The sequence below is a fragment of the Rhinopithecus roxellana genome, chromosome 8, assembly GCF_007565055.1.
Source record: "Rhinopithecus roxellana isolate Shanxi Qingling chromosome 8, ASM756505v1, whole genome shotgun sequence".
Classification (NCBI taxonomy): domain Eukaryota; kingdom Metazoa; phylum Chordata; class Mammalia; order Primates; family Cercopithecidae; genus Rhinopithecus; species Rhinopithecus roxellana.
In genome coordinates, this window is record NC_044556.1 from 60,385,523 (window position 1) to 60,457,611 (window position 72,089).

Sequence of the window (72,089 nt, forward strand, 5' to 3'; positions counted from 1 at the left end):
CCATGCTTACCTAGGACCAAATTACTACAAGGATCCCAAAATACCACAAGCACATCCCAGGGCAAGTATATTGTAATAACAAAAAAACGGGGGGGAAATGTACCACACATTTCAAGAAGGAATAGATTATCCTTGTTCATATGTCATGACTACCTGCTTCAATTATTTTTTATTTTTTATTATTATTAGTAGTAGTAGTATTGGTAGAAACCAATGTTTTTGAGAGTGCTCTTCACCCAGGAGAGAGGCAGATCAGAAATCAACCAAAAGATTGATATTGCCTTCCAGGAATGAAAGGCTACTTGTATTTGATTAGTGGGCCTGAACCTTGGTGAAACCAACCATGTCCTCAGCCAGGGCTCTGAATCCTGGTGAACACTAGCTAGAGACAAAATAGAAGATGCTTCTCCTACTTGACAAGTTCATTGTGTTATTCAGGGTTCTCCAGAGAAACAGAACAAGTAAGATATATATATATACATACATACTCATACATATCCATCCATACATATATTTAGAAAGAGACAGGCAAAGCGAGACTGAGATAGAGAGACATGGAGAAAGAGAGCAGAGAGACACAGAGAAATGTTAAGGAATTATCTCACACAGTTGTGAGGGTTAACAAGTTTGAAATGTACAGTTCGGGTCAACAGGCTGGATACTCAACACAAGATTTCTATTTCAGTCTTGAAGAGAATTTCTTCCTTGGAAAACACCAGTCTTCGCTCTTAAAGACAATTGATCAGATACAGCCCATCCAGATTTTGGATGGTAATCTGCTTTACTACGGATGTACTGATTTAAATGTTAATCACCTCTTAAAAAATATCTTTACCTCAACATCTAGACTGGTGTCTAGACTGGTGTTTGATCAAATGAATGGGCACCATAGCCTACCCAAGTGACACAAAAATTAATTATCACACACATTATTTTTGACTTAGGTTGAAGCTTATCTTCTAACCCTTTATGGGGAACAGGGTAAAAGAACAGTCTAAACATAATTGTAGAACAAGTTTGTATAAAACACAGAGTTAAATGGTTTTGGACTGTTTGTTTCCAGTATATAGACAGTGCTCCTAATAAATATTTTTGACTCACTAAAGCAGAAGCTTTACTTTTTGTGTCATTTGGTTGACTGAAAGTGATACATCTCCAGGGCTATCACGTGTGGTTGTATGGATTGTGTATTGCATCAAAGTGCCTGATAGAGGGGACACTGGGGACTGCAATTCATCCCACACACCACTTTCCAGACCATGTGTCCTGGTGTAAAGCTGTACCCTTCCCAAGGCAAAGGCACCTTTCTGTCTTCTTTGAGTACGAGTGCCAAGGATTAGCCAAGTCAACCCTGTGCCCTTGGGGCTGTGACCCCCCAGAAGAGGTACCTTCTTCAAATTTGCACAAAGATATCCTAGAAGCTGTTCACGGGCCCAAGCATCTCTGTATCTTTAAACACATTCCTTAAGATACACATCCCAACAATTCGAAAAGGTTTTACCTCCTTCTAATTGAAAGATGAAAACAGAGATTATTGTAGGTTAAATGCATAATTAGCTTTTCATTCTTCCAGTTGCAAGAACTGCATCAGCAGGAAGAAAACCTGCTGATACAGGCCCCATGGCTCTCTCAGAAATGTTTCCTCCTAGTTAATCCTCCTCTCAAAACAGTGTTGGGTCTAGAGATTGTGCTCTTTCATGCCTCACTCTGCCGACAGATAATATAAATGATTCCCTTTCTCTCCTTACCCTTCTTTTCCCTGTCCTGAGTCATATCATGATTCCTTCTGTACTGGTTACCCCTCCCTAGCAAAAAAAGAAAAATATAATACTGTTAATTTTTTCTCTTTAGCTTTCAAAAAATACTCTGGCAACTTTTCCTAAACTTTTTTTTTTTTTTTTTTTTTTTTTTTGCATTTTCATCAACTATGTAGTAGCTGTACTTTGTATCTTACTTCTTCATTTCTATGTTCACTTTTTTTTTTCATCTGACCAAGACTGGTTAAATGCCCTTGGAAATCTCCTGATCATTAATTTTGTTTGCCCCAAAATGGAGGTCTCCACCTTGAAGGCATCTGTGGAATGCTTTCCTCTACCTGCTGGAGATAGGAACCACACTTCCTGAAACTCCAAGTTAATCATTAGGCCAGGAACAGTCCTGTTCTTTGAGTAAATCACTTCCTTTCACTGGGCAGTTTTTCTTCATTGCAATTAATGTTTCAGGAAATTATTTCTCATGACTCTGGTTTTTTATTATTTCCTATGAGCAAGTCACATATCCTGTGATAAGCTGCAAAATTAGTAATTAGAGAGTAACTTTCACCAAAATAACAAAGGTCACAACCATCAGTTTCAGACAGAGCTATTGATTACAAAAGTCATCGGAGAAATTGTGGGCAACCCCCCGATGCTCTTGGAAGAACTGCTATTTATTGGTCACCTACACATGATTACAGGGCTGGGGATGACAATAACAATTTAATAACTCCATAGAGATACTCATGCTTATAGATCTTATCTCAAACCCCCTCCTCTCTCCAAATTGGATGGTAAAGTGGGCAAGAGAGCATTTGTTGAGGCCAACATGAAAGTAAATATCTGGTAATGGATGTCACAGAAGGAGGAACAACTGGCTTTCTGTCCCAGTGTATCTCACCTGGCTGTTTTGTATATGCTTAATGCCTCTAAAAAGTTTCCATGTAATTTTTCAATTATTGATACTGTACCATCTTCCAATCACCAAGATTTGTGGTTATTAGGTCATTAATCCTTACCAACATCTTTGGGTAGATAAAAGACACCTCATTTTTCTGCTGAGAAAACAGAGGCTGAAATAAATTAAATAACTTGCTTGCAGTTAGCCAGGAAGTTAAGAGACTGAACTGTTCTTCAAACCTACATGTGTCTAATTCTAAAGTCCAACCTCTTAAATTCAAAGTTATAGAGCTCACCTCTTATACTACAATGTGCTTCTCTGTGTGGAGTTATTGGTAAAAGTGCTAAAAGCTAAAAGCTTGGATCTGAAGTCACAAGACCTGGTTCCAAGACTGTTCCCTGTTACTTGCCAATTGTGGCAAGTCACCTACCTTCCTTATGTATTAAGTGGATATTAGTAATAATAAATTTACCTTTCTTATCAGAAATCAAATTCAATAACATGGGAAATGTTTGCAAAGCTGCAAAGTACAGTTAAATACTTGGCTTTTGGTGACTTTGTAAGCATTCTTAAGTCACTTTTTAAAGCAAATAATATGTCTAAAAATGGATAGAAGCTCCTTAAGGGTGGAAATCAGGCCTATCATTCATTGGAGTGCCTTACTCTCAGAAGTCATCTTGAGCCTGATATAAAAGACCTTCCTGATCCTGATCCACTCATTCATGTCGCATACATATTTTACATGATTAGTGCACTCTCCCATCCCTTAGAGAGAGAAGGCAGTGGAGAATTTTAGAGAGTTTATGACTGCTGGGTGTTGCTGACAGGAATTCTAGAATGTGTAGGGATGTGTGTATGTGTTGTTGAGAGGTATGGATTGAAGGTGGGAAGGCCAACTGATATACCTTTGACTTATGTCTCTTAAAATCAATACATTACCAGATTTTCCTTTGTCTGTGTTATTTTCATCCATCTCTTTCTATTAGTCACTTTACCTGTCCAATGTTCCTGAGATACACAATCGTTAGCCCAGAAAATGATTGCTTTCTTCTCTGATTTGCTTATCTATTCCCCTTCTTATACATTCTACATTGACAATCATCTGTCCCTGTGACTTGCTTATACTGAACAGTTTAATAAACATCTTTTGAATGAATTCATTTCTTGAATTACACAAACTTTCTATTGCCCCTTTTCTGGTTTCACTGCAGTTAGAAACTAATGGAAATACTACTTTAAAAAAAAGTCTTGGAGTAATAAATATTTCTAGTGTCCTAGTGTGCCTTAAGACCCCCTTTTTTCCGTGTTGGAGGAAAATATACTCCCATTCTCTCTCTCCCACCCCCCACTCCACATACACAAATAATTGTTGTATTATGATTAACCTTATTGTGCAGCTAATCAAAGAATAATAGTAAAGAAGAGTCTTATCAAACAAAGCACAAGCTATGTCTTCTCTCTCTCCTGCGTACAATTCTTAGGGTTTTATATTATTTCCCTAGGGCTGCCATAACAAATTACTACAAACTTGGTGGCTTAAGACAATGGAAATTTATTCTCTCACCATTCAAGAGAATAGAAATCCAAAACCTGAGTGAGCAGAGCCATGCTTTCCCTGAAGGATCTAAGGGAGAACTTCCTCCATATCTTTCTCTTAGTTTCTGGTGTTACCAACAATCCTTGGCCTTCCTTGGCTTGCAGCTGTGTAAACCAATCCTGTCGTCATCATCATATGGTGATTTCCATGTGTCTTCACTTTGTCTTCCCTCTGAACGTGTCTATCTCTGTGTCTTTTCTCCTCTTATAAGGGTGATTATTACATTGAATTAAAGACTCATTCTTCTCTAATATGCCTTCATCTTAAATTATACCTTCTACAACTCTATTTCCAAATAAGTTCACATTCTCAAATTTGGGGAAGGGCATAAATTTTGGGGCAACATATTTCAATCTAGTACAGGTTTCAAATGAGGCAGCAGCCAAAAATGAACACCTGGAATTTCTTTGTTGCTTTGGTGGTCAGTTTGAAAATAACTAACATAACTCTGCAGAAGTGAAAATGGCTTTGGGAGTAGATTCTGCTAGAAAGAACTGGGTGATCAGTAGTGACTTTTCTGGTCCTACAGCAGATCTCTTTCTTTACTTACACCTACGACTGCTTCAGCCAAGAATACAGTGTTGATACATAATAACTGGACTCTGTAATGATGACTTTTATAATTACATTCACAATTCCTTATCCTCAGTTCCAGAATCTATGAAGAACTGATTTTGTTTAATTTTTTTTTTGTCTAAACATGACACCAATTCTCCTTTGGTGTCAAAACCTGACTTGAATTGACATAGCTTTCTTTATAATGTAAATGTTTATATGTTTGACTACAAAAGTATTGTTTGATTAGGGGTGCTATCCTGACCCCATTAGGAGTTTCATATACTACATATGCTACTATATTATATATGCTCTCTAATACTTTTTGAAATTCTACAAAGGGAATCCTAAATATGAACTCCCAAATACATATGACTTTAAGGATTTTGGATTAGCAAATACAAGCCTATTTTTTTTCAATTTGGGTTACTTAAATCAAGCAGAAAAACTGCCACCACTAGCTTTGAGTTTTTCTAGTCCAGTGGTTCTCAGACATGCCTGAACATTGCAATCACCTAGGAAATTTTTGAAAATCCTAATACCTAGGCTTTATCTCAGACCAAATTAGAATCACTCGGGGTGGGACCTAGGCATCATAAACACCCCAGCCAATTCCAACGTCTTCCCAAGTTTAAGAATAACTGTTCTGGTGCTAACCCAATGCAGTCCTTTCTAGTGGAGCCAACCAGAAGCCCACACCAGCCCTTCCCATTACCACATCCTGACAGCAACTCACCTACCGTGAAGCATCAGCAGATGCAAATGGTAACTGGCACTGGTCAAAAAAAAAAGAGCTCACATATTATGAGTTGAATTTTCTCCTCAAAAGAGATATGTTGACTCCTTAACCCCCAGAACCTCAGAATGTAACCTTAATAGAAACAGGGTTATTATCAATATAATTGGTTAAGATAGAGTCATACTGGAGTAGGGTTTACCCTTAATCCATTATGAAGAACTTTTTTGTTTTGTTTTTTTAAGAAAGAGTTTAACTCTTGTTGCCCAGGCTGGATGGCAATGGCGCAATCTTGGCTGACAGCAACGTCTGCCTCCCCTGGTTCAAGGGATTCTCCTGCCTCAGCCTCCTGAATAGAGCTTGACTTACAGGCATGCGCCACCAAGCCCAGCTAATATTTTGTATTTTTAGAAGAGACAAGGTCTCCGTGTTGGTCAGGCTGGTCTCAAACTCCTGACTTCAGGTCGTCTGCCCACCTTGACCAAAGTGCTGGGATTACAGGTGTGAGCAACCGTGCCCAGCCAAGTGTTCTTAGAAGAAGAAGAAAGGGAGAGACACAAATAAGAGAATGCCATGTGATGACACAGAGACACATGGGGAGAAGATGACCACATGGCAATAGAAGCCAATATTGGAGTGATGCAGCTAAAAGCCAAAAAACACCAAGGATTTCTGGCAAACAACAAAAGCTAAGAAGAGACAAGGATTCTCTCCAACAGGTTTCAGATGGAGCGCGGTCCCGCTGACATCTTAATTTTGCACTTTGTGTCTTCAGAACTGTTCAATTAGATTTCTGTTGTTTTAAGTCACCTAGTTTGTGGTACTTTGTTAGGAAAACTCTAGGACACACTGCACATATGGGAATAAATCTCAGCACTGTGCTAAGAATGATCCTAGAGCCCTCTAGATCCACCGTGAAAAGCTATTCATGGGTGCCCAAACACTGCAACTAAGGATGAATTGAAGCGGGGAGCTAGCTCATCGTGGAAAAGGGAAATAGTAGTAGCTAACATTTATTGAGCTTAATACCATCCAGGCACACCTTACCTATGCTAGTCACTTTAATCCCAAACAACCCTTTGAGGCAAATACTATTTTAATCTCCGATTTAGAAAAGAGGAAGCTGAGACTCCCATAGATCATATAACTTGCCCAATATTGCTTCAACAATAGGAAACTGAGCCAGAATTTGAATCCAGTTGTACTGGACCCTAAAGCCCCTGCTCCCAATGGCAGCTTGAGAGAAAAGCTCTTGGTAAGACCAGAGATCTCACCAAGGTATCTTTCTTTAGGAATCAGAGGCACAGTTCAGCCCGCCGTGCAGCAAGAGTGGGAATCATAGCTCTGATGTGACAAGCACAGGGGTTTGGCATCCAGCTCTCACAGCTGCCAAAAAGAATTAAACAAAGTCAATGAAAGCGAAGGAAAGGCAATAACAAAAATGCCAGCAGCAGCAGCAGGAGGGAGGGAGGGCCCAATTACTACTGGTTGAAGTGTGAAGAAAATTAAAGTTGGTGATGGTTCAAGGTTATGTTGAAATTCCAAGTCAGTGGGCTTCCATAACCATGAAACATGGAAATTAAAGCATTACTGATGTTCACACTGTTTATTTCAGGACTTCACTCTGTCTCATTTTGTCTCAACAAGTTTCAGTTCAATCATGTGCTAACCAGCACAGAGGAATAAAAAAAGATGGAGATCCCTCTCTCTCTATCTGTGTTTGTGTGTGTGTGTATTAAAAGTGTAAATAAATTAGAAATAGGAAAAACTACAAAAAGTATAATAGAATATTGTTTACTTCTGGTGATGCCCATTTATATTAAGTGAAGTGAAATAAATTGGACTATAATTAGGCCACCACAACTCTAAAACATTTTTCAGCCAAAAGCTTTCTGAATCCCCCTACCTCCTTGGCAATAACCATCACTAGATTGAGTATTTCCTATGTCCCAGATGCAGTTACAGTCAAGCCTCATCATAGTGTTACAAAATAAATTTTACTATTTCCATTTTGGAGAGGTAGAAACTGAGCTACCAAAAGTGGAATAATTGTTCCCAGGTAACAAAGCTACTCAGAGGAAGGGACAAGATTTGAGCTGCTGTTTGTCGGACTTGAAAGCCAGAGCTCTGAGTTCCCGCATTACTTTTCCCCTCTGTACTCGACCCCTCTAGCTGATGATGTCCACCCCGCCCTGCTCGATGGCCTTTCCTCCCGCTTAGTGCTTGTTACTGCTCTGTAGATGTAGTTTCAATGTATTGAGGACTAGCTGCATAGATTTATTTTTCTCAGATTAAAGATTTTTAAAGAATCAAATCACAAAATGCAACCCAGGCTTAATCTCACACACATTTGATTTCAATGCTTTCTCCAGTGGGATTGTACTTACAGCAAACAATGGTTTTTCCTGCAGCCTTTTCAGAGCAAAGTGATTGCACAAACTCTCCACTAAGGCTCCTGTTCAATCTGCAGCACACAGTTCTCATTTGCTAACTATGGATTTACCAACTATAGTTTAAAGACAAAACTTTTTGTATCTGTGTATTAAAATTTGATTTTATTCAGTTTACTTAAAAGAACGGGGAAAGAATGATTGCTGCACATCCTTCCCTTCTTCATCGCCGAACTCGAGTAAGTCCCTGGAAGTATTGCAAATACAGAGTGGATATTTTTTGTGCCTCATTCTTTCAGAATGTAGATACAAGACTAGAAGTTCAAACTCAGCCAAATTGCCCTTAAGTAATACGATCTATTTTTAATTATCAGATGTTTTGTAGAGACTTACAAAAGTAATAACAGTAAGAAGGCTAACTGGAAAACGATATACAAATTTCAGAGTCCAATCCAAATAAATTTTTTTTTATAAAAAAAGTTGGTTTCACCTATTATGATACTTTCTGACCATGTGACAAAAATGATAATAGAAAAGAGCTCTTTGTAACCAGCAGTGCTAAATGTTCACCAAATCCTGTTTCATAGTCCTCACTCCTAGAAATATATTTTTTAAAAAGCTACATTTTTCAATCTTTTAAAGGTAAGTGAAGTCAAATGATGAGTTCTAGCCAATAAACTGTGCATAAGAGTGATGAATCACTTCCAGAATGAGACTATGAAAAGGAAATTCAATTTTTTTTCCCTACCTCAGTGATCCAGGGGGTCTCTTATTGAGATGGTAGAGACATAAAATAGGCTGCATTGTTGAGTCATGGAAAAAGTCATCCTGGAGAGTCACCTAAACCTACAGCAGGTTTTGTGTGAGTGAGGAATATAATTCGATAGGAAAGCCATTTGGTCCTGTTATTTTCTTTGTCAAAAGGACTCGGTCAGATATACGATGAACTTGGTCAGATATCGGAACATCTTGAAATTAAAGTATTACTGATGTTCACACTGTGTATTTCAGGACTTCATTCTCCGGCTCACTTTGTCTCAACAAGTGTTAATTCAGTCAGTCACTAACAAATAGGTTTATACAGGAACTTTGTTAATTTATCTCTGTTTTCAGTCCTTCATATTTTTCATTGATTTTTACTCATATTTATCATGTTTTCCTTACTACTTATTTTGGATTTGCATTTTTTTTCCACCAGATTCTTGAATTGGAAAAGCTTTTAAGGACTATTCTGGTCATTGATTTTAGGCCTTTTTTTGAATATAAACATTTAATGTTCCATGTGCACTGGAAAAGAAAATGCACCTTTTAGTTGTTGGCTGGAGCACCTTATGAATACCAATTAGGTCAAAATGGTTAATGGCATCATTGAAATATTCCATATCTTTAATTTTTTTTTTCTCAAGTTGTTCTATTGATTGCTTAGAGAGGGCTCCTAAAATCTCTCACTACAATTTTGGATTTTTCTATTTCTCCCTTTAATTCTACCAATTTTCATTTCATGTGTTTTGAAGTTCTATGATTAGGTAGATATTAATATATATCTGTGATTTTTTTTTTTTTTTGGATGAAGTCTTGCTCTGTCGCCCAGGCTGGAGTGCAGTGGCACAGTCTCAGCTCATTGAAACCTTCGACTCCCAGGTTCAAGCGATTCTCCTGTCTCAGTCTCCCAAGCAACTGAGACGACAGGTGTGTGCCACCATGCCCAGCTAATTTTTTTGTATTTTTAGTAGAGATGGAGTTTCACCATGTTAGCCAGAATGATCTCGATCTCTCGACCTCGTGATCCATCCGCCTCAGCTTCCCAAAGTGCTGGGATTACAGGCATGAGCCACTGTGCCGGGCCTATATCTATGATTTTTGTGTTGGTGTATTATGCAGAGGAAGTGACCCTTGCATCGTTATGAAATATCCCTCTCTCTGGTTATCTCTTTGTCTTGAAATATTCTTTGTCTGATCTTGATATAGCCATTTTGGCCTTTTTGTGTGCTTTCAACATATCTGTGTATCTATATTTAAAATATATGTCTTATTGATACAATGTAGTTGAGTCTTCCTTTTAAAAATTTATTTGAACAATGTCTGCCTTTTGCTTGGAGTATTAGAGCATTTATACTTAATAGCTTTTATACTTAATTTTCGAGATAGTTGGTTTTAGATCTAACTTTTTTTTATAGTTGTGCCTTCAATTTTTGTTCCTCAGTTTCTCCTGTCCTGGCTTATTTTAGATGAACTGAGTGCTTTTACAATTCTTTTCTAACATACCTATTGACGTTTTGGCTATACTCCTTTTCATTAATTTTAACGGTTAAGAGATTATAATATATATCTTTCAGTTTCAGAGTCTAGTATTAATATTGCATCACTTACTATAAAATATAACAAACTTGCAACCATATAAGGCTATTTACCTCTTTTCTTCTCTTATATATGCTAAATTTGTCACATATATTACATCTATATACATTATAAAATGCCGTAATACATTTTTCCTGTTTTGCTTTAAAAAAATTGTATTAAAAAATTAAGAGTAAAATGTAGAGCTTTATATTTATGATTTCTGGGGTTCCTTATTCTTTTTTAAAGGTCTGACTTTTTATCTGGCATCATTTTTCTTTAGCCTGAAGTATCCCCTTTATTACTTTGTGTAGTATAGGTTTGCTGGTGACAAATTCTCTTATTTTCTTATAAAAATTTTTAATATATATTTTTAATAAAAATTTTCTTATATAAAAATTTCTGGGTTGAGAGGTTGTTGGGCTTTTTTTCTATTTTGCCATTAAAGGTGTTGTTCCAATATTTTCCGGCCTCCATTGTGACTGATGAGAAGTTGCAAATAGCTTTAATCAAATATTTGCTCTCTTATATGTAATGCGCCTTTTTTCCTCTGCCTGTTTTCAAGATTTTTTCTTTATAGTTGGTTTTGAGCAGTTTGACTATAATGTGCCTAGTCAATTTTATTTACATATATATCTGTCTTAAACATAGAACTTTTTGAATCTGAAATTAATTTCTTTTAATTTTTATTAACTTATGTAATTTCAGTAAGTATTTCCTCAAAAACTTATTCTTTGCTATTATCTATCTTCTCTTATAGGGCTATAATTACCTCTCGAAATTTGTTCAAAAGGTTCCTAAGACTTTTTTTTGTTTTTTAAAACATGTTGTTGGCCGGGCGCGGTGGCTCAAGCCTGTAATCCCAGCACTTTGGGAGGCCGAGACGGGCGGATCACGAGGTCAGGAGATCGAGATCATCCTGGCTAACACGGTGAAACCCCGTCTGTACTAAAAAATACAAAAAACTAGCCCGGCGAGGTGGCGGGCGCCTGTAGTCCCAGCTACTCGGGAGGCTGAGGCAGGAGAATGGCGTAAACCCGGGAGGCGGAGCTTGCAGTGAGCTGAGATCTGGCCACTGCACTCCAGCCTGGGCGACAGAGCGAGACTCCGTCTCAAAAAAAAAAAAAAAAAAAATGTTGTTTTCCACTGATTCCAAGTTTGGATAATTTCTATTAATCTATTTTCATGCTTACTATCTTTTTGCTCTATCATTTCCAATCTGCTGTTAGGCCCAGCCAGTGAACTTTTTTCCCCCTGATATCGTATCTTTTAGTTCTAGAAGTTCTATTTGTTTTTTCTTTTCTTTTCTTTTCTTTTTTGTACTTTCTATTTCTAGGTTAGAATTTTGCACATTTTAATTGATTCTGAACCTATTTTTCTTTATATTCTTAGGCATAGCTGTAATCGCTATTTTAAAATGCTTGCCTGCTAATTTTAAATTTGGATTGTTTCCTGGTTTTTATTTGACTGTAAAATAATTTTGTATCTTTTCTGGATATTGTGAATGTTTTGTTGTGGAGATACTCAATTGTTATTTCCTTCACAGAGTATTCATTTGTTTATGGAAGACAGTTAAGTTGGCTGAATTCAAAATACAAGCTCTCTCTCTCCTGTACTTAACAATAGCAGACTCATTTCTGTTCTTTTAGCCTTTGCTATGCTGCTTGGAGCCTGGTTCTTGAAGCTACTTAGATGAATGCTTTTTCTATCTGTTTTCTTAGCCCTGAGAGATCAGGTTGGGGCCTGCCATCGGGCTACAGTTCTTTTACAATTTAGAAACTTACCAGTGCTGTTCCCTTCTCCTACTATTGAATTTTCTCAGGTACTTGCCTGCTTTGGTCACTTTCAAGTGCCTCCAGGTATTTATTCTGTATATTTTGTGTTTGCAAATATTACCTGCTGGAGGATTAGTCCAATAGGAGCGATTACCAAAACGAAACCCCACCATAATTGAGGAATAAGCTTTGTGTGGTTAGCCACCGGTATTTGGAAGTGATTTGTTACTACAGCATGATTTAGCCTATCTTGATTAACATTAGGTACCAACTGAAGCATTTGTTTTGATTTTAAAATACTCTGTTTTAGAAGCAGAGCCTCTTGAGCTTTTATGACGGTGTGTAAAAATACAATGCCATTGTTGCTGACTTTCATACATTTTCTGTTGGGCATTGATCTTGAAAAAATAAATTTTTTCAGTTATGGTACTTTTTAGAAAAGTAAGCCCTGCAAAGTGTGAAAAATTCTATAATTCATCACTGGTTTTCCTAGTATTAGTACCATACTCTCCTGCCTATGAAGATCCCCTTGAGACATCCTAAAGAAAATTTTTCCTCACAATTTAAATTACTCTAGACATTTTATATTTCCCCATACTGTGCTTTTAAGACTTAAATATTGTATCCAAACTAGTTAATTCTTTGTATACACGTTTTATTTTATTATAGAATATTGTCTGCCTTTTCTCCCCGGTGTTTTTATAATCGATGTGTATTTACTCCCTCCAGTTGCAGGAATCTGGATTGAGAAAGCTAATTTTATTTCAAATCATGCAACAGAATTAGAATAATAATGAAATTGCTCTTGCTTTGAATTGTATTTAATTAACATTCACTGAGAAATCATTGAACTCCTACTATTTACAAACCCATCATTTTGCTTCTCTCTTTGGTAAGCAAGAGTAGGGCTATCTGGGGCTCACATATTCCAAACTATGAATAGAGAAAACACACATTGAGTTTAGAAAATTATATAAAATTGTCCAACTCTGCAGATTGGCATTATATACTTCCCAGTAGGAGAACTTAATCAAAATTCTTACAACAAAAGAATAATGCTTATAGCAAAAAAGTTTTGATATAAGAATTTTGTGTAAGTTCTTCAATTGGGAAGTATACAACAAAATTCTTATAGCAAAATGATAACAAATATATAACAAAATAGAACAAAATTCTGAAGACAATTTGGGGATTTGGGTAACTGATCAGATTCTTTTATGTATTCAGATCCTCAGTCCTCCATCCTCAAAGGCCTTCTCGTCATTTAAGGTACAGAGAAGCTTTGTTCCCATTTATCTCCTATCTCTTCCTGTATTCTTTCACCTACTCTAGGTCCTTTTTGTCTCTCACCCATGAGTTCCCATGTTCTTCTCTGCGTGGTTATCAGTTCTGCCCCCCAAGGCTCCCCTACTGCGATGGCCCAGGTTATGATAGGTTCTTGTTTGGTGAAGAAGAATAGAAGGGAAAAGTAAGCTATTCAACTCTCAGCACGTGGGATAAATGAGAAAACATTCCCACTACGCGGATTAATTATTTGATAGGCATTATGCAACAGAGTCTGCACCCTTCTCATATCCTCCCCTTGGTATGTGTTCAAACCTGATAGAAGAAAGGAGAGGGAAGAAAACCCAAAAACACTTTGTGACTTTGTGACACATATTGCCATAGGTACAGTAAATCAATGGTGAATGAAAACTCAGCCTAGTGATAAATCAGGCTTCTACACAAATAATTCAACATAATGTGGAATGACCCAAAGCAGCATGATTTATGATGTAATCAAGTACCAGGAAAGGAACACTCATTCTGCTGCTTTGCCTGGAGGGTTTCAGGTGAGATTTTTTTTTTTTTTTTAACTTATATTTTAAGTTCAGGGGTACAAGTGCAGGTTTGTGACATAGGTAAATTTGTGTCATGGGGGTTTGTTGTACAGATTATCTTATCACCCAGGTATTAAGCATAGTGTCAATTAGTTTTTTTTTTTCCCTGATCCTCTCCCTGCTCCCTCTTCCACCTTCCGATAGGCTGCAGTGTGTGTTGTTCCCCTCTATGTGTTCATGTGCTCTCATCATTTAGTTCCCACTTAGAAGTGAGAACATGTGGTATTTGCTTTCCTGTTTCTGTGTTAGTTTGCTAGAATAATGGCCTCCAGCTCCCTCTATGTCCCTAGGATGTGACATTTGAATGGAATTACACCTATAACCCTTAGCACTAGCAATTATTTCTTCCAGTGGCATCCTCTCCCTAAATCTTTTGCATGACTGATATCTCTTCTTCAGGTATTAGTTTGAGTGTTACGCAGTTAGAGGGGTCTTCATGATCACACCTCTGTAATGGTAAACTCTCTGTGATGGTAAACTCGGTCATTTTCTATCACAGCACCCTTTTCTTTCCTTTTTAGAGCAAATCATCTTCTTTATTATTGTAGATATTTTATTATTTAATGTATTTATTCATTTATTGTCTGTTTCCCCTCTTGAATGCCAGTTCCATGAGGGTAGTAAGCTGAGTCTTGTTCACTATCACATTCCTGGTGTCTAGTCTCATGTCTAGCAGAGTAGATGCTGAATAAATATTTATTGACTAAATGAATTGCAACATAGCTACTTAGAATAACTGTAATCATTTGTTATTACAAATAACATTGCAATATAATGTTTGCCTGTATATCATCTTGATTATATTGTGAGCCTCTTAAAAAAGATTCCTGTTTTATTCATTTTAGATTCTTTTTTACTATGGCAATTCTTCCTGCTCTCTCATAACTAGTATGTATTCAATCAGTTCTTTCTTCATAAATAAATATATAAATTATTATTTATTCTTCCTTTATCCATTGACTTTACTTGAAGGAAGGTAAGGCCATTACAAAGGAGACTTTTTTAAAAATCTATCAAAAAGTTTAAGGAAAAAAAATAAGTTGTGCTGCTCCAAGTTGAGCAAAAATAATTCTGCCATTTTGCAGAAAGAAAAAAAAAAAAAAAACAAAGAAAACTTTTGAGATCACTTTCTAGAAATAATGTGGATAAAAATTGTGACAAGACTAAATATTCAAGAATGTGACCACTAAACAGAGCCCTGTTGGAACTGTTTTGATTTTTATCCTTGGACATATCTTGAGAGGTCAGTCGTCTACAAGGTAACCAGAAATGGCATTTCCTCCCTGCCAATGCTTGGTACATTCACTTTGCCTCAAATGTGGCAAACATCTCAGATTTATTCCTTGATGTCTCAATTTTAGCATGAACTCCTGAGGCCCTTTGAGTTACAAGTTGACAAGCATGAAGATTAAGCAATATCTGTTTTAAAAAAGAAAAACATAGACTTCATGGTACTAAAATTCCTTTTAATGTTATGCCCTAGCAGGACTTTTTAATGTAGTACCATCCCTTGTCAAAATAACCTTGGAGTCCAATTTATCCCTTTCTTTATCATGATTAAGGAAATTGCCATATAGCTTGATGGAATGATAATTAAACATTTGGCTGGAACTTGTGCCTGTGAATCAATTCACAATGAAAAAATATTGAGTGTCTACTATGCACACAGCCAGAACCAGGTATCGCTGGACCCTCACTGTTGGTACTCTAGCTGGAGACACAGACATCAAAGCAGGGAATTTCAATGTCATGTGGTATTAGTCTAAGGTATACATGTGGTGCCCCAATAGCTCTTAGAAGGAGTATTTCATTCAGACATGATCAGGGAGATCGTTGTACAGCTGCATATCAAATGCCATAAAAGCAATCTCAATCTTGTTTTATTTTTCTATAAGGGTGTGTATCTTCAGAATAGCTTTTATTTAAGCATTGTCATCATACTTGCTGATTTTTGTTTGTTTAAGATATTCATTCTTGCTTGCATCAATATATCCTATGTCTAATTTATACTGGTGCTCACATAACAAAACCATCTCTGGGCTCCAGATTATGAGAGTTACGTGCTGCTAAAAACATATCTGTAAAGACCAGTTTTGTCCTTTAATAACTAAACTTTAGTGTATGAGAACCAAGATTGAACTACTTTAATCTCCAGAGTAATTATGATAGCAAGTATCTGGTGCATCACAATTTTTGAACTGGCAAATTCCGAATGTGTGCAGTGAATTAAATTTGATATAGACAAACAACTAATTTTCATAGTGCAGATTTTGTAAAGCATAGGTAAACGTCTAAGAAAAGGGAGGTCACATCTAGTTGATGCCAACTTCTGATATGGCATGTCTAGGGAAAATATTGGCTATTGGAGATTTAAAAAAAAAAAAAAAAACACTGACTACCAAAATTACATGGCCCACTAGTATTGAACATTCACTCTACTGTGGTTCACCAGGGGAATTAGAGCAATTTACCGTATGTATTGTCTTAGACGTCTTTCTCCACTGCTAGATTGAGAGCTCCTTGAGAATTAGGATCAGGTCTTTGTGTCCTAATGCCTAAAAGAGTAACATAACTTTGGTACATAATTCAGGTTTAATCAACATCATATAATTAATTGGTTGGCTCAACAATTAAAACCACTAAATATTATGCAAATGTGAATAGCTGAGTGAAGACAGCTGTCTTTGATTTGTACACTCTTTGTATCCAGAGCTCCTAAAACATTTAATATGCTTCTATTAAATGAATGAGTATGGTCACTTATGTCTACATGGAAAAGACATGGTCTTTACAGATAAAACTCTATTGGCAGAGTGAGCATCCTGTAGCTATCTTCAAGATGCTCAGGACTTACAGAGACTGCTTGATTCATATGTTCCTATCTTGATAAAAGGAGAACAGAGGCCTGGTGTAGTGGATTGCACTTGTAATCCCAACAGTTTGGGAGGTCAAGGTAGGAGGATCACTTGAGGCCAGGAGTTCAAGAACAGCCTGAGTGACATAGTGAGAACTTCTCTTCCCAAAAATGGAAAGAAACTCCCCAACTTCCCCAATTTCAGAAATTAGGTGAGCATGGTGATGCAAACCTATAGTACCACCTACGCAGGGAGCTAAGGTGGGAGGATCACTTGAACGTAGAAGGTCGAGGTTATAGAGAGCCATGATCACGCCACTACACTCTAGCCTGAGTGACACAGCAAGCCTCTGTCCCAAAACAAAAAGAGAATGAAAGCTTGTTTTCTTTTCTGGGTATTCTCTTTGCTTGCTCACTCTAGTGGTGAGGAATGATCTTCAGTAATAAGCAGTGAAAAGTATATCTTGCATGAGCAGAAGAATAAGAAATAGATTTTTTTCCAGACTCCAAACCAATTTTACTTATGTATTCCAACTGTAGTTTACTTATTTATGATGGAATTTTATTTGTACATCAAGATCTATCCTGCCAGGAATAGAGCTATGTAAGAAAGAAAAAAAAAATCCCAACCACCACACTGGCAAAAAAAAAAAAACAAAACAACAACAACAACAACAAACGTTTTCACAGGTTAGCAACAAAGCAAAATATTTTTCATTCTCACCTCAAATTTTTGGCACAACCGAGGGACAATTTTCTTGAGTAAAAGGGAAGGGCAAAAAAGAGAATGGTGATATGAAAGTGGACTGATCTTAAACACTGGAAAGGGATGAATAGTGAAAACACTAGATGCTGCTCAGAGGCCTGATTCCTTCCTTTCTGTATCTGCTTTTTCTTTTTCACTGAAAGGCATATTTTTCTATCCATCAAGTTTTAGAGTTTTCTGCCAACTATTTCACTGGAACAAGTTTTCCCTTTAATTTAACAGTGCACATATTACTGTCCTGTACCCACAAAAACTATAATAAGCACTATTCTGAGATAGTGCTTATAAATGCATGTCTCCAAGACTCAAGATGAACAGAAATACAATATATGCAATTTGGAACCAAGTAGCTCTCATTTATTTATTAGCAAGTACATTGGTGGCATAGTCGTTTCACCAGAAGGTCATATTCAATGAATTAAACATCACCAGGTTCTGACAAGCATATAAACTAAGGGTTACTGAGAAAAATAAAATGTCACTGATTTTTCTGGCTCATTGGATCTTCTGTATGGCTTTACCCATTAGCTAGGGCTCGAAGAAGTATTCATCTTCATTTTCCCATCATTGCCAAGCCCATGGATGTTGTGGCATTTGCCATAGCACACACACAAAATATGAAGGTTTAAAGGGGATTTAAAAAGAGAAAAATTCTTAATCATGCTTTCATAACTTTTGGTGAACAGTTGGTTTAAATTTCCAAATAACTCATTTCAAAAGGATAATATCAAAACACATGCAAAAAATAAAAGTCTAAATAAAGCACAATAAATTATTTCACTGCTAAGGTATTAGATTTCAAAGAGAGAAGAGAGTACACATAAGGATATTAGAGTTTGACTATATTGGATCTTTGGGAATTGCTGTCAGATATTGATGAAAACAGAGAGACTGTAGGAGATCAGATAAAAGAGAGAAATGATTACATTTGGAAGAACAATGTGAAATACGTGGCCAACAGAGATTTCAAATGTAAGCTAATAGCAATCCACGAAAGAACAAAGTTGGAGCAAGTCCCACATCTCTAACCACATTTACAATCATTCAGCATCTGTAAAAATTTTTATGTAGCATTTTTCCTCATTTCAAAATTTGCAAAATACATATTTAATAGGTTTAGCATGTCAGCCAGTAATGTTGTCCACAGGCAGTGAAAAGGATTTGTGTTTCTCTAAAATGAGCTGGTTTTCTGGTGAGGCTACCCTTTCAGTCTGCCCCAGCCAGCTGCAATCACGGCGGCTTCACAGCCCGGAGATACTGTAAACAATGGTGTTCTGTGCATTTCACTATGCACGCTGGTGAGAAAACACAGCATCTTAGGCTTCCATCTCCTTTCTTCTGAGTTTCACACCCCCTCAATCTGGAACAGAGAGAGTCCATGTTCAAATTGCTTGCTTTCTTCCTTTCCTTACCAAACAATCACCAAAGAGAGCGTGATGTGAGAAAGGTATTCCCAAAACATATTTTCCTGTCTGATAGGAACACTTTAAACGGTATATTCTAAATGATCAAAGGTTACTCAAACTGAAACAAAATTTGGTAAGAAAAATTTAAAAGCCAACTGAGACAGTAATTGAGAAGTTGAGCTGGGTCAGCCAGTTCTCTACAATCAAGGTTGTTGGGTATACCTGTTACTGAAAGACCCCTTTGCAATCTCATTTTATTAAGATAACCTGAAGTGGTCACAGCACGAGTAACCGTCTGGTTTATTTCAATCATACAGATGTCACTTCATGACATGACGCAAGACTTTTAAATGACCTCAGTTGTATTTTCTACTTTGTTCCTGTCTATAGTTGTCTGTACTTGCCTAGGGGAGTGATTAAAAAAACTGAAAGAGAGAGAAAAAAACATAGTAGATGTCAAAGGCATGCTAGTAGGGAATCCTGAATCAATTAATTAATACCATAGATCCTATCCCTTTTATATCTTGGGATCTATTACAGCAGAGATTTGCTTTCAGGTTGGGGCATGAGCACCTCAATTAGTAGCTGCTTTCACATTGGAAACCTTTCCTATCTTTGTGGGCAATGTCAATTTAAAAGAGAATTTGTAGGCGAAAACTTCTCAGAGCTACCCAAACTCCATTCTCATTCATGAGCTCTAAAGTGGTTTGGTTTCACAACTTTATTTGGTGGTGTGTACACAGGGGTTCAGAAAGGTTTTCTACCCAGCTCATTCGTCTGACATCTGTAACAACTCTGTATTTCTATGTATGTGATTCTCTATTCCAGAGGTTTACAACAGAACACTAGGCCTTGCAGCTGAATTACAAAAATAATTCAATATAGTTGGTATTCCATGGAGAATTCTCTTAGTGGAGATAGTTCAGGAAGGGGTTTATTTTCTTAATTTGCTTTCTCAGTTATAAAATCTTCCCAATTTCACTGGAAGTAGAAAACATATCTAACAGTAGTCCTGCATTATCAGAGAATTCACATCTGTTGGCACTTTTGAACAATATCCCTGGGACAGATTTTTGAATTTGTTTCAATCTTGATTATAGTCTACACAATGAACAAAACATATTTCTATACAATGGCAAATCCTAAGTGATAATATTGTTTTAGTTTGGGAAAAAATATTTTTCAAGTAAAGCTATTGACTTGGTATTGTGAGGGAAAAAAATGATACTAGAGAGAATTAATTTCTTCCTCATAACAAGTTACATTTTCATCTGAAATGATTTAGGTGGCATAATGGTAAAGATAAGAGCAAAATAACTTTAAATTACAATTTCTTGCAGTTCTATAATGGCTTGATGTCACAGCTCATGGGGCGTTTTTCTTCCCCATGTCTTTCATCGTATTTTAGTTTCTAAGGAATGTAATACATTTAGTATTGTAGTTAAACGAAGATGCTCTGAAGTTAGACAGCCTGGGTTTCAGTCATTGAGTAATCCCTTGGTAACCTGTATGAACTTAGCAAGTCACTCAACTTTCCTGAGCCTCAGTTTACTCATCTATAAAATTGGGACAATATTTCTGGCATAAAATCAATGTAAAATGGAGATAATATGTCCAAAGTGTTTTACTCACTGCCAATGATAAGGTAATTGCATTATATTTATGGTTATATTGGCAGCATTTTTAATGTTTTTATAATAAAAGAGTGATTTTTTTTCTGCTGCCTTTAGTAATCAGGCTAAGAAAACCTATAAAACTTTGTAAAATGTGGGCACCCCTTTTTTCTTCCCCTCAGGACAAGACCCTTAGCTTTCAGCGCATGGTTGCTGCTCATAAACTCTTCAAATCTAAGTTTGTTATCAGGAAACTATTATTGTAATAAGTCAAATTCCAAAGAAAAACAATGTCAGTAGATTTCACTAAATATATTATCAAACAATATAAAACATAGGCCTAACCAAACAAGTGTCCTCAGTCTCTGAAGAAATGCCTGTAGGTTGACCTGTAAAGTTAATTTTGTATCACTGACTCCTCTAAAGAAAATAAAAATAGAGAAACAGTGTCCCTGCTGATTACTTTTGGTGGACCTCAAGGGATGAAGATGTTTCAGCTGTAAGAGGATTTTCAACTGGGTGTTTCTAGTTGGTTTCTTAAGATTAAATTGTATGGTTTTATTTACTTTGAGGATGTGATAGATGAAAAAATTCAGCTTTCATAAACTCATAGGTATCAGTTATCTATTGTTATAAAAAAAACTACCCCAAAACTTAATGACTTAAAGTAGTAACCATTTTATTTGTTCGTATTTGGGCTGGGCTCAGCTAGGAAGTTCTTCTGCTTATATCATGTAGGGTCACTTCTAAAACTGCAGTTAGCAGTTATCCAATGGCTAAATTGGGACTTTATGGGTTAACTTGACTTCAAAGATGTCTCTAGGGTTGTGGTCACTATCAGCTGGGCCACATGTCTCCAACAGAATAGTCTGGACAGGTAGCCAGTTTCCAAGAGTGCAGGAGAAAAGCTGCAAGGCCTCTTGAGACTTAGGATCACATCCCATCACTTCTGCTGCATTCTATTGGTCAATGAAAGTCAACTGGATAAGCCCAGAGTTACACATACTTAGAGGAGAATCATAGCAGCTATGCTGCAAATAATCTACCATACCACATAAAAACTTCATAAAAATAAATCATGTCATGTATAATTTCTACTTACCATCCTGATTCTTTTAGATTTTTTCTTTTAAACTATATACTGTATGACAGGTGCTAGAGATAGAAAAGAAAAAGATACAGTTCTTACTCTAGGGAATTTTATATCTGATAGAAAAGACAGAAACTAAATAGACTTCCTAGATGGTTAGTGACTCTATGACCATATGATGTGGTTAGTTGTGTTCAGCTGAACTGCTGAATCTGGTGAGGCATTCCAGAAATGTGTGTCATTCATCACAAAATGGACTGAGGAAGAAAGTTTATGTGTGTTGTTTGTAAACCCAACCCCATTGCAACAAAATAATAGAATCAAGTAAGTCAAGATACATTTCTCACTGAAATTGAATCAGTGACAATGTCATCATACTTGAATCACAGTACAGTTTTTAGGTCTCTTTTTAGAGGCAGATTAGGGTAGTAGTTAAGAGTTTGGCTGTCTAAAAATAGCACAGTGTCTCAGTATCCTCACTGTAAAATAAAGGCTGTATAATCTAACTCATTTACTTATACTTTAGAACAGAGAACAACATGCAAAGTATGAAAAAATCATCATCTTCAGATATAAAAGCATTATTTTATAACTAATGAAAAACATAAACCCTCTTCAGAAATCTTTGAGTGAAGATTCAGAATTTGAATGTACTCAGGTACCCAGAGTTTCTCTCTTTTACCTCCTAATGTTCAAGAATCTAGAACAAACAAACAAGAAGGTTGTAGAGATAGTATACTGATTCAAATTAGGAATCTATTTTCTCTTCCTGAAACTTGATTCACTGAACACAATACGAGGAAAAAAGTGTGTATTTGTTATGTATGTATTTACTACTGATGATAGCAAATGACTCTTGATTTTGTTTCTTTCTGATAGAAACTCTGTTTTCCTATAGTGGACATTTTTTAAATTCCTAACTCTTCAAGAGGTATTGAGCATGGAAGAAAGATATCAATTCGATGTGCCCTTTGGTGCAGCTCTGTCAATCCAGAGGTAAGCACCAAAATTTGTGACATCAGAATAAAGGTAATACTTCAGTGTCTTCAGCAAAGATATGCCAACAGCCTTATATTTAGGGACATATTTCCAATTTAAGAAGTTAGTTTTTATCTATTCAAAAGTTATGATGTAGCACCAATTAAACAATGAAACACCTCTCTTCATTTATAGACACTACCAGCCAATGCCAGAAAATTCTTGCAGCTCACAATGCCTGACTCTAGGTTGTGATTTTTGGACTTTAGTTGTTTATGTCATCACTTGAGCATTATTTAAATATGTTTCTCCTTTTAATTCAATTTCCTGTTTTGTTTTCTCAAAACCATAAATCGTCTCTTTAGAAATTTTACAAAATGCATATTGTTCTCCCGTGAGACCTGTGCTGCTCCTCAGCTGGGCATCGCCTGCCAAAGGACATTTTTTTTTTGAAAAGTTTTCCTTTTATTGGGTTCGCATAATGGTTGCAACAATTCTCAAGTAATGAAAAAAGAATGAAGAATGCATGTCTTTTCCAGTACATAGCCACAATGTTAATGTTAAGGCGAAGCAAAACAAAACAAAACAAAAACCCACCCTAAAAGTGGTCTTGGACACCCAACCCTCCTCTCAGCTCCCTTATTTAGATTCAAGATGTTTCCTATCTTTCTCCTCTTTTTCAAAATAAACTATTTATGGTCAAAGAAAATCTATCATCTAGGGTATCTGTGATAATGTTCTTGTGGTCTGGGTTGGACCTTTGCTTCACTACCAACTAGTATAAAATTAATGGGGGACATGACTTAACCTTTCTGGGCCTATATTTGTCTCATTGGTAAACTAGGAATAATGGAGTTTACTTCACTATATTGTTTTGAAGATTAAGTTAGAGAAGGCATGTAACAGTGCCTCACATACTGTGAATTGAAGCTACATATATTAATACATCTATTGTCTAATATAAGAATAAAAACACCATCCTCTGCCCCCATTGCATAGCTGATAGACAATGTATACGAATAAAACTGAGTCTTAATTCATTTTGGTATCTACTTGCAGCACATAAGAGACACTAATTATTGTCTGCAGAATTTTTTACTGTCAACACACACGTAACATTGTACATAGCAGCAGATTATGTAAGTCAGTAAACTACAGCCTGTGGGCCAAATTTGGACCACTGTCTATAAGTAAAGTTTTATTATGAGAGAGTCACGCCCTTTTATTTAAGCATTGTTTGTGCTGTTTTTGTGCTACAATGAAGAGTTAAGTATTTTCAACAGAGACCCTTTTATTGCCCTCAAGGCCAAAAATAGCTACTATCTGGTCTTGGTCCTTCATAGAAAAATTTGCCATCCTTTGACCTACAGAATTGAGTTACCTGTTTACTCCTGCCTCAGGACACGGTTTCCTGAAGAACTCCTTAGTTCAGGTGTTACGGACTTCTTTGAGGATTATGTTTTAATATAATTGCTTCATTGTCCCCCAGATGACATTGGTGCACTGCTTTTTTTAAAAAAAGAAGGAAAAGAAACTGGTTTCATTAAAAATGAAAAAGAATGGGGGCTTATGAGGTACAGAGACACGTTGCTAGCCACAGTGGGAACTTCAAAAAGATCAGCAAAGGATACTATAATGGAGGCGATGAACCAGGGGCTCTGGTCTCAGCCCCTCCACGCTGACTTGCAGTATACTTGCAGCAGTGTTGTCATCACAAGCTGACGAATGAATACTATGACTTTTGTTTTCATCTCCAGCCTTTCCCTGGGTCTGTGTGTCTACTTTAGCCTCATGAATAATGCTACCACTTATGGATACTGGACAACAATGTGACAAGAACAGACAGATTCATGGAAATGTGAATTAGAGACTAGTTCCATTATTCATTTCACACCATGGCTAACACCCTTGCTTTTGCAGAATAGTATATACATGTGCCCCTAATTCTCCACGGTCACACTCTAGGTGCTGTAGCACATTGCGCAGCTGCGATTTGCTGACCCTAAGGGGAACTAAAGTAATGAATAATTGACTTGGGGTTCTCTCTTCTCTATCTGGCAGCTACTCACACTGTACTTACTGCACAAAAGAGGCCAAATTGGCATGGCTTTCGACTATCTCTGCAAAATCCATTTGGATCCATTTCTATAACTGTGATCTACTATCAACCTGGGGGGCAAAGGAGAAGTCAGCCCCAGGAGCATGGAAACCACTATACTTAAAACTATATCCTTTGCTTATTTATTTCAAGTAAAAGGCCACACAGACACAGAAAATTAGAAGGCTCGTGAAATAAGATTTAAGTTCCATTCTGGTTACAGGGTCCTCCCTGATGTTCAATCCTAGAGGCAATACCTCCCACTCTTGAAGAATTTCCAAACCTTCCAGGCCCAGGAGAGTTTTCCATGTTGAAAGATTGCAGGATGGGACCCCATAACAATCCCCCAAAAGTTCAGGCTGAAATTACATGCAGGCCAAGTTTGTATGGTGCAGCCCTCTGTAATTGTTGGGTCTCTTCCAGAAGGCTCTCAACACATGGGACTCCGATGAAGTTCAGCATGTGGAAAGGGCTGAAGCTTGAAGCCTGTGTATTTGTAATGGAAACACAGCAGTGACCCCATGATCCAGGTCTGTATCTGTGCTGCCATAAAATGTGTTTCTCTAAACAGAGCAGCAGGAGTGCCAGTGAGGAGTGGGAGCAGGGAGGTTCTGGAAAGACTCCCTCAGGTAGGGAGGTAGCAGGGCCTCCTAATAAAAAACCATGCACTTAGGGAGTGCTATGCAGTTTGCAAAGTACTTTCACATTTAAGATTTTCAGGATAAGCCTCTGAAGTGGGTAAGACATTCTTTTCCTTCTTCAACACATGAAGCAACTGAAACAGAAAAGCCAGATGACTTTTTGAAGGTTTATTAGAGGCTTTGCCAGGATCAGATCTAACATCCTTTGACACCCAGCTCAATATTGATCTATGTACCTATGTGACTATCTAAACTGGGGTAAATATTCGAACACACTATAAAAGATAAGCAACTATCATTAGAACAGAGAATTTATCATGAATCAGGTTCACCTCTGATATGGTTAGGCTTTGTGTCTTCACCCAAATCTCATCTTGAGCGGCAATTGCCATAATACATAGGTGTTGAGGGAGAAACCTAGTGGGAGGTGATTGGATCATGGGGGCGATTTCCCACATGCTGTTCTTGTGATAGTGAGTGAGTTCTCATGAGTTCTAATGGTTTTATAAGTGTTTGACACTTTTCCTTTGCTCATTCCTCTCTCCCCTGCTGCCATGTGAAGATGTGAAGATGGTGCCTGCTTTCCCTTCCTGCTTTCCGTTCTTCCATGATTTTAAGTTTCCTGAGACCTCCCCAGCCATGAGAAACCATTAGTCAATTAAACCTCTTTCCTTTATAAATTACCCGGTCTTTTGAAGTATCTTTATAGCAATGTGAAATTGTACTTATACAGAAAATTGGTACTGAGGTAGTGGGGCACTGCTATAAAGATACTTGAAAATGTGGAAGCAACTTTGGAACTGGGTAATGGGCAGATGTTGCGACAGTTTGGAGGGCTCAGAAGAAGACAGGAAGATGTGGGAAAGTTTGGAACTTCCTAGAGACTTGTTTGAATGGTTTTGACCAAAATGTTGATAGTGATGTGGACAATGAAGTGCAGGCTAAGGAGGTATCACATGAAAATAAAGAACTTATTGGCAACTGGAGCAAAGGTCCCTCTTGCTATGTTTTAGCAAGGAGACTAGTGGCATTTTGCCCCTGTCCTAGAGTTCTGTGGAAATTTAAACTTGAGAAGATGATCTGAAAATGGAACTTAGGTTTACAAGAGAAGCAGATCATAAAAGTTTGGCAAACTTGTATTCTGACAATGTGATAGAAAAGAAAAACCAATTTTTCTGGGGAGAAATTCAAGCCTGCTGCAGAAATTTGCATAAGTAATGAAGAGACGAATGTTAATCATCAAGACAATGGGGAAAATGTCTCCAGGGAATGTCAGAGAGTTTGGTGGTAGCCCCTCCCATCACAGGCCCAGAGGCCTGGGAGGAAAAATGGTTTTGTGGGCCAGGCCCAGGGACCCTGCTGCTATGTACAGCCTCTGGACTTGGTGTCCTGTGTCCCAGCCATGGCTAAAGGGGTCAAGGTACAGCTCGGACCCTTGCTTCAGAGGGTGTAAGCCCCAAGCTTTGATGACGTCCACATGGTATTGGGTCTGCAGGTACATAGAAGTCAAAAATTGAGGTTTGGGAACCTCTGCCTAGATTTCAGAAGATGTATGGAAATGCCGGGATGTCCAGGCAGAGGTGTGCTACAGGGACAGAGCCCTCATGGAGAACCTCTGCTAGGGCAGCACAGAAGGGAAAAGTGGGGTTGGAACCCCCACACAGAGTTCCCACTGGGGCACTGCCTAATGGACCTGTGAGAAGAGAGCCACTATCCTCCAGACTCCAGAATGGTAGATCTACTGACAGGTTGCACCATGTACCTGGAAAAGTCACATGCACTCAATGCTAACCTGTGAAGAAGCTGTCCAAGGTTGTGGAAGCCCAGCCATTGCATCAGTATGCCCCAGATGTGAGACATAGACTCATTGGAGATCATTTTGGAATTTGAAGATTTAATGACTACCATGCTGCGTTTTGGACTTATATGAGGCCTATAGCCCCTTTGCTTTGGCCAATGTCTCCTATTTGGAATAAGAGCATTACCCAGTGCTGGTACCCCCATTTTATCTTGAAAGTAACTAGCTTGCTTTTGATTTTACAGGCTCAAAGGAAGAAGGGACTTGCCTTGTCTCAGATAAGACTTTGGACTTGGACTTTGGATTAATGCTGGGATGAATTAAGACTTCGGGGGACAGCAGGGAAGGCATGATTGGTTTTGAAATGTAAAAGGGACATGAGATTTGGGAGGGGCCTCAGACAGAATGATATGATTAGGCTTTGTGTTCCCACCCAAATCACATCTTGAATTGTAATCCCCATAATCCCCAGGTGTTGAAGAATGAACCTGATTGGAGGTGATTGGATCATGTGGTCAGTTTCTCCCATGCTGTTCTTATGATAGCGATTGAGTTCTCAGGAGATCTGATGGTTTTATAAGTGTTTGGCAAGTTCCTCCTTCACTCATTCTTCTTTCTCCTAGTGCCTTATGAAGAAGGTGACTGCTTCCCTTTCTGCCATGATTGAAAGTTTCCTGAGGCCTCCCCAGCCTTGCAGAACTGTGAGTCAATTAAACCTCCTGCCTCTATAAATTACCCAGTCTTTACAAATTACCCAGTCTCAGATAGCATCTTTATGGCAGTGTGATATTGGACTAATACACTCTTCCCACCCAAACCCAAACCTCAAATAAAGAAAATAAGTTTGGAGATGCAGATGCATTACATTGTTTTTAAAACTGAAGATCAGGACCTACTAAAAGACCATGACATACTTATGATGACAGAGTGAGAGGAGTACAGATAATACTTGTCAATCTTAAGGATTATATTAATAAATACCTTGAGAACATAAAGCTTCTTTCAGGAAATACAATCTAGTATAACCAAATGTTTTAAATGGTCCCTTCAAACCTTGTATGAGAATGATTTTATCTTTACTGATGAGTCTGGAGCAGAGCTAATTAGGCACTGCTAACCAGAAGTTCTGCCATAGCCATCAGTCAGGGTTCAAAAAGCTGTGAGTTACCTAAGAGGACTCACACACTTCCATTAAGATATCAGTGAATAGGATAAAGTTTACACTAAAAGTGGGCTGGGCGCGGTGGCTCAAGCCTGCAATCCCAGCACTTTGGGAGGCCGAGATGGGCGGATCACGAGGTCAGGAGATTGAGACCATCCTGGCTGACACAGTGAAACCCTGTCTCTACTAAAAAAAAAAAAAATACAAAAAACTAGCCGGGTGTGGTGGCGGGCACCTGTAGTCCCAGCTACTCGGGAGGCTGAGGCAGGAGAACGGCGTGAACCCGGGAGGCGGAGCTTGCAGTGAGCTGAGATCTGGCCACTGCACTCCAGCCTGGGCGACAGAGCGAGACTCCGTATAAAAAAAAAAAAAAAAAAAAAAAAAAGTGAAGCCCAAGAGAAAAGTTATTTGGTTAGAGGCACAGATGTGGCTTGTCCTGGCACACACACCTGCAGAGTCCTTCCATCAGTCATGAAAGAAAGTTCCTTGTGACTGAGTTCATCAAATGTGCAGCACGTCCCACTGCCAGCTCCTCCCACTGCTCCCAGGCAGCCTATACCTCACAGTTGTGCTTGGGGCCTCACCCACCTGTCTCCAATTTCTCTCTGCCACATCAACCTGCTCCAAAATATTAAAGACAAAATTGTAGTAATGCAGAATATCTTCATTCCATGAAGACTTACCTAGCGTTTTCGGACTATATGGCCCTAAAACACAAAGTCTATCCAAATCGCAAGCAAAAGGCATGTGACAAGAGTCAGGCATCAAAGAAATTCATCCCAAAATAATGGACTTCAGTAACCAGACCCTGGTTCCTGCTTAGCTAGATGTTTCTACTAGTCTTAGGAGCATTGCTTCCACAGATACTTGCATTAATTATGGTGCTCCATGCATCTCCCTTAGAAAGCAAAAATATAAACATCTTTAACTGACTTTCTTTTTGTACATTTTAGTATGAGTAGAGCTCCAATTCATGTAATACTCACTAAAAATAAATGTCAACTCTTTCAGTCTCTCAATATAAAAGCACATGACAGGCAAAATAAAACCAAAGTTGTACTACATTCACCAGAAACTTCTGTTTTGTTTTGTTTTGCTTTTAATTACATGTTGAGGAAAAGAGGTGCCTAAATGGCACCACTAGTTTTTAATGATAATTTAATTTCTTCAAAGTATCTGCCTTCTCTGGAAGTGTCCCAAATTGTTCCTCAGAGCCACGGTTCATTCAGCTCAAGATCTTGGCATAGGAACTTCATGAAGGAATATGGAGGCTGTCCTCCATGTTGCCACTTTTCAATTGTATGCCATATATATTAATAAAAGGCATCAAAGAGCCTGCCACACTGTGCAATTGTATAGGTTGTGCCCTGCATAAGAGGGACAGGCTGAAGGCCACCTTGAGGCTGAAATCTGTCCTACACTCCACTCAGGAGTTCACCTGGCACTCACCTGGAATAAGAGCACTTTTTTGTTTCGTTAGATCAAAGGAGCTGCATGAGCTTGCTGGGGCCTGGCCCACCTCTGACTAAACTCACCTTGAGCACAATAAAATCAGGGAAGCTTATAAATCAATCAATAAACTTATTTTGTAGCATTTCCTTTGGGGAAAGAGTCATAGTGACACTGTAGGAGAATCAGAGTTAAAGAGATTTTAGCTAATGATTTAACAAGCAAAGCTTATGAGCTTTACCATTTTTATCATAGATGGCATTAAATGGCCATTACCTTCTGTGTAAGAATAGTAGCTTTTACTTTGTGGTGGCACTGAAAATTATTACTGGATCAATATCTGCAGATTTCCTTCTTCCAAACTTCTCCAAAAAGAAGAGTTTTGGGTTACTATGTCATAATTTATGCTTTTCTGTCACATTGAGTTCTGGCTAACAGAAAGATTCTCCAGATTGTCAGTGAGTGGCAGAGTGGAAAGTCGACTCTCTGGCACCTAGTCTCAAAGGAACAGGGATAGAGCAAATATAGGGGGCTATTTGAATAAGAACAACTGTGATAGCTACTTTTAGCTATCACTATGAGTATGGAATTTCGGGGAAAGAGAAAACTATTTGGAGTATTTATAGGAAGTTTTTCCTGTATTGCACAGAGTAAAACCCCTGGCTTACAAACTATAGGAAAAAAATCAACATTATTTTTAAGACTTTTTTGAAGTAACTCCATGCAAGGAGGAAGTCATGCAGGATCCCAGTAATAATAAGCAGCATTATTCTTCTTTAGCATTTGGGACCAATAAGAAGATCTTCCAGTACTGAATGCTCATCATCACGATATTTGCAGATTAGCAAGCTTGAAATTTAAAAAAATAAAGCCACAAAAATTTTGACAAGCATTAGAGAAAGGCTTTTTAAGTATAAAGCAAAAAGCATTGAGGAAAACATTCATATATTTGAGAACAAAATTAAAATTCTCTGTATATTAAAAACATTATAAATAAGAAACTAGGGATGCAATACTTGCAACGTATATGGTAGACAAAGAGTTACTATCTGATACATTTAAAAAAGTTCTTTTACATCAACAGGAAAAGCAGGAATTCTTTAATTGAAAAATAGGCAAGGAATACAAAGAGGCAAATTACAAAAGGAAAATAAACATAGGAGTTTAAATTCAGCTGTACCAGTGTCACACAATAAGTTCCATTTTTGGCTATTCAAATTGGCAAAGGTTAAAAACGGAAATGAATTCCCTGTGATGGAAGATTGTGGGAAAGCAGACACTCTTCTGTTCTGCTGGTTCATCAGTATTTCTGTGTAGAGGATACAACAGTAAATCAGAAAGACAGACCCAGCCCCCATAGAACTCAAGGTCTGTGGGGAAAGCATCACAAACACAGATAGAAATAAAATAGGGTGGATTTCGGGTGTAGCTGTCAGGTAGAACCCACATTCATTACCCAACTCTTCATCTGAACCCTGTGGTGTAGACATGGGCTAGAAAGACCAGAATCCAGTCTTTTGGAATGCATGTGGCATACAAGGTATGTTTCCATAGTAGGGCTTCTCATTAAAACCATCCCACAGGTGGAGCCAGAACCAGGATTAGAGAATGGAGGAACACGTTTTCTCTTTCTCAGCATTGAAAATAAAGAAACAAACAAGCGTAAAACTATTTCCACTTCTTGTTAAGAAGAGGAAACTGTAAATATTTATAATGTAATATGAAGATTAACCTGATGTGTTGGATGTTTTTAATTCCACGATCTCAAGCCAATTCTTCTCTTTAAAAATGGCCTTCCTGCCATTTAAAGTAGTTTTAAACTGTCTACATCTTAACCCATTTACTCTAATTTTGGACTATATTCTAAAAAGTAATAATTAAAGAGAAGCTGAAAGTTGTACGTTTCTCTCAGTATTGTTTGTAATAGAAAAATAAAAATTAGAATACTCTACAACGCCTGAAAACTATTTAATAAAAGATTACTAGAAATAGTTACTACTTTTGTTTGCTAAGACTTTTTAATGAAGAAAAATGCTCTGAGCATATTTTACATAAATAAATAGTTTATAAAATGGTATGTTTACTACATCCAAATAGTTTTAAAATATATATAATGATGAGAAAGACCAAATGTATGCATTAAAATGTTAATAGTCATTTCCCTGGGTGGGTGAAATGCAAATATTCAAATTTTTTGGCTTATATTTTGAAATTTCCTATACTTTCTAAAGTTTCTACAGAAATAATTGGGGAGGAAGTGTATAATCCTTTCAAATTTTCCTTTTTGGAGTTATGCATGCCATTTAATTTCTCGAAATGATGAGGTACATAAATGATTATAATTTTTCTTTTTATAACCATGAATCATCAGGAAATCATGGTTAGAATTTTACTCTTTAATTTTAGTTTCTTGGTAGAAAAGTACAACCTGACTCCAGTAGTATCTGTTATGTTCATTTAGGAAAGATCAAAGAGTACAATTACATCTCAGAACTGTGAGAAACTATCCACATTTCAGTGTTTAAGTGAGTTATTCCCAGGGGTGGTTTTGTGATGCCCCATCCTGTCATTTCCAATGACTATTTCTGATGTTATTTCATATTCCTCAAAGGATTATCACAGTCTATGAACCATCTTTTGCCTCACCCACTCTTTAATCTTTCATATGTAATCTGTTGAAAGTTCTCTTTGATGCTTCTTTCCAAACCTATGTAGTTATTTTGAATATTTTTTTGGAACATTTAAACTGCATTTTTAAATTTAATTCTTTTTAATGGCAAAATCAATTTCTAATCAATGTGAAAAAGTTAGAAAACACAGGTGAATCAAAAAAGAAAATATGTCTCATAATCCCACAGCCCAGAGAGGATGACTTTAAATCCCATGGTATATTTATGTCTTTTCTCATGCATAAATTTTCACTATACATCACACAAACACACATATTTTCACCAAATAGGATATTACATATACATTTTGTCTTTTCACTTAGCAATATACAGTGAACATTTTTCCAAGTCAACAAAAATGTATCTACAGTATTATTTTGAAGTGTAAAATGTATTCAATTATGTAATGTTTATCATTTATTTAATTCTCTAATAATAAAATTTTTAATTTTCTATTTTTTAAATGTTTTTAATCATTATTGTCATAAAGTGCACTGCAATGAACAACTTTGTAGTTAAATTTGCATGTCATCTAGCTTGAGGTACTTTTATATATATATATATATAGGATGCTAACAAATTTATCAAAGCATATTCACAATTCTCTCCTCTACATGTGATATACAATAAAAATCAGTATTTCTTTCTTTCTTTCTTTCTTTTTTTTTTTTTTGAGATGGAGTTTCACTCTTGTTGCCCAGGCTGGAGTGCAATGGAGCGGTCTTGGCTCACCGCAACATCTGCCTCCCAGGTTCAAGCAATTCTCCTGCCTCAGCCTCCCGAGCAGCTGTGATTACAAGCATGTGCCAACATGCCCAGCTAATTTTGTATTTTTAGTAGAGACAGGGTTTCTCCATGTTGGTCAGGCTGGTCTTGAACTCCCGACCTCAGGTGATCCACCTGCCTTGGCCTCCCAAAGTGCTGAGACTACAGGCATGAACCACCGCGCCTAGCTCAGTATTTCTTAAATTAAAAAAAATATATGAGAATCTCTTTTAAGGAAAACATTTCTGCAGACCCCAGTTTGTATTTAAATTTTTTAATCAAGTGCCTTCTTAATATTTAGTAACATAAAGTAGGTATAAATTATTAATGCTACAGCTCTATACAACTATAAAACCAAAATCAATTTACAAAATAGGTAAAACTTCAGGACCAATGCAATTCAAACAAACAGTTATTTAATATGCCAACTGGTGGTGTTTCGCTAAAAGTGAATTGCTGCTTTAGAGTGATAGCCAAGTTCATCTTCTACTAGGCAGACATGGAAGACTGTGTGTATCCTGTGATGGCTTTGTTCTCCACAAGCTTTTTTCAGCTTGAAGTATTGAAAAAACATTCATTCCTAAGGCCACCTAAACACTTCTTAGCCTTCATTTTGCTGGTGTTCATCACTTGAGTGCAGGCTGCCACTCACTCCCCAACCTCCATTAACCCAACAAAATAGTAGCACAACTTGACTTGGGTTCCATCACCATTCTAAATATAAACGCAAATGTAGGCACTGAATTCACCAGGTTGTTCTTGGGTCTAAGGAGGTCATATAACCCAGGATATAGTTAATTAGTTTTTTAAAAGTAGCACAAAAGCAAAATGTAAACTTTTAAAGTTTTGTAACAAACTCCCTGATGTTGTTTGCATCTGTGTCCCCACCCAAATCTCATGTTGAATTGTAATCTTCAATGTTGGTGGTGGGGCCCGTTGGGAGGTAATTGGATCGTGAGGGGTGGATCCTTTATGAATGGTTTAACCTCATTCGTTTGGTGCTCTCTTGTGATAGAGTTCTCATAAGATCTGGCTGTTTAAAAGTGTGTGGCGCCTCCCTGTTCTCTCTTCCTCCTACTCCCGCCATGTAAGACGCCTGCTCCCGCTTTGCCTTCCACCATGAGTAAAAGCTCCCTGAGGCCTTCCCAGAAGCAGATGCCACCATGCTTCCTGTACAGCCTGCAGAACCATGATCCAATTAAACCTCTTGTCTTTGTAAATTACCCAGTCTCGGGCATTTCTGTATAGTAGTGTGAGAACAGACTAATACACGCCCTAAACCCCCATATGCCCCAGTGAAAAAAGGCAAAGAAATTGGGTGTCATTGATTCACAGCAGATTCCTTCAACCTTGTGTGGTGGAGAAACTTTTTTTTTTTTTTTTTTTTTTTTTTTTTTTTTTTTTTTGAGACGGAATCTCGCTCTGTATTCCAAGCTGGAGTGCAGTGGCGCGATATCGGCTCACTGCAAGCTCCACCTCCCGGGTTCACGCCATTCTCCTGCCTCAGCCTCCCGAGTAGCAGGGACTACAGGCGCCCGCCACCACGCCCGGCTAATTTTTTGTATTTTTTAGTAGGAACTTTTGACTTTCCTCAAGGAAGACTAAATGTTTAGAGTACCAGAGAGATTTAGAAGGGGACTGCTCACAATCTTGACTATGTGAGGTACTGTATAACATACATTTATATACATCAAAAGGCTTGGCCAAATTCTGGAGGCAGTATTTCTTAGCAGTTATTTGAACAACAGGCTTTGGAGCCAATCAGGTTTGGTATATAATCCAGATTCTGTTTCTCATTTGTTTTGTTCTTTGGAGTATGTTACTTAAATTCTCCTACCTTCTTTTTATTTGAAACTGTAACCTGAAACTTTCAGGTGTGTTGTAACAATCAAATGAGGTTTTATGTGTAAAGAAACTCTAACACTGCTTAGTACTTGTATAAAGTCTAGACGTCTTGATATGGCCCACAAGTCACTCTCTGATATCATCTCCTCCCATTCTTTTCCTAACTTATGGTCAAACTTATTCTACTATGAGCGTTTTCAGCTTCTTCCTGCCTGGAGAACTTTACACCAGCTGCTTCATCTGCCTGAGATATTCTTCTCCCAAAATTCACAAGACATACTCCTTTATCACTCTTCAGTCTCAGCTCAGACATCACTTCTGCCTAAAATAAAATTGTCCTCATCACTCACCCAGAATTCTTCTGCACCCTGACTTTGCTATATTTTTCTTTCCTATAGATGTTATTGCTCCCTGAAATTATGCTATCTGTTTATTTGTTTGTCTGTTCTTTTTCTGTCTCCCCATTGAATGTTAAGTTTTCTGACATTAGGAACATTGTTTTGTTCCCTATCGTATCTCCAGTGCCACAGCTGTACTTTTCCAAAGTGAGCACTCAACATTTGTTAGTTGAAACTTTATCATCCCTGAAACAAAGCTTTGATATATTTTGGCATCAAGTTGTAAAAATTGTTAAGTCTTTCATACAGACAATTATAAGACAAATTAACATCAATTACTAAACTCCTACCACATATTTAGCACTGTGGTAAGAACTCTAAAGAATGGGAAACACATATAACAAGAAGTTCAAGCATAGAACAACTGAGATGATATAAAATAAATATAGTTTATTACCATATGCAAGACTCTAAACTTTTTTACTTAAATTACTAATAAAAGGAACTATGGAATATAGAGAACACATGGAAAGAAGAAAAGCATAAAAAAAACCCCACAACCATGACACCTTGGTATCTTACTTTTATTGATTTTTTTCAGGTGTTTGTATTTCCAAGAATAGACAAAAACTTTAACAAGTAATTCCATAATTTCCATGGCTTAACTTTCAATAATTCACAGTCGAATGAGGGACTCTGCTCTACACAGTCATTCAGGGACAAAGTTTCTTTACATCTTGAGGCTCTGTCATCTTCTATATGCTTAGATTCCTCTCAATTCAGCCAGTAGGTGAGTAAAGAAAGTGAGGACTGCATGTTCTATATAGGTCCGACATGGAACTGCTGTATATCAGTACAGGCTCCAGATTATTCTATTTATTCTGGAACCCAGTCATGTGGCAATACCTAAAGCAAGGAACCTGGAAACTACAGTCTTGTTGTGTGACTAAGAAAAGGTTATCATGAATTTCCTAAGCAAAACAGTCTCTATTACAGCACTAAAAAAACAGATAGTTGTAATATTATTTAATAATATTCTTTAGTAGAAATCATAAATCTGGAGATACAGTCTGACTAACAGAGATGTTTCTGTTACATTGGGAATAACCACACCAAATCACCGGTTTATTTCAGTAATAAATTTAAAAACTTACAATTGTGTTTTAGTTTAATTTTTATCCTGGTACCACTATGAAAGCCATTACCATGCTATATACTTTCTTAAAATTCATGTTGGTGGTCATTTAAAATATTTGTGACTCTGAGGTACAAATCTTTATAACTTTTGTGATAACAGTGCATCATAGCTGGTGATAGTCTTGTAGGTTAATCTATCACCTTTTATAATATTACTGTCACGGGATCCTTGGGGTGTTGCTTTGCCAACTGGAAACCTCTGTGGCTGGCAGTGCTTTCTGCCTGAGTATTGCTCACACCTGCTGGGCTCCTTCTGCCCATTCAGCCTGGCAGGCTGCAGCTGGCTCATGCTTCTGGCCCGGATCCCACACCTGCCAAGGGCAAGCAGGCACAAAGTGGTGAGGGGTGTGTGGGTGAGGCAGTGGAGGGTCCTGCCACTACACACAACCAGGCACACTAGTGACTGCAATGGGGTGGGCAGCTCCAGGTGCCAGCATAGGTACCAGCTCCATTCAAGGCTGTGGCTGGGCCAGAGGTACTGCATACAGCTTCTGCTGTGGGCACCCACATCTGGATGAGGGGAATGCAGTAGTGCCTGGAAACTTGGAGATGCCAGGAACCACAAAGCCCCAAAGAGGGTGTCAAAACCCTGACTTGAAGAGCCCCTAAGGTCTGGGATCCCTAAAGGGCTACAGCTCTTCTCTTCTCTCCTTATCATCTGCAGCCTGTCCCACATCCAGGAAGAATAAGTTCTGCAGACAACTGGAGGGTGAGCAAGGCAGAGAGGAGCTTCATTGAGGAACAGAACAGCTCTCAGGAGACCTGAAGTGGGTAGCTCCTTTCCACAGGCAGGTTGTCCCAAAGAGTGTCCAGCTCTCAGCAGAGAGGAGACCTCTAGTCAGTAGTTTCTAGCACCCTTCCACAGGCAGTTGGTCCTGATGAGTCAAGGAAACCCAAAGTAGGTAACTCCTTCCCCCAGCTGGTAGTCCTGATCTCTCTCCAAGTCTGGCTAAGTCTGGGGTTTTTACAGGCTCAGAAGGGAGAAAATGCATGCTGATTGGTTCCTGGGCAGCCATGGGCAGCCCGGAAAAAGCACCATAAGCTCTCACTGCAGTCCATGAAACTGGCAGTCTGGCCACTTGGCTTTAGGTCATTCCTGTCTTGAAGGTGGGGCTTGACTAGGGACTTGCCCCTTTCTGCCCAGGAGCCTGCCTACCTCCTGTTGCCATCAACCTGCCATCCATGATGCCCATGGCACCCAGGCTGTTTGTGGTGAGGGGCACCTGTAGGCCCACGCTAAGCTGCCCTCAGCACCCTCTCAGCCTCCCTCCCATGCTTATCAGTGCCCAAAGTCCAGAGGGGTCCCAGGTGGAAGGAGGCTGGCATGTCAGCACTGCCCTAAGCACAGGTACACCTGGTCAGATCATGATAACACCTGGACTGGCCTCAAATTTGCTCCAAAATTGGAGTGGGTGCCAAGAGCAGGGAGAGGCCAGACAGTGGAAGCAGGCACTATTGACCCTGCAGGGGATGGGGGCCTTTCTGGGTCCCTGGGAGTACACAGATGCCCAGTCTGCAGCTGCAGCTGTGTGGCTGCAGCTGCAGCTGGGAGGGCAGGGTTCTCGCCCCAACAACTCAGTAGTGTTGTCTCTGGCCTGCCAGCTCCACTGAGTATGCAGCCCTGGCCCACACCTCCCCTGCTGCAGCTGGTGTTCCTATAGTGGCTTCTTCAGATGGACCACCTGCTGTCATTACTCATCCTATTTTGAGCATTTATTTTCATTCATAGCAGTTAAGGTGAACTACATCTTAGGATATTTTTTTCAAAATGTTTATAACATTTTCTGAACCCTTTCCTATCTGATGATAGTTTTCTATTGCTTACACAGGAAAAACGAGTTTGTGAAAAAAATGCTTATATCTCAGCATTTCTCCTTGAAAAAGTATAATTATGGCAGAAAAATGAAAATCTAGCCTGTTTTTTTGTTTCTTCTTGCTGTCTTATATTTTTACCCAAATAACATGCAAATTCTTTTTTATTAGTATTGCCAAGAATTTGCTGAGGTTTTCCAGTTTCATAAGTAAACATTTTTCAGCTCCACAACATTTTCTGTAATTATGTTATTTCTTCTCTTCCTGTTATTTTGATTTCTTGTCCAGAAGAAAAGCCCAGAATCCTTATATTAGATGTGTGTTTTCTGTCCTCTACATCTTTTATATTTTCTTTCATCACTTTCATCTATTTGTTTTATTTTACATTCTTGGAAAACCTCTCAAGTTGATTTAATTCCTGTTTTAATGAAACTATGGGAAAAAAAGTCATGAAAGGAGCAATGAAAATACAATGGAAGGGAAATTAATAGAACTACATAAAATATTTTGTGAAACCAGAATTGCAAGAATATTTAATTCTTCCTGAAGTATAGATCTGGGAAGATATCAGGCAGGAGGTACATATGGCATAGCGCTGTAAAGACAAGTATGTTTTCTTCAGTTGAACAAGTCAGCAAATGTTATTTTAGGCAGAAAAAATAACATATTTAAGGACATCATGTGTCATTACAAAATGTGCTCTTTTCAGGGGCCAGAGAGATGTTCTGGGGGACTGAATCTTAAACTCTCATGACAGGAGTAGTGGTAGAAAGCTGATGTGGTTTGAGGCCAGATGGTGATCCTTGTGAAATACAGGTGGGTTAGAGTAAGGCAGTGGATAAAAGGAACAGAGGAGAGAAGGAAGCCTCTACCATTCTAGCTTGGAAGAATGGCTAGATTATTTTTACATTTATTGAGAGAAATAAAGATAGGGGTGCATATTTGCTAGAAGATAACCAGCACAATTTAAAAATATGATATTTGAATGTCTATAAGGTTTTTGGATCACACTGTCAGTATGTGTTTATAACTATGAGCCTTGAACTAAGAAGAGATATTAGGATTCTGTGGAGAATTGAAAAGATATAAGGGAGTTACATTTCAGTGCTTGAGATTTCCCAGAGTAAGTATCTACAATGGAAAAAGAACTGGTATTGGACCACTTGAGAATACCTCTCTGTAATTTTCAAAAAAGAAAATATAATGAATAAGTAAGTGGTCAGTGGTAACAAATTATTCAGAGTGATCCAATAAGATTAAGAATTTAAAATGCCGGCTGGGCGCGGTGGCTCAAGCCTGTAATCCCAGCGCTTTGGGAGGCCGAGACGGGCGGATCACGAGGTCAGAAGATCGAGACCATCCTGGCTAACATGGTGAAACCCCGTCTCTACTAAAAAATACAAAAAACTAGCCGGGTGAGGTGGCGGGCGCCTGTAGTCCCAGCTACTCGGGAGGCTGAGGCAGGAGAATGGCGTAAACCCGGGAGGCGGAGCTTGCAGTGAGCTGAGATCCGGCCACTGCACTCCAGCCCGGGCGACAGAGCGAGACTCCGTCTCAAAAAAAAAAAAAAAAAAAAAAAGAATTTAAAATGCCATTTTCCAGACTTGAAAATTAGAGGTGATTGAGACCAGGATGAGATCAGCTGCAGCTGAGTGATGTTTGGGGCAGCCAGAAGCCACAGTGCATTGGGCAGAGCAGTGAAGGCAAGGTGACAAAGGTGAGGCAATGAAGGTCTCACTTAGCAATAACGAAGCCCATTGCATCTTTCCTGATTCACAACTACAAACATTTAGCATTTTTACTGTTACCAAAGTGTTTGCATAAGGGCAACTTTGCTGCCCATGAGGGAATTAGGCTGCCAATTTCCTCCTGCCTGAATATCATGTTATAAATAAAGCTATAATTAGAGAAGAGAAGCACAAAGGTATGCATTACTCTGGAGTGCCTGAAATTTTGGAAAAGCATATATAATATATCTATCTGTAATATATTATATATATGTGTGTGTGTGTGTGTGTGTGTGTGTATTAGGTCTTCTTGTTGAATTGACCCCTTATTATTATATAACGGCCTTCTTTGTCTTTCTATGTTTATTGTTTTAAAGTTTGTTTTGTCTGAAATTAGAATAGCAGTTCCAGCTTTTACTGTTTTCCATTTCCGTGGTATATTTTTCTCCATCTCTTTCTTTGAGCTTATGAATGTCACTGCATGTGAGATGGGTCTCTTGAAGACAACAAACCACTGGATTTTGCTTCTTTATCCAACTTGCCACACTGCCTTTTAACTGGGGCTAGCCCATTCAAGGTTTGTATTGATATATGAAGACTAGATTCTGTCATTGTATTATTATTAATAATAATATTAATAGCTGGTTATTATGTAGACCCGTTTGTGTGGTTACTATACAGTTTCACTGGTTTATGTATTTAAGTGTGCTATTGTAATGGTTGGTAATGGTCTTTCCTTTCTATATTTAGTACTTCATTTAGTTCTTCCTTCAGGGTGTCTTTTAAGGCAGATCTAGTGGTAATAACTTTCCTTAGCATTTGCTTGTCTGAAAGGGATCTTATTGTTGCTTCACTTATGAAGCTTAGTTTCAATGCATATGAAATTATTTGTTGGAAATTATTTTATTTAAGACATAATTTAAGAATGCACAATATAGACCCCCAATCTCTTCTGGCTTGTAGGGTTTCTGCCGATAGACCTGCCATTTGCCTGTGCTGGGGTTACCTTTGTAGGTGACCTGCCCCGTCTCTTTAGCTGCCTTTAATATTTTTTATTTCATTTTGACCTTGGAGGATCTGATTACTATGTGTCTTGGAGGTGATCTTCTTGTGTAGTGTTTTTCAGGGGTTCTCTGCATTTCCTGAATTTTAACGTTGGCCTTTCTAGTGAGATTGGGGAAATTTTCATGGATGATATCTTAATAATATCTTAAATATGTTTTCCAAGTTGCTTGTTTTCTCTCCCTCTTTCAGGGACACTAATGAGTCATAGATTTGGTCTCTTTAGATAATCCCATGTTTCTCAGATTTTTTTTTTCCTTTTTTACTTTTTTTTCTTCATTTTTGCCTCAGTGAGTCATTTTTGAGACCCAGTGTTTGATCTCTCAGATTCTTGCCTCAGCTTGGTCAATTCTGCTATTAATTCTTGTGATTGTATTCTGAAATCTTTGGAGTAAGTTTTTCAGCTCTATCAGATCAGGTTGGTTCTTTCTTAAAATGATAATTTTGTCTTTTATCTCCTGTATCATTTTATTTGTATTCCTTAGAATCCTTGGATCAACTTTCTCCTGAATCTCGATGATCTTCATTCCTATTCATATTTCCAATTCTATTTCTGTCCTTTCAGCCCCTTTAGCCTGGTTAAGAACCATTGCTGGGAAACCAGTACAGTTATTTAAAGGTAAGAAGACACTCTGGCATTTTGAGTTGCCAGAGTTCTTGTGCTGGTTCTTTCTCATCTTTGTGGGCTGATGTTTTTATTTTTTGAAGTTGCTGTCCTTTGGATGGGTTCTTTTTTTTTTCTTTTGACCTCTTTTATGTTGTTGGGGGTTTGACTGTGTTATAAGGTGAGCTGGTTGACTGGGTTTGTTTCTGGAATGGTTTAGGGGGCCAAGCCCCAGCTCAGGATTCCTGGGCTGCATGCTTTAACTCTGGGGAGCTGGTATTGGGCCCCTGGCTTTGTTCTCTGTCCCCTTGAGGTTAGGGAGCTACTGTACTGTAGAGGCTGAGGTGTTCCCAGACCACTGGTCACAACACTGATGGGTGGTGCCAGCCCAAGTGCATCACTGGGTGATGGTAGTGGGCTCTGTGATCATTTGCAAGTACCACCAACAACAGCAGCATGGCAGGGTGCACCCTTGTTGACTGAGGTGTGGCACTGGCAGGCACATGAGTGCTGGCCTCCATCATGGTGTTTGCAGTGGTGGTGGTGACAAAGTGGCATGGGAGAGGGATGTGGGGTTTCTGGCATCCATGGGTGTGTTTGTACCAGCAGTGGTGGCACGGGGGCAGAGCACTGGCAGGTGTGGGGCTCGTACCCTCCATGCATGTGTTCATACCAGGCAGCCACTGGTTTTGACACTTGGGATACTGCTGTGAACAAGACAGAAGAAAGTTTCTGCCTCTGTAACAGGAATCCCTAGTTGATCATTTTGGGCTGTTTCCAACTTTACACATTGTAACTATGTATCTTTCATGTGCCTATAATTATTTCTTAGTTATATATTCCTAGAAATGCTTGTATTTTATCAAACAGTACAAACATTTATCAGGCTTTTAGACAAATATGCCAAATTACCTTCTGAAAGGTTTACATTTATATCACACACCAGAAATGAACAGCATGACTATTTCAACAGTCCCTGACAAACAGTATCCTCCTTTCTCCTTCCATTAAGACAATAAAATCAATCCTTGACTAAGCTACCAAAATAAGAGTACACAGGTTTAATTCAGATATGTAACCAAAAATAAGCTCTTGTTTTCAGCCTCAGTACATTTATGTTTAATGTAAGAAATTTAAATATACTCTTAATCATTATTTCTAAAACAGTATATCTGAAAACTTTAGATAGTCATTATATACAAAGATTTCATTTAAAAACAGTGCAACTGCAATAATAATAATAAGAAGAAAACAAAATATCTTGGGCAAAATTAAGTCACTCTCATATGTTGGGAAACTAGAAACCTGGCTGCCTTATGCAAGCAGTGATTCATTAATACTAATTGGTGCTTTTTTTTTTTTTTCCATGCAAGAGAGAAAATTGTTCTAGATCCTAATCATTCCTTATTACAGTAACAGCAGGCTGTATTTAATCTGCTACTCAACTTTTCAGTTACAGAATCAGCTAACCAATAATTAAAAGACATTTAGGTCTTAGAGGGAAAGAAAAACAAATCCTAACGACAAACAGATAGCAGAAATTGCCAACCATGCTTCCCTCACCTTGGGTGCTCCCACTTCTGCAATCCTGCTGTCAACTTCACTCAATTCTTTTCAGGGAAATGGAAAAACTGCTCCTTCTCCATTCTAAGATTAAAGAATAAGAATGAGCATGTGACATTCACAATTACACAAATGTCTAAATATGTTAGGATGGAATTATAATTTTCTCTTTATATTTAATGTTGTGTCTTTGAATATAAAATTAATACATATTTATGTGAGAATTTTGAAAAATATAAAGTATGTATGAAGAAGTAAAAAGCCTTGCTGCAGAGAGGTATACACTATTAATAGTATACTGTGTTTTCTTTCACTCTTTTTTCTATATTTACATACTTTTTTTTTTTTTTTTTTTTTTTTGATGGAGTTTTGCTCTTGTTTGCCCAGGCTGGAGTGCAATGGCACGATCTTGGCTCACTGCAACCTCCGCCTCCTGGTTCAAGCGATTCTCCTGCTTCAGCCTCCTGAGTAGCTGGGATTACAGGCATGCGCCACCATTCCCAGTTAATTTTGAATTTTTAGTAGAGACGGAGTTTCTCCATGTCGGTCAGGCTGGTCTCGAACTCCTGACCTCAGGTGATCCGCCTGCCTCTGCCTCCCAAAGTGCTGGGATTACAGGTGTGAGCCACCATGCCTGGCCCATACTTTTGTATTAAATGTATACATACAATTTTGTTAATGATTAGAAAATTGAGGCAAGACTGAGTTGAAAAGCACTCAGGTTCTACAGTTGGACTGCATGGGGAAAAATTCTGATTACGTCTCTTTTTACATGTGTGTCTTTGGGCCAGTCACTTAACCTCTCTGAGCTTCAGTTTTCTCACCTGTAAACTGGTAGTAAAAATAGCACATATCACATGAGGATATTTTACAGAATGAATAAGATAAATATCTGTCATGTAATAAACAATCAGCAGATGTCAGCTACAGTAAAGTTTTTTAATCTGATTTTTTCCAGTTGAACACATATCACCATCATTGTCTCTGTATCTAAAAAACGCTGAGAACATCACTTTAAATAGGTCTATAATATCCTATTACATGGGGTTTCTGTCTTGAAAATTTCCCTTATTGGACATTTTAGATAGTTTTCATTTTTTCACTTCTACAAATAGTATTGTTGTGAACCTCCACTGATTATTATCTCTGACTATAAGGAGATTTATTATATTTTGAAATACTGAATTAAAAGGATTAAACTTTTAAAGCTCCTTGACACATATTACTCAAGTGACTTTCAAAAGTAAGTTCTCCTTCCCTCCAGTAAGCTGTACAGTCTCTGGTTTACCACATTTAACAATGCTGGTGATAATCATATGTCAACATGTTTGATTGATTGGATATGTGAAAAATGTACTGTACTGATCATTCAATTAGAAATTGCTTTATTATTAAAGAATCTAGACATGTTAAATCACTTCAGAGTGTATTTCTACGACATTTTATTTGTGAATTGTGCAGTCATTCATGTTCCTTGCTCATTTTTCTGTTGTAGTGTTGTTGTATTGATTGTTCAGTGAGATTTATTAAGCAAGCACATTTCTATTTTCCAATTAAATACTACAAAATATTTTTAGTGCTTTTTGTCTTTAAACCTTGATTTTGGTCTTTTTTTAGGTAGTGAGTTTGGGATTTTCAGGTAGTTAAAACTATTCTTTTTTTTCTTTCCTTTGCGGTTTCTTTCTGTTTTCCATGTTGCAATGGCCTTTTTCATCAAACTTGTTTTAGCCACGTCTCAGAAACAACCAACACAATTCATCAGTGTCATGAAGAGTTGTTTCTCATGCAACAAATATAAAACAAGAAATTCTCGTTTTCATACAAATAAGAAAGTATACATTTCCATTAGTAAGTTCATATTTGTCAAGATAGTTCCAGGATTTCTTTCATCTTGCTAGTACCTTCATGCTATTTACTAGTTATGGTGGTCAATTAGAGTAAACCATGGCAACTTCCAAATATGAATTTCTTTGTAGAATTTCTCCTTTGAAAATTTTTATAATAAAGAAAGACCCCAATTTGTTTTTCTAATAATGTTAGGGGTGAAGTTGATAATGGTGTGTCTAAGAATAGTTCTTGAATAAAAGAATGGCCTAGATTAAAAACAAAAGTGCACTTGTTAGTGCCATAATAACTTTATGGAATGAGACATTGTAAATAACGTTGTAGCTCAGCAAGAGTTCAATGGTGAAAACAGCTGTGACTGACTTGTCAAGGTTATCCTGGGAATGTGAAGCAAGGGAGAGGCATGTGTGCCCAGTGGATAGCCTCTTATTGGTTCCTTTTAGAATCGATTCTATTTCTACAGTTTTATAAAGAAAACTTGTTTTTGTTTGTTTTGTTTTATAATGAATTGTTTTGTTTTATAAAAAAAAAACTAAAACAACTTTTTTTTAATAAAAAAAAAAAATCCTAAACAAAAACAGACAATCCAAAAGTTCCCATGAGCTATACTCTTCTCCAACCAGCACTGGGGTACTCAATATGTGGCTTTTTGAGACTAATACACTTCCCCAAGCCTCCTTCTGGATTAGTTTCAGGTCTTATTAAAATAAGGACTCCTTTACTTGAAGTGTTAATTTCTCTGTCAAAATGGCAAATGTAGTTTCTCAAATGAATTGTAGTAGCTGTTTAGTGGGTTGTCAGATTACAGATCATATGTCAGAATGATGCTATGTGAGTCTAGGGCACACTTAAAAAAAAAAAACGAAAAACAATTATAGATACATCCCTGGGTGAAGGAGTCAGAAAGGAATAGGCTAGTGTTGGAAAATGCCTTGAAATCAAGTATGATACCCAGATGATGCCAAAACCATCTTTACAGGATCTCCTTCAGGTAGTGGTCTCGCCCAGGCTTGAATACTACCAGATACTATGAGCTCTCATGCTATGAGAACTTGCATTTCTAAAACACCTGCCTTTACACAGCAACCCAGAAAAGGATTTTTTTTTTTCCAATTTAAAGAGGGGAAAATTAGCTGAGAGTAGTTAAATGGCTGAACCAGTATTTGAAATCAAGTATGTACAATTTTTTAAACTGATGCTGTAACTCCCAGTGTTACCACCAACCTGAACCCCCAAATTTATGAAAGAATAAATTTCTTCTCTATTTGCTTAAGAACCTTGTTTAATGAATCAAAATTTATTTTACTTATTTGAATAAACTGAAAGATAAATCAATTATGCTTCATAAAAGGCAGTTTTTTTATTTTCAAACAGTTCAGGAAGTGTTTCTCCTTTACCCTCCAATATACTCATTTGACCTGTTAATATTGCTGCAAAATCAGTCTTAGCTTGCTTTAATGACTAGTCAAGACTAACATGAGTTGCTGTATTGATTGCCTATGTAAAATCTGCTAAAAGATTTGAGAAGCATTTTGAGCTTTTAAATAAGTGAAGCATCTCTAAGTTACCTCAATCTTATTCATTTATTGAATTAGCATGGAAAACTCTATGAAGACATGGAATAATTTAGTTCCTTAATGTTTCCACACAAACTAGAATTTAAATACGATTCTTTCCATGTTAGCTGATAGGTGCATTCTACAATATGCCCACATGGTTTGTATGTAATTCTATACTTCCGAAAAACTGTAGTTTGGTCCACAGCTAGATATTAGCAAAAGGAAATTGAGCAGTAAGGCTTGCAATGACCAGTTTGCTCATGAAACTCCCTTTTTGTAGTTATCAAATGAAGATTTCCTAACAAGTGATTTAGAGCAACATTTGCCAAGTTTAGAACCTACTCAAACCTTGTTGATTTCAAGTTCTGGCCCAAACTGTAGTCATTGGTTTTGTTGGCAAAATAGGACTTTCTGTTTCTTAGAAAATCAGCAGTAAAAATCTTCTTGTACATTTAAATTGCTTTACAAAACATTTTGATGAGTTAAGTATAAATGAAATAGAAACATAAGGCTTACATTTCCCTTAAACACACAAGAGATTGTAAATAAAGGGAAAATGTTCATGGAAACATGTTTGGGAATATGCTAAAACTTTGAAAAATACTTATGGACATTTGATGAGCCCAAGTGCAGCTGGATCTTGCTCAGCCATGACTCTTTTTTTTTTTTTTTTAAGATAATGGATTATAAAGAAAAACATATATTAATAATTCACATAAGGGATGATAGCAATGGAAGAAAAAAATCCCTCTGCATTACTTATCCAGATGGAAAAATTCTGACAAACTTGAAAAAATAAAACATGAGAAAATGGAAAAGTTTTATCTTTCACATAACACAGTTGCTTTTCCTGCAAAACACAACAGAATTACAAAATCCAGATGATTACAAATGTGGAGGAATAACTGAGTATCAGGTATGGCTGTCAAATTGAATTGGTTTCTATTCTCAAACTGATCTGAAAACTAGAACTTTTCACATTGATTTACATGGGAGATTATATACATATGCATACATGTAGAGAGGGAGAGAAAGAGTGAGAATCTAGAATTTAAAACCTTTAAAGAAAATACAATTAAAAATGCTTAAAATGTCCACTGGGTGCAGTGACAAGTCTGTTATGGAGGAGGCTGAGTCAGGAGGATTGTTGGAGCCTAGGAGTTGGAGTCCAACCTGGGCAACATATTGATACCTCTATCTCTAAAATAATAAAAATAATAAAATAAAATAGAAATTAAAAATCCTCTTAATCTGTACCTGTGTAAGAAAATCTGATGTTTGGACCTCTCCCGAATGTCTTCTTACTTGAATCAATGCAAGGTTCATGCTTTCAAATACCTGTAGACTTGATAAGTTACAATGAAAACTTTGATGAAAAGTCTCATGTTGGTAATTCTTAAATCAGGATTGAAAGTCCTTGGATTTCAGTAACCTGTTCTTTGGGTAACTCTTAAAGGATATTCAACGAATTAACATTCCCAAATATCATGTACATAGAGCAAGTTCAAATTTCCTCCCTGAAATAAACCACAGCTTAGTTGAAACTAATATAGCTCATTCACTCTTATATTCACTCATTTAATATATAATTATTTGCACCCACTAATGGTGCTAGTCACTATATTGGCTAGCCACTAAAAAAAATACACAGTATGATCTCTGTGGTACAATAAAAATATATATATTTGGTCTTTGTTTCTAGTTTTGGCACAGAGCTTCTAAACCACTTAGAATTTTCTGGGTGATAAAAGTGTCTTCTGTTATTCATAGTGAGCCTGTTTGTAACATACCTGAGCTTAGGCTAACAAGGTGACTCACAGTGGGGTCTTTGACAGTTTCCAGGGAGAAACTGGCCACTCCAGAAATAATGCCAAGCACTTGAATATAGAGTTGAAACTTTCAGCACCACTTTCTGGCCTCCAGGAAAGAGAAGGGGGCTGGTGATTGATCTCAAATCCCATGGCCAGTGATTTAGCCAATCATGCCTATGTAACAAACATCCAGATAAAACTCTGAAACAACTAAGTTCAGGAAACTTCTGGGTTGGTAAAAATAATGATGCTCTAGGAAGGTGGTATGCCTACAGAAGACATGGAAGTTGTGTATCCCCTTTACTTCCTCAACAAATATCTTGCCCCATCTGTATCTTTCATTTGGTTATACGATACAGTGCTTTCAGTGACTTCTGTAAGTTCTGTGAGTGATTCTAGAAAATCATCAAAAGCGAAGGTAGGTCATGGGATCCCTTGAATATGGTCAGAATGACAAGTAACCTAAAGATGCTGGACTTGCTGCTAGTATTTGAAGTGAGGACAGTCTTATGGTGGACTGAGTCCCTTAACCTGTGGAGTCTGTGCTGACTCCAGGTAGTTGGTGTTAGAAGTGAATAGAATTGTTGGACACTCAGCCTGTATAAGAAAATTGCTGCTGAACATACCCTCAAGAGCTTCCAGCTTAGTAAAGGTGACAGACACATTCCTTGAGGAAGAGAAAACTACAAACCAGTCTCACATGTGAATATCAATTTGAAAATCTTAAATGAAATATCAGCAAACAACTAGCAGCACATCAAGAATCCCACATTCTATTTAAGAAGGGTTCACTCCAGGAAAGCAAAGAATTAGTAGAGACAAGGATAAAGATCATATGATATATTCGTAAATGTGAACAGGCATTTAACAAAAATTCAATACACATTCATGTTAAAAAAATTCAATCATATATATTAATGCAATATATATTTTACATTTCAATGTAAAATGAGTTTAACATGAATATTCATTAATGTTAAAAGGGCATATAGTTCGATTATATATCATTGTTTTTTAACATGCTGAGTCAATTTGTGTGTATACATATTTTATGTATGTATGCACATATGTATATATGTGCACAACTAATATGTATCAATACCAAAGAAAATTACCAGTCATGGAAAAAGGTACAAAACTACAACAATTTAATGAGGATAAACATCAATACATCAAATGGATCCAGAAAAAAATTTTGCTAAATTTGTAAATTAATTTAGGAAGAATTTTTGTCTTTATGATGTTGAGTATTACCATGCAAGAATATATTTAACCTTTCTATTTCTTCAAGCCTAATTTGTGCCATTCAGTGTGTCTTACTGAATATGTATGTATTTATGTATTTTTCAACCACAAGACCAACATCTTCCTTAATAGACAGACATTGGAATTTTTCCAATAATGTCAAAGAAAATAAGGATGTTCTTTATTTTTACTTTTATTTAATATTGTATGGATGTAATAGCCAATGCAAATAGCCAAAAGAAAGTAAAGGCAAAAAGTTAGAAAAAGGTAAAATTATCTCTACTTGCAGATAATATGATAGTACATATAGAAAAACCTGAGAGTATCAATTGAATACTAACATAAGCAAAATAATATAGTAAAATAAGGAGTTATGAAATGATAAAAATTAATAGTCTTCAATACATTAAAACCATTAAAGAAGATACAATGGAAGAAATGCTCCATTCGCTCTTGTCGCCCAGGTTGGAGTGCAATGGCACGATCTTGGCTCACCGCAATCTCCACCTCCCGGGTTCAAGCGATTCTCCTGCTTCAGACTTCTGAGTAGCTGGGATTACAGGCATGCACCACCATGCCCTGCTAATTTTGTATTTAGTAGAGGTGGCATTTCTCCATGTTGGTCAGGGTGCTCTTCCTAATTTACAAATTTAATGAAATATTTTTTCTCTATCAGTTTGATTTATTGATGTTTATCTTCATTAAATGTTGTAATTTTGTGCCTTTTCCCATGACTGGTAGTTTTTTGGATTGATATATATTAGGTGTGAATATTTTGGGGGTACATATGATATTTTTATACTTATACAGGATGTGTAATTATCAAATTAGGGTAATTGGGATATTGTTGCCTCAAATATTTACTTTAGTTTTGGGAACACTACAAATCTCTTCTTGCTAGTTTGAAATATACAGCAAATTGCTGTTAACACAACTTTAAACATACCACTGGGCTTATTTTTCCCCTTTGGGGCTAGACAAATAAACTATGAAGTTCATTAGAGAGAATAAAAAAGCAAGAATAGCTAGGAAACCCCAGAAAAATAAAAGCAAGAAATGAAGAATAACTTAAGCAGATATTAAAGCATATCACAAAGCCTTTATGGTTAAAATAGTGCAGTATCAGTACATAAATACACAGACCATTGTAACAGAAAAAACAATACATTGATCCACTTATGCAATCAAGAAAGGCATTATTGCAAACCACTGATGACAAGGTGTATTATATATATAATATATATAACTGGATCGCATATAAGAAAGAAAATTAGATTTTTATTTTTTAAAGAAGGGAAGCACGCTTTATTTGTAGTGAACAATAATTCTAATTGAGTTGAATTATATTACTGTTGATCTTAGAAACTATAAAGGCTTTACATATTTCTCAGATGCATAATATAATCTGTAAGGTGATTACTATATGGAGAAAGAAAAGGATGAAAGAAACCAAAATTGGAAATGGTGCATGATAAAGGAAACCAGAAGTGAGTATATTCCCACTAATTTTGAAATTAGAATAAAAAAATAACTTCAGTTTGTTTAGCATAAGAGCATTTGCATTGCAGGCTTTTTTGATATGTAAGATAACGCCTGCAAAGTTCTAGTATTGTGCTCAATAAAAGTAATATTACTGTTGGATTTCATATCCCCTGAAATTCCCAAAATGATATGTATATATAACTCCTGACAGATTAACATAATATACATGTATTTAAATTTTTATTTTTAAAAATCAATTTACTCCAGATACTGAGATCCTGTTATAATTTATTTTCACTTTTATATAAACTTTTGATTTTATAATAGATTGGAACTTACAGAAGCATTGTGAAGATAGGACAGAGGGTTCAATGTACTCCACATGCCATTCCCCTAATTATTAACATCTTATGTTAGAATGGTAGATTTGTTACAATTAACAAACCAATATTAATACATTTTTATTAACTAAAGTCCGTACTTTATTCAGCTTTCTTTAATTTTTACCTAGTGTTCTTCCTTCTTTTCCAACATCCTGTATAGGATGCCACATTACATTTAGTTATCATGTCTCCTTAGGCTTCTAGAGTGTTTCAGACTTACCTTGTTTTTGATGACTTTGATAGTTTTGAGAAGGCATTTGAAGAATGTCCCTCAATCAAGATTTAAATTGTTTTTCTCATGCTGTGACTGAGGCTATGTGATTTGTCAGGAATGATTAAAAAGCTAAAGTATTTCTTTTAATTACATCATATAAAGTGTATATGCTAATGTGAATTATCACTGTTGATGTTAATCTTGACCACCTGGCTGATGTAAAGTTTGTGTTTTCCACTGTAAAGTCAATATTTTTCCCCCTTTCCATACTAGACTATTTAGGAGAAAGTATCTATGTACAGCCCACACTGTAGGAGTGGGAAGTTAAGCTCCACCTCCTTGAGGTCAGAGTAACTACTTTATATAAATTATTTGGACTTATTCTGCATAGCAGGTTTGTTTAATCTCCCCAATTCCTTATTTTTTCAATTATGTATTCATATTAGTATAGACTCATAGATATTTATCTTATACTTTTGTTGATAATTCAATACTCTCATTTATTTCATTGCTTCAATTGTTCCCCCATTGGCGCTCTTTCAGTTGGCTTCTGTGGTCCATTGACATATCTACATCATTGTGGGATTTTCTTTTGTTTAGCATTTTTTTGTTTTCTGGCAATACAAAATGCTACAGGTTTACCTTGCATATTTTTCTGCCCCAGTTCTATGAATAACCAATGTAAATGAATCACCAACGTAAACAGTAAAATGACTTTTTCCAAAAAATTTTCCTTTTTACTGGAAAATGTTATTAAAAAACAAGATCTGGGTACTAGGTGGTATGCTTATTTCTACTGGGGTGTCATTGCTTCTAAGTCCTCTCAGCTGAAAAAGTAAGAGAAACATGCGTATACCAACCCATATATATTTCTTCTTTTTTTTGAGACAGAGTCCCATTCTGTCACTAGGTTGGAGTGCAGTGGTGGAATCTCAGCTCACTGCAACCTCCGCCTCCTTGCTTCAAGCAATTCTCCTGCCTCAGCCTCCGGAGTAGCTAGGACTACAGGCACGGGCCACAATGTCCAGCTATTTTTTGTATTTTTAGTAGAGATGGAGTTTCACCATGTTGGCCAGGATGGTCTCGATCTCTCGACCTCGTGATCCACCTGCCTCAGCCTCCCAAAGTGCTGGGATTACAGGTGTGAGCCACTGTAGCTAATTAGGAGTTCATACTGCTGTCTCCAGCTGTAATCCATTACCACAGGGATGATTATATCCTCATCCTCTTGCTTATATTTAAGGTTGCACTCCAATAGCAAGAAGCCTGGATCCTACTCTCTTCTATCCATTTACTTACTTGTTCAATTACAATGTGTATGTATAAAAGTATCAGAATTCTTCATTTGTATTCCCTAGGAAACCATTTCATCAGCTAGAGTACAGTGCTTTATGTACTGCTCTTTAGTTCTTTAGCTGTTATTCTCACACACTACTCAGTTCCAAAATTACTTAGGTCAGCACCTTTTTGCTTACCCACTTCAGTAAGTTTGTTTTATACATTTACGATAGAGTTGGATTGCTTTGTCATTTTCTGCATTTCATTCTGGTATCCTCCAACCCATCAAATGATTCTTTGAAAGTTTGCACGGATTAAGTTGATATGGGTTTTGACAATACATATTGCTATTTATTCACCATTATAGTATTACACAGAAGAGTTTCACTACCCTTAAAAATCTATACTTCACCCATGTGTTTTGTCTATCATTAGTTTTGAAAAGTTGTCATCTATTTTTACTTCAAATACGTATTCTGCTGCTTCTCTCTTGTTTTGGTATTTCAAATATACATATGTTATACTTTTAAAAACTGTCTCATAATTTTTGGATATGCTGCTCTGGTTTTATTTTCTTTCTTTTCTTCTTTTCAATTTAGGAAGCATTTATTAACATTAATATATCTTCAAACTTATTGAGTTTTTCTTTGCCCGTGTGCAGTCTATTAAGGAGTCTATCAAAGACATTCTTTAAAAAAATTTTTTTTTAAGTTTTTTACTTTTTTAAATTTATTTTTTATTTGTAAAGATGGTGTCTTGCTATGTTGTCCAGACTGGTCTCAAATTTCTAGCCTCAAGTAATCCTCCAGCCTCAGCCTCGCTTATTTCTGTTACAGTGTTTTTTTATTTCCAGCATTTTAAAAAATTCTTTCTTTGAGTTTACACATTTCTGCTTACATTACCCATCTGTTCTTACGTGTTGTATACTTTTTTCACTAGATCCTTTATTATATTAACTGTAGTTATTTTGTTCCCTCCCTGAAAATTGCAACATGTTTCATAATAAAGCATGGTTCTGATATTTGATTTCTCTTCAGACCGTTTTATTTATTCCCATTTGTCATGCTTATAATTTTTTAAAACTAGATGTGTTGTTTCAGGTAATAGGGACTGAGGTTAATAAGGTTTTAGTGTGAGGATTTTATTTCCTTCTTTCTACTTACTCTGAGTTTAAGTTGCTCCTTTTTTCCAAGCTTCATAAATTGGAAGCTTATATTATTGATTTTAAACATTTGTTTTTTCAAACATACACATTTCAACTTACACATTTTTTCTAAGTAATGTTTTAGCTTCATCTTGCAAATTTTGATATATTTGTATTATTCAATTAATCATGTTTTAACTTTCTTAATTGTTTCTTTTTTATCTGTAAATTGTTCAGAAGTGTGTTGACTAATCTGCAAATACTTGAAGATTTCTATATATCTTACTGTTATTAAATTCTAAGTTAATTCTATTAACTTAGGGAACTCACTTTCTATGATTCGAGTCTTTTGAATTTTATTGAAACAGCTAAATACAGTCTTTCTTGCCAAATGTTCTGTATCTACATAAAAAGAAAGTTGCAGTAGTGTTCTGGAATTATCAATTAGTTGATAATATTGCTCAAACCTTATATATTCCTACCACTTTTTTCTTCTTCTAGTTCTACTAATTATTTAGAGAAGGGTGCTAAAACCTTTAATAGATACAATTGATTTGTTTAACTTTAGATATGTAAACTTTTGTTTCATATATATTTAAGTTCAATTATTTTGTTATACAGTTGACCCTTGAACAACATGAAGGTTGGGACACTGACTCCTATACAGGTGAATATCCATGTATACATTTTGCCTCCTCCGAAACTTTATTAATGGCTTACTATTGACTGGAATCCTTATCAATAACATGAACAGTCTATTAACATATATTTTGTCTGTTATATGTATTATAAACTGTATTCTTACAATAAAGTAATGTAGAAAAAGGAAAATCAAATTAAGAAAATCACAGGGAAGAGAAAGCGTATTTACTATTCATTAAGTGGAAGTGGATTCTCATAGAGGTTTTCATCCTCATCATCTTCCTATTGAGTCGGCTGAGAAAAAGAAGGAGTTCGTCCTGCTGCCTCAAAGATGGCAGAGGAGAGAAAAAAGTCTGCATAGAAGTGGACCCACACAGCTTAAACCCATGTCTTTCAAGTAAAAATTGCAATAATTTTGTTGAATTGATCTTTTCAATATTGTGAAATGACTTTATCTATCTTTGATAATACTTTTGTATTAATGTCTCCTTTCTTGATATTTGTATGGAAATTATTTTACTATCTTTTTACTTTCAAACTGTATATGTCTTTATATAAAAAGGACATCTGTTTTAGACAACTTACAGCTGAATATTGCTCCCATATCCAGACTGACATCTCTTTTAATTGTAACAATTTATTTACATTAGTTATTAATTTATGTTGGTTATTAGTTAGCTATTGATATGATTGGGATTAAATCTACATCTTGTCTTTGGTTTTCAATTTGTCCCTCTCTTTTTTAATCTTTTTTCCTTTTCTTTTCTTAGGGTAATCAAGCATCTTTTAGAATCCCACTTTTCTGGGCGGAGCAAGATGGCCGAATAGGAACAGCTCCAGTCTCCAATTCCCAGCGCGAGCGACACAGAAGACCGGTGATTTCTGCATTTTCAACTGAGGTACTGGGGTCATCTCACTAGGGAGTGCCGGACAATCGGTGCTGGTCAGCTGCTGCAGCCTGACCAGCGAGAGCTGAAGCAGGGCGAGGCATCGCCTCACCTGGAAGCGCAAGGGGGAAGGGGATCCGTTTTCCTAGCCAGGGGAACTGAGACACACAACACCTGGAAAATCGGGTAACTCCCACCCCAATACTGCGCTGTAAGCATACAGGCACACCAGGAGAATATATCCCAATCCTGGCCGGGAGGGTCCCACGCCCACGAAGCCTCCCTCACTGCTAACACAGCAGTCTGCCGCGATCTATCCGCAAGGCAGCAGCGAGGCTGGGGGAGGGGCGCCCGCCATTGCTGAGGCTTAAGTAGGTAAACAAAGCCGCTGGGAAGCTCGAACTGGGTGGAACTCACAGCAGCTCAAGGAAGCCTGCCTGTCTCTGTAGTCTCCACCTCTGGGGACAGCGCACAGCTGAAGACCAACAGGGGAAGTAGCGGGAGCCGGTGCAGACGCGAACGACTCTGTCTGACAGCTTTGGGGAGAGCCGTGGATCTCCCAACGCGGAGGTTGAGATCTGAGAACGGACAGACTGCCTGCTCAGGTGTGTCTCTGACCCCTGAGTAGCCTAGCTGGGAGAAATCCCCCACTAGGGGCAGTCTGACATCCCACACCTCACAGGGTGAAGTACACCCCTGAGAGGAAACTTCCAAAGGAAGAATCAGACAGGTACACTCGCTGTTCAGCAATATTCTATCTTCGGCAACCTCTGCTGCTGATACCCAGGCAAACAGGGTCTGAAGTGGACCTCAAGCAATCTCCAACAGACCAACAGACAGTCCTTCTGACTGTCAGAAGGAAAACTATCAAACAGGAAGGACACCTATACCAAAACCCCATCAGTACGTCACCACCATCAAAGACCAGAGACAGATAAAACCACAAAGATGGGGAAGAAGCAGGGCAGAAAAGCTGGAAATTCAAAAAATAAGAGCGCATCTCCCCCTGCGAAGGAGCGCAGCCCATCGCCAGCAACGGATCAAAGCTGGTCAGAGAATGACTTGGACGAGAGGAGAGAAGAAGGCTTCAGTCCATCAAACTTATCAGAGCTAAAGGAGGAATTACGTACCCAGTGCAAAGAAACTAAAAATCTTGAAAAAAGAGTGGAAGAATTGACAGCTAGACTAATTAATGCAGAGAAGATCATAAACGAAATGACAGAGATGAAAACCATGACACGAGAAATACGTGACAAATGCACAAGCTTCAGTAACCGACTCGATCAACTGGAAGAAAGAGTATCAGCGATTGAAGATCAAATGAATGAAATGAAGCGAGAAGAGAAACCAAAAGAAAAAAGAAGAAAAAGAAATGAGCAAAGCCTGCAAGAAGTATGGGATTACATAAAAAGACCAAATCTACGTCTGATTGGGGTGCCTGAAAGTGAGGGGGAAAATGGAACCAAGTTGGAAAACACTCTTCAGGATATCATCCAGGAGAACTTCCCCAACCTAGTAGGGCAGGCCAACATTCAAATTCAGGAAATACAGAGAACGCCACAAAGATACTCCTCCAGAAGAGCAACTCCAAGACACATCATTGCCAGATTCACCAAAGTTGAAATGAAGGAAAAAATCTTAAGGGCAGCCAGAGAGAAAGGTCGGGTAACCCACAAAGGGAAGCCCATCAGACTAACAGCAGATCTCTCGGCAGAAACTCTACAAGCCAGAAGAGAGTGGGGGCCAATATTCAACATTCTTAAAGAAAAGAATTTTAAACCCAGAATTTCATATCCAGCCAAACTAAGTTTCATAAGTGAAGGAGAAATAAAATCCTTTACAGATAAGCAAATGCTTAGAGATTTTGTCACCACCAGGCCTGCCTTACAAGAGACCCTGAAGGAAGCCCTAAACATGGAAAGGAACAACCGGTACCAGCCATTACAAAAACATGCCAAAATGTAAAGACCATCGAGGCTAGGAAGAAACTGCATCGACTAACGAGCAAAATAACCAGTTAATATCATAATGGCAGGATCAAGTTCACACATAACAATATTAACCTTAAATGTTAATGGACTAAATGCTCCAATTAAAAGACACAGACTGGCAAACTGGATAAAGAGTCAAGACCCATCAGTGTGCTGTATTCAGGAGACCCATCTCACATGCAGAGACATACATAGGCTCAAAATAAAGGGATGGAGGAAGATCTACCAAGCAAATGGAGAACAAAAAAAAGCAGGGGTTGCAATCCTTGTCTCTGATAAAACAGACTTTAAACCATCAAAGATCAAAAGAGACAAAGAAGGCCATTACATAATGGTAAAGGGATCAATTCAACAGGAAGAGCTAACTCTCCTAAATATATATGCACCCAATACAGGAGCACCCAGATTCATAAAGCAAGTCCTTAAGACTTACAAAGAGACTTAGACTCCCATACAATAATAATGGGAGACTTCAACACTCCGCTGTCAACATTAGACAGATCAACGAGACAGAAAGTTAACAAGGATATCCAGGAATTGAACTCATCTCTGCACCAAGCGGACCTAATAGACATCTATAGAACTCTCCACCCCAAATCAACAGAATATACATTCTTCTCAGCACCACATCGCACTTATTCCAAAATTGACCACATAATTGGAAGTAAAGCACTCCTCAGCAAATGTAAAAGAACAGAAATTATAACAAACTGTCTCTCAGACCACAGTGCAATCAAACTAGAACTCAGGACTAAGAAACTCAATCAAAACCGCTCAACTACATGGAAACTGAACAACCTGCTCCTGAATGACTACTGGGTACATAACGAAATGAAAGCGGAAATAAAGATGTTCTTTGAAACCAATGAGAACAAAGATACAACATACCAGAATCTCTGGGACACATTTAAAGCAGTGTGTAGACGGAAATTTATAGCACTAAATGCCCACAAGAGAAAGCAGGAAAGATCTAAAATTGACACTCTAACATCACAATTAAAAGAACTAGAGAGGCAAGAGCAAAGTCATTCAAAAGCTAGCAGAAGGCAAGAAATAACTAAGATCAGAGCCGAACTGAAGGAGATAGAGACACAAAAAACCCTCCAAAAAATCAATGAATCCAGGAGTTGGTTTTTTGAAAAGATCAACAAAATTGACAGACCGCTAGCAAGGCTAATAAAGAAGAAAAGAGAGAGGAATCAAATAGATGCAATAAAAAATGATAAAGGGGATATCACCACTGACCCCACAGAAATACAAACTACCATCAGAGAATACTATAAACGTCTCTACGCAAATCAACTAGGAAATCTAGAAGAAATGGATAAATTCCTGGACACTTACACTCTTCCAAGACTAAACCAGGAAGAAGTTGAATCCCTGAATAGACCAATAGCAGGCTCTGAAATTGAGGCAACAATTAATAGCCTACCCACCAAAAAAAGTCCAGGACCAGATGGATTCACAGCTGAATTCTACCAGAGGTACAAGGAGGAGCTGGTACCACTCCTTCTGAAACTATTCCAATCAATAGAAAAAGAGGGAATCCTCCCTAACTCATTTTATGAGGCCAACATCATCCTGATACCAAAGCCTGGCAGAGACACATCAAAAAAAGAGAATTTTAGACCAATATCCCTGATGAACATTGATGCAAAAATTCTCAATAAAATACTGGCAAACCGGATTCAGCAGCACATCAAAAAGCTTATCCACCATGATCAAGTGGGCTTCATCCCTGGGATGCAAGGCTGGTTCAACATTCGCAAATCAATAAACGTAATCCAGCATATAAACAGAACCAAAGACAAGAACCACATGATTGTCTCAATAGATGCAGAAAAGGCTTTTGACAAAATTCAACAGCCCTTCATGCTAAAAACGCTCAATAAATTCGGTATTGATGGAACGTACCTCAAAATAATAAGAGCTATTTACGACAAACCCACAGCTAATATCATACTGAATGGGCAAAAACTGGAAAAATTCCCTTTGAAAACTGGCACAAGACAGGGATGCCCTCTCTCACCACTCCTATTCAACATAGTGTTGGAAGTTCTGGCTAGGGCAATCAGGCAAGAGAAAGAAATCAAGGGTATCCAGTTAGGAAAAGAAGAAGTCAAATTGTCCCTGTTTGCAGATGACATGATTGTATATTTAGAAAACCCCATCGTCTCAGCCCAAAATCTCCTTAAGCTGATAAGCAACTTCAGCAAAGTCTCAGGATACAAAATTAATGTGCAAAAATCACAAGCATTCTTATACACCAGTAACAGACAAGCAGAGAGCCAAATCAGGAATGAACTTCCATTCACAATTGCTTCAAAGAGAATAAAATACCTAGGAATCCAGCTTACAAGGGATGTAAAGGACCTCTTCAAGGAGAACTACAAACCACTGCTCAGCGAAATAAAAGAGGACACAAACAAATGGAAGAACATACCATGCTCATGGATAGGAAGAATCAATATCGTGAAAATGGCCATACTCCCCAAGGTTATTTATAGATTCAATGCCATCCCCATCAAGCTACCAATGAGTTTCTTCACAGAATTGGAAAAAACTGCTTTAAAGTTCATATGGAACCAAAAAAGGGCCCGCATTGCCAAGACAATCCTAAGTCAAAAGGACAAAGCTGGAGGCGTCACGCTACCTGACTTCAAACTATACTACAAGGCTACAGTAACCAAAACAGCATGGTACTGGTACCAAAACAGAGATATAGATCAATGGAACAGAACAGAGTCCTCAGAAATAATACCACACATCTACAGCCATCTGATCTTTGACAAACCTGAGAGAAACAAGAAATGGGGAAAGGATTCCCTATTTAATAAATGGTGCTGGGAAAATTGGCTAGCCATAAGTAGAAAGCTGAAACTGGATCCTTTCCTTACCCCTTATACGAAGATTAATTCAAGATGGGTTAGAGACTTAAATGTTAGACCTAATACCATAAAAACCCTAGAAGAAAATCTAGGTAGTACCATTCAGGACATAGGCATGGGCAAGGACTTCATGTCTAAAACACCAAAAGCAACGGCAGCAAAAGCCAAAATTGACAAATGGGATCTAATTAAACTAAAGAGCTTTTGCACAGCAAAAGAAACTACCATCAGAGTGAACAGGCAACCTACAGAATGGGAGAAAATTTTTGCAACCTACTCATCTGACAAAGGGCTAATATCCAGAATCTACAAAAAACTCAAACAAATATACAAGAAAAAAACAAACAACCCCATCCAAAAGTGGGGAAAGGATATGAACAGACATTTCTCAAAAGAAGATATTCATACAGCCAACAGACACATGAAAAAATGCTCATCATCACTCGCCATCAGAGAAATGCAAATCAAAACCACAATGAGATACCATCTCACACCAGTTAGAATGGCAATCATTAAGAAGTCAGGAAACAACAGGTGTTGGAGAGGATGTGGAGAAATAGGAACACTTTTACACTGTTGGTGGGATTGTAAACTAGTTCAACCATTATGGAAAACAGTATGGCAATTCCTCAAGGATCTAGAACTAGATGTACCATATGACCCAGCCATCCCACTACTGGGTATATACCCAAAGGATTATAAATTATTCTACTACAAAGACACATGTACACGTATGTTTATTGCGGCACTATTCACAATAGCAAAGACTTGGAATCAACCCAAATGTCCATCTGTGACAGACTGGATTAAGAAAATGTGGCACATATACACCATGGAATACTATGCAGCCATAAAAAAGGATGAGTTTGCGTCCTTTGTAGGGACATGGATGCAGCTGGAAACCATCATTCTTAGCAAACTATCACAAGAACAGAAAACCAAACACCGCATGTTCTCACTCATAGGTGGGAACTGAACAATGAGATCACTTGGACTCGGGAAGGGGAACATCACGCACTGGGGCCTATCATGGGGAGGGGGGAGGGGGGAGGAGGGAGGGCTTGCATTGGGGAGTTATACAAGATATAAATGATGAATTGATGGGTGCTGACGAGTTGATGGGTGCAGCACACCAACATGGCATAAGTATACATATGTAACAAACCTGCACGTTATGCACATGTACCCTAGAACTTAAAGTATAATAAAAAAAAAATAAATGAAAAAAAAAAAAAAAAAAAGAATCCCACTTTTCTATCTATTGACTTTTTAGATATATCACTGTGTACTATATATTCAGTTGTTTCTCTTGGAGAGCAATATGCATACTTAAATTATCATAGTCTACCCAGTATTAATATTGTAATACCTTATAAATACATAAAAACATTAAAACAATATAAATCAATTCATAGTCCCTTTTATAATTCTATTATTGCTATATATTTTGCTACTATATACAGATATAAATATACAGATATATAAGTATGTGTTACATATATACATATTTTTCTGTTTATATAGTATTAGAAATACACTGTTATTATTTTTGCTTTAATAAGCCAATCAACTTTTAAGAAATTTAACAAAAAATGATAGTTTAAAAATGTTTTATTTCTTTTCAGTGTTCACTTTTTTGGTACATTTATCTGACATAATTTCCTTTTAACCTAAAATTTCCTTTTAGCCCTTCTTATAGTACAAGTATGCAACAATTCTTTAATTTTTTTTTCTTTTAAACCAAACATGGTACTTCATCCTCTCTTCATTTTTGAAGGATTTTTTTCTGGATATAAAATTATAGGTTGACAGGGATTTTTATTGTTTTGGGTTTTTGTTTGTTTGTTTTTTGGAGGGTGGTAGCTTAAAAATACAGTTCTGTTTTATTATGAAAGGAATGTTTCTCATGAGACATAGCCAACTTTTTACCATTGTTCCCTTGCAGGTAAGATGTAATAAGTACCTACCACTATCTCTGGCTATTTTCTTTTCTATTCTTTTTGAATTGACATATAATAACTCTACATATTTATGGGGTACATAGTGAGGTTTTGCTACATATTTTGTATAGTGATCAGATCCAGGTAATTAGCATATCCATCATCTCAAACATTTATCATTTCCTTGTGTTGGTAAAATTTAATATCTTCTTTCTCATTATTTGAAACTAGATGGATGGATGGATAGATAGATAGGTGGATGGATGGATAGATAGATAGATAGATAGATAGATAGATAGATAGATAGATAGCACAGTTATCCTCCAGTGCTATATATCATTACAACTTATTCCTTGTATCTGGCTGTAATTTTGCATCCTTTAACAAATTTCTCCCCATTTCCCCTTCTCTGGGCACTTTCCAGCCTCTAGCATTCTCTGCTCTACTTTTTACTTCTATGAGATCCACATACTTGAGCTTCTGCATATGAATAAAAATATACAGTGTTTAGCTTTCTGTTAACATGCTTGCTTCACTTAACATAATGTCCTCCAGTTCCATTTAGGCCGCTACAAATGACATAATTCTATCTTTTTTATGGCTGAATAGTATTCTATGATGTATATATCATGTTTTTAAAAATCTATTCATCTGTCGTTGGACACATAGGTTGATTCCATATCTTGACTATTGTGAATAACACTGCAATGAACATGGGGGTATGCAGGTGTCTCTTTGGTATATTGACTTCCTTTCCTTTATGTTAATGGATTTTTTTTGTGTTTTTGATGGTAGCCATCTGAACTGGGGTGATATGATATCTTATTTTGGTTTTGATTTGCATTTCCCTGATTATTCATGATGTTAAGCATTTTTTGCATATATTTGTTTACCATTTGTACGTGTTCTTTCAAAAATGTCTGTTCAAATCATTTCCCCATTTTTAAACCAGATTGTTGTTTTTTTTTTTTTTTTTTTACTGATAGGATGTTTGAGTTTATTCTGTATTCTGGGTGTTAATTTCCCATTGGATGAATAGTTTGCAAATATTTTCTCCCATTCTATAGCTGCCTTTTCACTCTGTTTTTGATTGTTTTCTTTGCCATACAGAAGCTCTTTAGTTTGATACAATCTCATTTGTTTATTTTTACTTTTGTTGCCTGTACTTGTGAGGTCTTCTTTAAATGTATTCCCCAAATCAATGCCCTAAAGTGTTTCTCCTATATTTTTTTCTAATAGTTTTATAGTTTTTGGGTCTTACATTTAGGTCTTTATCCATTTTGAGTTTACTTTTGTATAGGATGACAGGTGCAGGCCTAGTTTCATTCTTCTGCATGAAATATCCAGTTTTCTCAGTACCATTTATTGAAGAGATAATCCCTTCCCCGATGACTGTTCTTGTCACCTTTGTCAAAAATCAGTTAGCTGTAGACACATAGATTAATTTATCCACACAATGTTCATAAACCAGAAAAATGAATATTGTTAAAATGACCATACTACCCAATCTACAGATTCAATGCACTCCTATCAAAATACCAATGGCCTTCTTCACAGAAATAGATAAAAATCTTAAAATCTGTATGGAACCAGAAAAGACCTCAGAGGTCAAAGTACTCCTGAGCAAAAAGAAAAAAACTTGATCCATCATACTACCAGACTTTAAAATATACTAAAAAGTTGTATTAACTAAAACAGCACAGTACTGGCATAAAAACTGACACATACCTTCCTCTGCCTCTAGGGCTTCAATCAAGTGTTTTGAGATCATTTGATACTGTCACATGGATGATAAAGTGCTGTTCATTTGTACATTTTCTTTCTTTATGCTTCAATTTGAATGCTTTCTGTTTAACTGTTTTAAAGTTCACTGGTCCTTTCTTCTTCATTTTTTAATCTAATGCAAATTTAATGTACCTATATTGTATTAGTCCATTTTCATGCTGCTGATAAAGACATACTTGAGACTGGGTAATTTATAAGGAAAAAGACTTAATGGACTCACAGTTCCACGTGGCTGGGGAAGCCTCACAATCATGGCAGAAGGTGAATTCACATCTTACATGGCAGCAGACAGGAGAGGAGAATGAGAGCCAAGTGAAAGGGGATTCCCTTTATAAAACCCTCAGGTCTCGTGAGGCTTATTTACTACCATGAGAACAGTATGGGGGAAACTGCCCCCAAGATTCAATTATCTCCCACTGGGACCCTCCCATGACATGTGGGAATTATGGGAGCTACAATTCAAGATGAGATTTGGGTGGGGACACAGACAAACCACATCATATACATATTTGGGTCCTATGATTTCCACTTCATTCATTTTGAGTTTTTTATCTCTACTGATATTACCCATCACTTCAGCCATGTTATTCACTTTTTCCCTGCAGAACCTCTAGCCATCATAGTTATTTAAAATTCTTTGTCACCTAATAATTTTAATATCTACTGATTAATTGTCCTTCTGATTATTGGTTACATTTTTCTGCTTCTTCATATATCTACTAATTTTTGACTTGTATATTAAGTAAATGTACCTTAACTGGCATTTTGTTTTATTTTCATATAATGTATCCATTTTAATATTTTTCTTACTTACAGGACAAAACTTTAAAAGTGAGCATGACATAATTCTTGCTCCTAACACATATCAGTTTGCAAAAGTGTGATGTGTTTTCCAAGTCCCTCTAACTTGGTTGGAATTAATTCCACTCTTTATGTGACTGTGACTACTGAATTGTCTGCTCCCTCCTATTAACCTTCCAGCTGTGTTTTTTTTTTTTTTTTTTTTTTTTGGCTTTGTTTTGTTTTTGTTTTTGTTTTTAGAGTAGGCTTCTTGGTCTTGTAAAGTGCATTCACTATTATTGGTCAAAATGAAACTTGGAAAAATTTGCTTGCAGATTTTTCAGCCTCAACATTATGAATCCCTCTTTGCAGGGATTTTTTTGTTTTTGTTTTGTTTTGTTTTGCTTTGTTTTGTTTCCAGACATTCTGGAAGCACCATATTCCAATCTCTGGCTTGTCAGCCAATAAGAATGACACTTTTTCCTTTAGCTTTATCTTCAGCACATGGAATAGACCAGGAGAGTCCTCATTGACAAGCTGGTTACATGTGGATCTCACCTAGTGTAACTCCCCTTCTTCAAGTTTCTGCCTTTTATTGTTTTGTTTTGTTTTTGTTTTGAGACAGAGTTTCACTCTCATTGTCCAGGCTGGAGTACAATGGGACGATCTGGGCTCACCACAACCTCCGCCTCCTGGGTTCAAGCGATTCTCCTGCCTCAGCTTCCCAAGCAGCTGGGATTATAGGCATGCTTCATCACACCTCGCTAATTTTTGTATTTTTTGGTAGAGACAGAGTTTCTCCATGTTGGTCAGGCTGGTCTTGAACTCCTGACCTCATGTTATCCACCTGCCTTGGCCTCCCAAAGTCCTGGGATTGAATGTGTGAACCACCATGCCTGGCCAAGTTTCTGCCTTTTTATTCACTCTTTCATTCCTTCAAAGAGTTTTGTTTTGTTTCACTTTGTCTAGAATCTGTAATTGTTATTAGCAAGGTTACTAGAAGCTAAAGATCTTTTAAAAAAAAACTTTTATAGTGCCTACCATGGTTCTTGGTACATATTAGATGTTAGTAAATGAATAAGTGAATGGAGAATGGAATACCTACAAACTCTTAGAGGAATATCTACATGGAATATGACACAGGTTTTCTGTTGTTAGCCATTTGTTTTTCTAAAATAGGTAAAAAAAATCCATGCTTTTGGTTCACATATAAAATTCGTCAACTCTCCTTTGCTATAGACATTAACCTCTCAAGCTAGAGTTGACACTAATCCAATTTTTTTGCTTGTTTGGTTGTCACTTCAGAGATGCAAATAGTGATTCATTATTACCTTCATTTGAGAATCAAAGAAAGTGGTTATACACATTTATTTTATCATATATTTGAAGAATATGAGAATTTCAAGTATAATACATTTTGCCTTGAGATTTTAGTGTTTTATAACTAATCCACAACTTTATGTAAAATGAGGAAAGTCTGTCTGCATCATTAGAATATGGTACATATAGAATATATCAATGTAAATTTTCAAAGTTAAGTTTTTGGCTGAATCTTACATCACCAGAAGAAGTACTGACTGTTTTATAATTTTTAAATAATTCCAGTGATAATTAGCTATTTGAACAAATTGGAAAATATACAAACATACCTGAAAAAAACAAAACTTTTCCTATAATTAGAATTGTGGTGCATGTAAAATATACCAGTTTGTTTTTCTATAGTAATTTAAATATAAATTTCTTATACATGTAAGTTAGAACTTACTATTGCTTTCTTCGTGTAGTAAATATGACAGATTTATTGCCATGAGAGGGTTGTTGTAATCGTATACACAGAAAATGACTATATTTTATTTGAAACACAATGTATTGTGCTTACTACAACTGTGAAATGTATAAATGAAGTATTAGCATAGTTTACAAGTTACCATAATATATTGATTAGGTAGTTACTTTTATATTTGACGAGAGTTGCAGAATTAAGAAAATAATTCTGAAACTATATAAATGCCTATTCACCATACTTTAATGAGAAGTTGGGGAGAGAAACTGAAAACACATTTATAACTTGCTACAGGCTGTGTTTTTAAAAGTTTCTCAAAATGTATTGTAATGTAAAACAACAGAGCATCTTAACATGTGAAGCAAACTGATAGAATTACAAGGAGAAATAGTTGAATTCACTATTATAGTTGGAGACATCAACATCCCTATGTCAGAAATGACAGATCCAGCAGGCATTAAATCAGTAAAGACATAGTTGACCTAATGAACATAATCAATCAGTGGGATATAATGGATATCTCTAGACTACTTTATCCAACAACAGCAGAATATGCATTTTTCTCAAGTTCACCTGGAACATTCAATGAGATAGCCCACAATCTGGGCCATAAAACATATCTTACCAAATTTGAAAGAATGGTCATACAATGAAAGAAAGTCATACGTTTACCCTCAGACTACAATGAAATTAAGCTAAAAGTCAGTAACAGAAAGATAACTGGAAATTCCCCAAACAGTTAGAGATTAAGCAACATGTCTCAATAATCCATGGGTCAAAAAACTGTCACAAAAAATTTGAAAACATTTTGAACTCAATTAAAATTAAAATGTAACATCAAAATTTGGGGGATGCAGCAAAAGCAATGTTTAGAGGGAAATTTATAGTATTGAATGCATATACTGCAAAAGAAAAAGAATGTAAAATCAATAATCTAAGCTCCCACCTTAAGAAACTAGATAAAAAGAGCAATGTAAATCAAAAGTAAGCAGAAGAAAAGAAAGATTTACAGCATAAGTTAATAAAATTGAAAACAGGTCATCGAGAGAGAGAAAACTAACAAAACCAAAAGCTGGCTCCTAAAAGGTTTTTAGGAGTAAGGTTTTTAGGAGTAAGGTTTTTTGTCCCCTGGAATTTTTTTTTTTTTTTTTTTTTTTTTTTTTTTTTTTTTTTTTGTATTTTTTAGTAGAGACGGGGTTTCACCGTGTTAGCCAGGATGGTCTCGATCTCCTGACCTCGTGATCCGCCCGCCTCGGCCTCCCAAAGTGCTGGGATTACAGGCTTGAGCCACCGCACCCGGCCCCTGGAATCTTTTAATATATTTTCTTTATCTTTGATTTTCTGTAGTTTGAAAATGATATGCCTAGAATTTTCTTTTCGTTTCTTTTTTTCTTTCTTTTTGCTGTTTTTCCTACAAAAATAACAGGTGTACTCTGAGCTTCCTGGATGTGTGATTCGGTTTCTGAATTTATTTGAGGAACATTCTCAGTCATGGTTGTTTCAAATATTTTTTCTGTTTCTTTTTCTCTTTTTTCTTCTTCTGGTATTCCCATTATCCATAAGTTACACCTTTTCTAGTTTTCTCACAGTTTTTGTCTTTTTTTCTCTTTGCTTTTCAGTTTGTAAGTTCCAATTGATACATTCTCAGAGAGCTTTTCCTTAGCCATATCCAGAAACTTGAGCTCATCAAAGGCATGCTTCATTCGTGTAATGTTTTTTCATCTCTAGCATTTCTTTTCAGTTCTTCCTTAGAATTTTTATCTCTCTCCTCATGTTGCCCATCTCTTCATGCATGTGGTCTACTTATCCTTTAGAGTCCTTAGCATATTAACCATAGTTGCTTAGATTCCTGATCTGATCATTTCAACATTCCTTCCATATTTGTTTCTGATTATTTCTCTGTCTCTTCACACTGGGCTTTTTCTACTTTCTCTATGCCTTTTAATATTTTAAAAGCTGGGCATGATGTACTGAGTAAAAAGAACTGTGCTAAATAGGTCTTTAGTAATGTGTGGTAAGTTTGGGGGAGAATTTGGTTATTCTATAGCCCTATGACTAAGTCTCAGTCTATTGGTGAGCCTGTACCCATCGACTGTGAACTTCACCAGTGTTTCAATTTATTTGCCTCACCTTAGGTGGAACAGGATGACTACAGTGGGCTGGAGTTGGGTACCGCCCTTCCTTCAGGTCAGTTAGGCTCCGAAAAAACCCTAGTAGGTTAGGTTTTGGTAAAATAGTTTCTCTTGAAGACAGGCCTTGTGAAAAACAGAGTGATCTGAAATCTTTCAAATTGGGCACTTTCTCCTTCTCTCTGCCTGTGCTCTAAGGGGATTTTTCTCCCAAATATTCTGCAAGAATCTGATCAAGCTTGCAGAGGGAAGACTCACAGAAGTGTGAAGGCACCCCTATGACTGGGTCTCTTGAAGTTTTTAACTCAAACTTGTCCACACTCAGTCTAGAAATTCATCATTTACCATTTAGGAGCTCTTAACTCTGGCCCTGGTCCATGGAGATTTCTGCTTATAGGTTCTGTTGCAGTACCTTGTGACTCTCTACATTCACTTGACGCTCCCATTCCGGGGGCAGGGGTTTGCCCTGTGACCTCACTTCTCTGAGAGATCTACGAAAAGTTGATTTTTTTGCAGTTTGTTCAGCTTTTTACTTATTAGCACAAAGTGAGACTTTCAAGTTCCTTACATGCTTGACTGGAAACTGAAAATGGTAATCTATTTTACGTCACCCTCTTTCCTTTTTATCTTATTCTGTTGTTTTCAGCCACTGTTGATTAATTATGCAGATCATTACTTTTAAAATAAGTTTATCTGTTTCCTAGTAAAGGCTTTTCAGACTAGTTCTTTTCAGGAGTGACATTCCTTTTCTACATTTTTCACCATTTTCCACCTTGAGCCAATTTGGTTTTCTTCTCACTTATCTAAAAATAAAGAGAGACCCTTCCAGATTCAATGTTTACCAACACCCAGTGTGGGGTAGACCTTGTCTTCATGCTGTGTGTAATCTGGTACTAGCAGAACCTCTTCTCCTGGTATATGTGAGCAACACAGAACACACTTGCTTAACTGAACAAATTTTCAATTTGTGCAATTTTTCTAGACTAAGTCTCTTCCTGTACTCATTGTCTACTTCTTAAAAATAAAATTACTAATATTTATTGATACTTGAATTTCTGCTATCTTACAAAATATTTTATTTGTGAAATTTTTCCCCTTCCCACTTTAATCTTCAGAATGTGATTTGCTCAAATTTGTGTCTTCCCAATTGTTCTCTGACAGGTAAATACTGAAACAGAGGAGGCAGGGAGAAGGTACTCTAGTTGGCAGAAAAAAAAAAAAAAATACTTCTTCTTTAGAGAAATTGCTGTCCATTTTTCTGTTTAGTAGAGACCTTAAAGCCTCCATAGAAAAATACAAATTGAAAAAACAGAATATTATTCCAGGGTCACAGAAGATAATATAGGTGAGAATTATTTATTAGAAAACAGAGGAATTTTTTTAAGTTCACCATCATGAATGAAATTGAAGAAGACATGGTATCTCAAAAGAGAAAAAGAAACTTCATCAGGAAAAAATTGAGATGCCAGCAGGAAGATGTTTGGAGAATGAAAATAGTCCCCTCCCAAAGGACCTTTCACAGCTGGCAATTAAAACTGTTCCCAGCAAAAGAGTATGAAAGAAGTCTTCTGGCAAGCAGAAATTTCTCTCAGATCCTAGAAATAGATTTATGGTCAGTCCAACTGTTTGATGTTGAGGAACTGTTATATTTTTCACTGTCTGCATAATAATTTTAGCGAGAAATTAGGAGAGGCTGAGTTAGGGACTGCTGGCCAGTTGACTTTGTGTCCATAAACTTTCTCTCTTAGTTCTAAACAGTATCTTCAGGCAAAAGCAAATGTTTTTGCCAGTGGGAAACATGGATAAGACTCCAAAAGTTGCAGGGTTAGTGGCATATGGCCTCTGGCCTCCTTCTTGACACTATTACTGTGTACTGATGCCAGATCAGGGTACTGATTCTGCAAATTCTCACAACGTGGATCATTAAGAATTGATTTCTTTTCCTCTTTGGATTAGTGGAAAGAGCCCTGAGGAGGAGGAACTTTGGGCCAGCTACTTTGGGTCTTGGTTATTGCATCTATGAAATTACAGTAACCCAAACTTTGCCATACCTATTGTCAAGGGTGTTATAACCACAAACTAAGTTACTACTGATTTTGAAATTAAAAAAAAATAATTTAAGAACAGATTATCATTTTCTGGAACCCAGAATGTGGTGTAAAAGTCAATTCTAAGAAGATGATTGGCCTATGATCTCATAGTCATAGATTGAGCAATTTGGTAAACAATCACACCTCAAGAATAAATGGGATGTCAGGGAACATTTTCTTTCTCATAAATATAAGTAATTCAAATATTAAAATTCTGATCACTAAATGAGCAAAATATATGTTGATTCAATTGTATTCACTCATCAATGAGAAAAAAATTAGACCCAGATGAAAATGTCTTGTTTAATAAAAAGTCCTCTAGGGTTGATTATATTTTCCTATCACTTAAATAAGTACTAATTTTTAGGATCTGGTTGTGTTTTGAATTTAATTATTATAGAAAATACTATGAGAAAAGAATGAAACACAAGATTATTAGACCATAGTACACAGCTTAAACATTCACATACTATGAAATTGTCTTGGACTGAGAACAGCTGCCAGTATCAGTAAAAATGATATCTGATGTCTCAGAATAAGGTTTATTATTCTCACACCTGTGATTTTATAACATATTTGCCAAATTACATAAAACTGGCTGTTTTAGTTTATTTTCATGTTAAAAGTATTATAATTATTTTCATGCTTTGATTGAAAAAAATTTTTAAAGTATGAGTAAATTCAACTCTTCTCATCATTCTCAAACAAATTACAGTACTAATAATTCACATACATTCACAAAAAAGATTTGTTAATTTTTTCTGACTTTTTCAGACAACAGAATTAACATTAGGAGTACTGCCTATCATCACAATGAAAATCTAAGTTTCAGGCATCTATTTCCACTATAT